At 41.1% G+C, this 72089-nt stretch overlaps 3 protein-coding genes and 1 long non-coding RNA gene across 7 annotated transcripts in view; 2 read left to right on the top strand and 2 right to left on the bottom strand.

The window, feature by feature from the left end:
- The window catches only part of LOC110524219 (C-C motif chemokine 25), a 4163-nt gene extending 3454 nt beyond the window's left edge, over window positions 1-709 (bottom strand). The window contains exon 1 of one of the 3 annotated variants that reach the window (XM_021603670.3): window positions 86-709. The gene's annotated coding sequence lies outside the window, so the exon portion shown is untranslated. The other 2 variants (XM_021603672.3, XM_090235458.1) reach the window with 2 other exon arrangements.
- Window positions 710-12672: 11963 nt separating this feature from the next.
- On the top strand, window positions 12673-24449 carry ctns (cystinosin, lysosomal cystine transporter). Its single transcript, XM_021603673.3, has 11 exons — window positions 12673-12785; window positions 12964-13036; window positions 13136-13214; window positions 13311-13398; window positions 13665-13768; window positions 13883-14020; window positions 14127-14226; window positions 14421-14540; window positions 14784-14954; window positions 15093-15210; window positions 18572-24449. Exons 2-11 carry the CDS (start codon window positions 12976-12978, stop codon window positions 18712-18714), a joined length of 1122 nt encoding a protein of 373 aa, XP_021459348.3. The 5' UTR covers window positions 12673-12785; window positions 12964-12975; the 3' UTR covers window positions 18715-24449.
- Window positions 24450-24514: 65 nt separating this feature from the next.
- LOC110524221 (ran-binding protein 3) lies at window positions 24515-45406 on the top strand. Of its 2 annotated transcripts, XM_021603674.3 has the most exons (17): window positions 24515-24601; window positions 30271-30326; window positions 30484-30520; window positions 30637-30723; window positions 30815-30889; window positions 31076-31141; window positions 31337-31432; window positions 31635-31744; window positions 31944-32045; window positions 32530-32615; window positions 32743-32818; window positions 32959-33055; window positions 33219-33343; window positions 33555-33675; window positions 33804-33946; window positions 35556-35742; window positions 43382-45406. In XM_021603674.3, exons 1-17 carry the CDS (start codon window positions 24580-24582, stop codon window positions 43420-43422), a joined length of 1527 nt encoding a protein of 508 aa, XP_021459349.2. In that variant the 5' UTR covers window positions 24515-24579; the 3' UTR covers window positions 43423-45406. The 2 variants fall into 2 exon arrangements, with proteins under 2 accessions (XP_021459349.2, XP_090091585.1); XM_090235459.1 differs by lacking the exon at window positions 31944-32045 and having other exon boundaries at window positions 24517-24601.
- Window positions 41474-42093, bottom strand: LOC149983538 (uncharacterized). The gene is made up of 2 exons (XR_016496201.1): window positions 41975-42093; window positions 41474-41526 (listed from the first exon to the last, which is right to left on the bottom strand). It is a non-coding gene; the product is annotated as an uncharacterized LOC149983538 (long non-coding RNA).
- Window positions 45407-72089: the final 26683 nt, after the last annotated feature.

A 72089-nucleotide genomic window follows, 5' to 3' on the forward strand; every position in this document is an offset into this window, starting at 1 on the left:
AAACAGTCCTGACAACCTCTCAACACAAAAGCCTACACCCACCAACAATGCAGAACATGCTGCAAATAAGCTCCTAAAAACTTACATAGTCTCTCAGAAGAAATGTCCTCGTTGAGTTCCCTTGGCTGTTTTATAGCTGCTATATAATACCTTCACCTCTCTACCAACCCTGTTACCTCAATCAGCCACACCTCCTCTGGCATGACAACCACGGTATGTTTTACAATTGCTGGGAAGAGGTACAATTTGAACAAGATTCACAATTGAATGCCACTGAACAGTTTTTCTTCGCTCAGTCCAGTGAAAAGATGAGTGACAAACTGTGGAACTGTTCCCTTCTCAGGAGGGCTTACATAGGGCCCCTCCTTCCTATTAGAGAATGATCTGAGGTTCAGGGAGCCAGGCCAGCACTCAGTATACATGTTCAGAACTTGTTTTAGTCATTTAACCAACTGTTAAAATCAACTACATCCTTTGAACCAAGAAAATGCGGACCACACACAGACTCCTCCTTAAATATATTTTGTACAACAGCAATGAAAGCACTGTCTGGAAATCCACTGTCTGCAATTGATTGAATACCAGCCTGTGTGTTTATGTAAGATCCGATGCCTGATCTTTATCCAAGCAATTATGTCAAAAGTAGCTTCCGCTGTTGAAGCGACATTGAATCACAAGTTCATTACAAGCTAATAGGAAGCATTGAATTGCAATCAAATATTGTCTAATATTACATAACAATACATGTGGGCTGAGGCAAGAAACTTGTATCTATGTCTCGGGTGGCAGTTTTTCTTTCTGTTGATGCACATTAATAAAACATTGCTTAGGGACTTGAATAAAGTTCTGAAATGCAATTGTCCCATCAGTATGGATTTAAATCATTGCACCTGTTTCCTTTTGAGACCGTCTTACTTGTAAAAAAAAATATATTGATAAGACAAGCCACAATGTGATGTCCCACAGTCAAATGACCACTGGCAAAATACTTGTAACTCCTTTTCGCAAAGTGTTATTGAGACACAATAGAATGTAAATATCTTCTGTTCAATTTGAAAATATGACTTCCTGCCAGTTATATGCTCTAATTCTCCCAGTTCTGTTCATCTTAGATACTTTTCTTCGAAAATGGGAATCTATGATCCATTTGCATTCATTGAGAAGTCAACACTTTACATATTTTGAAGAAGGACTGACAAAATAACCAATTAAAACTCACAGTGGGAAGGAAATATGTTGCCATCCAGTCATGTTGGTATCCTTAGCCCCAAAAAATGTGCCCTAATGACCTTTAGCATGGAGCAACGTGTTTTACCCCATCTTAACATTTGGCAGTAACTTCAGATGTATGAGTTTCTGTTTACTGTGAAACTAAATGTTATGTAAGAAACTGCCAAAGAAATTACAACAAAACTGTTGGGATAAAAAGTTACATGATCCTGTTACAGGAAAATTATGAATCTTCTTGTCAAGAGTATAGGGGTCACTTTCAAGTGAACCGTAGGCCTACAGTCATGATTAATTGAATGCACTGCAGTTCAGGATGTACTTTATTATAAGGACAAGCATGCTTTGGTGTTAAACCCAAAGGAAAACGTATCTACGATTTCTGCTGTTTCTGCTTTCATTGCAGGATGAGATGTATTTGGAAAATTAAGACTGTACAGGCTACTTTTTAGTGAAGGTGTTTCAAGTTTTATTGGCAAATGCACAGGATCTCTCCGGAACTTTCACTGCGCACACCTGGCACCTATTCCCACTGATTCTATTTGTATATATGTGCTCTTTGTTCACTATGGTCTTGTTGATTATTGTTACAATGTCTGTTGGTGAGTGTGAGTACCTGTGTTGTGTGTTTTGGGCTTTCGTGCCCTTGTGGATTGTGCAGATGATTACGGGTCTCATCCTGTGTGTTATTTATTCAAGGTACTCCTCGCTCATTTGTTTGGGTTTCAACCTTGTGTTTTGTTTAGTGTTTGTTTGGTCTCCCTCCCCATGCCTTTACACGGCACGCCGTAATTTGGAGTATATATGAAGAAAAAAAATAATTATGCATTTCTGCACCTGTCTCCCGATCCTTCATGCCAACGTGACAAACATGCGTAAAACAGCACAGGGAAATGCTTAACTTGCGAGCTCTTTCAGAACAATGCACTATACATGTGATAATAGAGATCAGAAGATAAAACATGTGAAATGCGAGAGAAGGAAAAAAAGAGAAGAAAATGTAATCTTGTACAGGTCAGTGCAGTGCCAGTATCGTTATTACAATGTGCAGGGGTACTGGTAACTGGAGTGATTGAGGAAGGAATGTACATGTCATCAAAAGGGGACCACCGCGCTCCCCCAGATGCTTGGCTGGTATGTAAAACCCGCGGTCTCAGACAGAGAGAAGGTGTATTAGGTCTGCACTCAAACATGTTGCATAAAGCTTCATTTTCCATGTATTTTTTAAATTTTCATTCAGAATTGCAGCCTTCTACAGTGTGTAGGTATGATTATCTTCTTCTCTGCGCTTTATTGGCAGACTACACTCACAAAGTGTATTGCTGCTACATGCTGTATGGGGTAATACAAAAACATTTTTTGGGAGGGCATGAACAAATCATACTAATAACCAAAAACAATCAAAATAAACACAAACCAAATTCAGCCATTACCCTGAATTTCAAACAAAAAACAATAATATTCAAATCCCTACACAGGCTCAGTAACCTGGGAGAGGAGGATCAGTAAGCTGGGAGGGGAGGATCAGTAAGCTGGGAGGGGAGGATGAGTAAGCTGGGAGGGGAGGATCAGTAAGCTGGGAGGGGAGGATCAGTAAGCTGGGAGAGGAGGATCAGTAAGCTGTAAGGGGTATCGTCAGACGGCCACAGTGTCTCCCGACCGCTGCTGTCTCAGCCTCCAGTATTTATGCTGCAATAGTTTGTGTCGGGGGTGCTAGGGTTAGTCTGTTATATCTGGAGTATTTCTCCTGTCTCATCCGGTGTCCTGTGTGAATTTAAGTATGCTCCCTTTAATTCTCTCTCTTTTCTCTCTTTCTCTCTCTTTCCCTCTCTTTCTTTCTCTCTCTCTCTTCTCACAGAGGACCTGAGCCCTAGGTCCATGCCTCAGGACTACCTGGCCTGATGACTCCTTGCTGTCCCCAGTCCACCTGGTCATCCTGCTGCTCCAGTTTCAACTGTTCTGCCTGCGGTATTGGAACCCTGACCTGTTCACTGGACGTGCTACCTGGTCCCGGACCTGCTGTTTTGAACTCTCTCTCTACCGCACAACTCTGAATAATCGTCTGACATTTACTCCTGAGGTGCTGTCTTGTTGCACCCTCTACAACCACTGTGATTATTATTATTATTATTATCAACGTTTGAACATCTTGGTCATGTTCTGTTATAATCTTCACCCGGCACAGCCAGAAGAGGACTGGCCACCCCCCCAGAGCCTGGTTCCTCTCTAGGTTTCTTCCTAGGTTTTGGCCTTTCTAGGGAGTTTTTCCTAGCCACCGTGCTTTTACATCGGCATTGCTTGCTGTTTGGGGTTTTAGGCTGGTTTTCTGTACAGCATTTTGTGACATCAGCTGATGTAAAAAGGGTGTTTATAAATACATTTGATTGATTGATTGATACAGTACTCCCTGTAACATTTTGGCTGTAAAGTCCTGGAGATCCAGAAATCTATTTGCCGCCTTCACAACGATGCCTAGCTTCTAAGTTTTGTTATTAGTTTGACTCGTGCAATTTATCACTTGCTCTATAAACACAACAAAGTCCACCTTCTTCACTATTAGTATGTCGGGATCCTTCTCCTGCATGGCATTCACTGCAGACTGTGGGACATCAAAAACCATCTCATCTCTGTTCACTCCTTCAGCTATTTTCACTGCCTCCATATAGGAGACCTGCTGGATGGCCCTTAACCTAGCTACTACCACCTCCCTCACCCATACAGGGCACTCCAGGACCTCGGGAACGTGATTCCCATCACAATTACTACAACACGCTTCATCTGACTGTCCAACTATAGTACTACATATTTATTCCTTTCACAAACACTTGCCACGTGTCCAAACTTTTTACAAGTGTAACACTGCAACGGCTTCTGTTCATACGGTCTCACCTCATATCTCACATACCCAAATTTTACATACAGTTGAAGTCGGAAGTTTACATACACTTAGGTTGGAGTCATTAAAACTCGTTTTTCAACCACTCCACAAATTTCTTGTGAACAACTATAGTTTTGGCAAGTCGGTTAAGACATCTACTTTGTGCATGACACAAGTACATTTTCCAACAATATTTTACAGACAAATTATTTAACTTATAATTCACTGTATCACACATCCAGTGGCTCAGAAGTTCACATACACTAAGTTGACTGTGCCTTTAAACAGCTTGGAAAATTCCAGAAAATTATGTCATGGCTTTAGAAGTTTCTGATAGGCTAATTGATATCATTTCAGCCAATTGGAGGTGTACCTGTGGATGTATTTCAAGGCCTACCTTCAAACTCAGTGCCTCTTCGCCCGACATCATGGGAAAATCAAAAGATATCAGCCAAGATCTCAGAAAAACAAGTGTAGACCTCCACAAGTCTGGTTCATCCTTGGGAGCAACTTCCAAACACCTGAAGGTACCACGTTCATCTGTACAAACAATAGTAGGCAAGTATAAACACCATGGGACCGCGCAGCCATCATATCGCTCAGGAAGGAGACACGTTCTGTCTCCTAGAGATGAACGTACTTTGATGCGAAAAGCGCAAATCAATCCCAGAACAACAGCAAAGGACCTTGTGAAGATGCTGAAGGATACAGGTACAAAAGTATCTATATCCGCAGTAACAACGAGTCCTATATCGACATAACCTGAAAGGCTGCTCAGCAAGGAAGAAGCCACTGCTCCAAAACCTCCATAAAAAAGCCAGACTACAGCTTGCAACTACACATGGTGACAAAGATCGTACTTTTTGGAGAAATGTCCTCTGGTCTGATGAAACAAAAATATAACTTTTGGGCCATAAGTTTGGAGAAAAAAGGGGGATGCTTGCAAGCTGAAGAACACCATCCCAACCGTGAAGCAAGGGGGTGGCAGCATCATGTTGTGGGGGTGCTTTGCTGCAGGAGGGACTGGTGCACTTCACAAAATAGATGGCATCATGAGGCAGGACAATTTATGTGGATATATTGAAGCAACATCTCAAGACATCAGAGTTAAGTCTTGAGATGTTAATTTGCGACCAAGTTAAAGCTTGGTCGCAAATGGGTCTTCCAAGTTGTGGCAAAATGGCTTAAGGACAACAAAGTCAAGGTATTGGAGTGGCTATCACAAAGCCCTGACCTCAATCCTACAGAAGATTTGTGGCCAGAACTGAAAAAGCGTGTGAGAGCAAGGAGGCCTACAAACCTGACTCAGTTATACCAGCTCTGTCAGGAGGAATGGGCCAAAATTCACCCAACTTATTGTGGGAAGCTTGTGGAAGGCTACCTGAAAAGTTTGACCCAAGTTAAACAATTTAAAGGCAATGCTACCAAATACTAATTGAGTGTACGTGAACTTCTGACCCACTGGGAATGTGATGAAAGAAATCAAATCTGAAATAAATCATTCTCTCTACTATTATGTTGACATTTCACATTCTTAAAATAAAGTGGTGATCCTAACTGACCTAAGACAAGGAATTTCTACTAGGATTAAATGTCAGGAATTGTGAAAAACTGAGTTTAAATGTATTTAGCTAAAGTGTATGTAAACTTCAGACTTCAACTGTAAGTTGGGAAACCACTTCATCAAAAAACAGAAACTGATAGGCTTTGCTCCTTCCTTCCGTCTATCATTCGATTCAATCGGCGTGCGTCTACCACTCCTGGAACGTTACCTCTAAACCACACAGCCTCTATGTCCAACGAGACCACAGAGATGACACCTTTAACTGGTGCCCTACTCTGAAAGTCATAACTTTCCACATCATACGTCGCCATCTTGTTGAGCCACAGAGCTTTCTCCTTTTGCACTGTTGACACACACGAAACCAGTATCATACCGCACCTGGTCACTCGCATTGATTCCACTATACCCAATTCGTCCTTCACCATCTTTGAGACCGCAAACGGGTCACCAAATAAAACATTCTTGCTCGTGAATCGCACTCCAACCATGAACTGCAGTTCATTTCCAATTTCAGCCCTTTTCACTCCACTTTGCTTCACCATCGTCCACTCATTCTCACCAACTGTACTTGTGCCAAGAGAATCACATAATACTATTGCTCCTCCAGTCATCCCCAGACTCCCTATCTCTTTGCTGTGAAAGATGAGAGAGTTTGTGTTCTCAAAGTAGCACCAATATTGTTCACATTCCAGCACAGCTGTTCCTTCACCAACGTTTTCTCTATTTGTACAATTCTCTCTTAATTCAAAACAGCATTTGTAGGGGACAACCGATGAGCTGCAGGTACAGTACCTTGCGAAAGTATTCGGCCCCCTTGAACTTTGCGACCTTTTGCCACATTTCAGGCTTCAAACATAAAGATATAAAACTGTATTCTTTTGTGAAGAATCAACAACAAGTGGGACACAATCATGAAGTGGAACGACATTTATTGGATATTTCAAACTTTTTTAACAAATCAAAAACTGAAAAATTGGGCGTGCAAAATTATTCAGCCCCCTTAAGTTAATACTTTGTAGCGCCACCTTTTGCTGCGATTACAGCTGTAAGTCGCTTGGGGTATGTCTCTATCAGTTTTGCACATCGAGAGACTGAAATTTTTTCCCATTCCTCCTTGCAAAACAGCTCGAGCTCAGTGAGGTTGGATGGAGAGCATTTGTGAACAGCAGTTTTCAGTTCTTTCCACAGATTCTCGATTGGATTCAGGTCTGGACTTTGACTTGGCCATTCTAACACCTGGATATGTTTATTTTTGAACCATTCCATTGTAGATTTTGCTTTATGTTTTGGATCATTGTCTTGTTGGAAGACAAATCTCCGTCCCAGTCTCAGGTCTTTTGCAGACTCCATCAGGTTTTCTTCCAGAATAGTCCTGTATTTGGCTCCATCCATCTTTCCATCAATTTTAACCATCTTCCCTGTCCCTGCTGAAGAAAAGCAGGCCCAAACCATGATGCTGCCACCACCATGTTTGACAGTGGGGATTGCTTTTACGCCAAACATAACATTTTGCATTGTTGCCAAAAAGTTCAATTTTGGTTTCATCTGACCAGAGCACCTTCTTCCACATGTTTGGTGTGTCTCCCAGGTGGCTTGTGGCAAACTTTAAACAACACTTTTTATGGATATCTTTAAGAAATGGCTTTCTTCTTGCCACTCTTCCATAAAGGCCAGATTTGTGCAATATACGACTGATTGTTGTCCTATGGACAGAGTCTCCCACCTCAGCTGTAGATCTCTGCAGTTCATCCAGAGTGATCATGGGCCTCTTGGCTGCATCTCTGATCAGTCTTCTCCTTGTATGAGCTGATTACACACAGGTGGATTGTATTTATCATCATTAGTCATTTAGGTCAACATTGGATCATTCAGAGATCCTCACTGAACTTCTGGAGAGAGTTTGCTGCACTGAAAGTAAAGGGGCTGAATAATTTTGCACGCCCAATTTTTCAGTTTTTGATTTGTTAAAAAAGTTTGAAATATCCAATAAATGTCGTTCCACTTCATGATTGTGTCCCACTTGTTGTTGATTCTTCACAAAACAATACAGTTTTATATCTTTATGTTTGAAGCCTGAAATGTGGCAAAAGGTCGCAAAGTTCAAGGGGGCCGAATACTTTCGGAAGGCACTGTACTTCTAATCAGGGTTGCCACTCATCTGCCAATCAGGGATGTGGCTTTTCTGGTCTACCTGTATACAAGTTAGTTACAAAGAAATACAGAATTATAGGGTAAGGAAGCGGGCACGATAGGAAATTCATGAATAACTTGACTTAGGTGTCTGCTCACTTGGATACACTATATCAATTTATGAGATACAGTGTATTCAAAAAGTATTGAGGTCCATTGACCTTTTCTGCATTTTGTTACATTACAGCCTTATTCTAAAATTGATTCAATTGTTTTTACACACAATACCCCATAATGACAAAGCATAAACAGGTTTTTAGACATTTTTGCACACTTCTATAAAACAAATCGGAAATTTACAGTACCAGTCAAAAGTTTGGACACACTTACTCATTCAAGGGTTTTTCGTTATTTTGACAATTGTCTACATTGTAGAATAATAGTGAAGACGTCAAAACTATGAAATAACACATATGGAATCATGCAGTGACCAAAAAATTGTTAAACAAATAAAAATATATTTTATATTTGAGATTCTTCAAAGTAGCCACCCTTTGCCTTGATGACAGCTTTGCACACTCTTGGCATTCTCTCAACCAGCTTCATGAGTTAGTCACCTAGAATGCAATTCAATTAACAGGTGTGCCTTAATTTATGGATTTTTTCCCCCTTTTTAATGGATTTCAGCCAATCAGTTTGTGACAAGGTAGGGGTTGTGTACAGAAGATAGCCTTATTTGGTAAAAGACCAAGTCCATATTATGGCAAGAACAGCTCAAATAAGGAAAGAGAAACGACAGTCCATCATTACTTAAGACATGAAGGTCAGTCAATATGGAACATTTCAAGAACTTGCAGACGCAAAAAACATCAAGCGCTATGATGAAACTGGCTCTCAGAGGGACCGCCACAGGAAAGGAAGACCCAGAGTTTCCTCTGCTGCAGAGGATAAGTTCATTAGAGTTACCAGCCTCAGAAATTGCAGCCCAAATAAATGCTTCACAGAGTTCAAGTAACAGACACATCTCAACATCAACTGTTCAGATGAGACTGCGTGAATCAGGCTTTCATGGTCGAATTGCTGCAAAGAAACCACTACTAAAGGACACCAATAATAATAAGAGATTTAGTTGGGCCAAAAAACACGAGCAATGGACATTAGATTGAGTCCAAATTTGAGATTTTTGGTTCCAACCGCTGTGTCTTTGTGAGACGCAGAGAGGGTGAACGGATTAACTCTGCATATGTGGTTCCCACAGTGAAGTATGGAGGTGGAGCATTTCACTACACTCACAAAAACATCTGCCAACCATGTGTATGTGACCAACACAATTTGATTTGATATGATGGTGCTTTGCTGGTGACACTGTCAGTGATTTATTTAGAATGCAAGGCACACTTAACAAGCATGGCTACGACCGCATTCTGCAGAGATATGCCATCCCATCTGGTTTGCGCTTAGTGGGGCTAACATTTGTTTTTCAACAGGACAATGACCCAAAACACACCTCCAGGCTGTGTAAGAGCTATTTGACCAAGAAGGAGATTAATGAGGTGCAGCTTCAGATGACCTGGCCGCAACAATCAACGACCTCAACCCAATTGAAATGGTTTGGGATGAGTTGGACCACAGAGTGAAGGAAAAGTAGCCAGTAAGTGCTCAGCATATGTAGGAGCTCCTTCAAGACTGTTGGAAAAACATTCCTCATGAAGCTGGTTGAGAGAATGCTAAGAGTTTGCAACGCTGTCATCATGGCAAAGGGTGGCTACTGTGAAGAATCTAAAATCTAAAATATATTTTGATTTGTTTAACACTTTTTAAATTACTACATGATTCCATATGTGTTATTTCATAATTGTGATGTGTTCACTATTATTCTACAATGTAGAAAACAGTACAAATAAAGAAAAACCATTGAATGAGTAGGTGTGTCCATACTTTTGACTGGTATTTTACATTTACATAAGTCATCAGACCCTTTACTCAGTACTTTGTTGAAGCACCTTCGGCAGCGATTACAGCCTCGAGTCTTCTTGGTTATGACGCTACATTCTTGGCACATCTGTATTTGGGGAGTTTCTCCCATTCTTATTTGCAGATCCTCTCAAGCTCTGTCAGGTTGGATGGGGAGAATCGCTGCACAGCTATTTTCAGGTCTCTCCAGAGATGTTCGATTGGGTTCAAGTCCGGGCTCTGGCTGGGCCCTTCATGTACATTCAGAGACTTGTCCCGAAGCCACTCCTGCATTGTCTTGGCTGTATGCTTAAGGTCGTTGTCCTATTGGAAGGTGAACCTTTGTCCCAGTCTGAGGTCCTGAGTGCTCTGGAGCAGGTTTTCATCAAGGATCTCTCAGTACTTTTCTACGTTCATCTTTCCCTCGATCCTGACTTGTCTCCCAGTCCCTGCCGCTGAAAAACATTCCAAAAGCATGATGCTGCAGCCACCATGCTTCACCGTAAGGATTGTGCCTGGTTTCCTCCAGACTTTTGGCATTCAGGCCAAAGAGTTCCATCTTGGTTTCATCAGAGCAGAAAATCTTGTTTCTCATGGTCTGAGAGTCTTTTAGGTGCCTTTTGGCAAACTCCAAGCGGGCTATCATGTACCTTTTACTGAGGATTGGCTTTTGTCTGGCCACTATACCATAAAGGCCTGATTGGTGGAGTGCTGCAGAGATGGTTGTCCTTCTGGAAGGTTCTCCCATCTCCACAGAGGAACTCTGGAGCTCTTTCAGAGTGACCATCGGGCTTTTGGTCACCTCCCTGACCAATGCCCTTCTCCCCGAAATGCTCAGTTTGGCTGGGTGGCCAGCACTAGGATGAGTCTAGGTGGTTCCAAACTTTTTCCATTTGTTATATTTGTTATCAATAATATGCACATCCTTGCTTCAGAGCCTGAGCTACAGGCAGTTAGATTTGGGTATGTCATTTTAGGCCAAAATGTTTAAAAAAGGGGCGGATCCTTAAGAGGTTTTTTAAACCAGATGGAGATACAGATTTATGTATATTTAATGTGTGCCCTATTATTTATATTTTTAAAAAATTACGTATTTTTTTTATTTATTTAAGCTCTTTCTCTAGACAAACATTCCTTTATCTGATTTTGTTTTGCTCCACTTTTTGGTTTGTTTCTGTCTTTAAGTTTGGTGTTGGTTTTTATTTTGTTTGCCTGTCCTTGGGCAGATTCCGTAGGTGCTAATGGTGGGTTTCTTTTAGGTTCCTGTTTTTGTAGTCAACTTTCAGTGGACTCCCCGTGAGTGTATTTCAGAACCCCTCCTTAAACTCCACCTGTTTTGGTTGTCATTGACTTTGTTATCTTCCCCCTTCTGTTTGAGGGATATTTTCGGTGTTCTTGCTAGGGAACATAACAAAATAAATTCATTAGGTTCTACTATATGGGTTTCACATGACTAGGCAGGGGCTCAGCCATGGGTGGGCCTGGGAGGGAATGTGCCCACCCATGTGAGAGCCAGGCCCACCCACTCAGAATGAGGTTTTTCCCCACTAAAGGGATTTATTACAGACCAGAAATACTCCTCAGTTTCATCAGCTGTCTGGGTGGCTGGTCTCAGATGATCCCGCAGGTGAAGAAGCCAGATGTGAAGGTCCTGGGCTGGTGTGGTTACACGTGGTCTGCGGTTGTTAGGCCGGGTAGATGTACTGCCATATTCTCTAAAACGACAGAGGCGGCTTATGGTAGATAAAATATTAAAATCTCTGGCAACAACTCTGGTGGACATTCCTGCAGTCAGAATGCTAATTGCACGCTCCCTCAACATAAGACATCAAATCTGTGGCGTTGTGTAACAGGGACATAAACACTTTTGTGCACAACATTTGAGGAATTAAGTTTTGGAATATTTCTGGGATTATTTTTCAGCTCACGAACCATGGAACCAACACTTTCTATGTTTTGTTTATATTTTTGTTTCACCGACACGAAGCAATCTATGAAGTTGGCTGACTGGTAAACCTCTTTTTAGGGAGAGAGGGTGAAAACTATCAGCTGTGTGCATATTTTATCTATTGTAGTACTTAGATTGTCCATTTGTAAGAAGTACATTAATGAATTGTACAGAGTTAGTTATTTTCCATAGTGAAGGAAATTGATTGTAATCTAGAGTTAATGTAGTTTAAAAAAATAATGCAAATGGACTGAAGTAGCAGGATAAATAGTACTAATAATTGTAATTAACAACATAGCACCATCAAATGATATGAAACACTATATTCAATTAATGAATTATGGCAGCTGCGTGTGTGTGTGTTTGTCAGTAGTATGTGAGCATGTGTGAATGTGCAGAGTCATTGTAAGTCTCCCCACACAGACAGTGTGGTGAAGAAGGAGCATGACAAACCCAACTCTGCAAACAATATCTCCACTTCAAGAATGACAATGGTAAATGCCTAATTCATGCATTAACATAAATTAATGTAAATAAATGACGGGGATTGACGGTACATTTACTAGACCTACTGGTTACATAGGTAATGAGGAATTTATTAAATAAACAAAGGGCAAACAATTCACACAATGGCTACAAGTAACAAAAATCTAAGGAAATATATATGGAAGTAGTTTATTGCACCACCAAAAAAATTTTAATATCTCTCAGATATAGAACAGACACTTTAAAACAAACTTCTCTTTGATTTATTGTTTGGCTGTCTGTTTTTCCATGTATGAATCAATGTGTTTCTATGGACTCAAACCAGTAAGGCAAAATTCAATGTTTCATCAAATTATTTGGAGTTCCTAAAATTCCAAATCGAATAGCTAAATGATCCTTGGTATGGCAATCTTAAAACAATTCCATATGTCAGCTTAGTAGAACACCCTCTTTAGGATTGCTTTAACTTCGCGTGTTAAACATCCCACAACATTGAAAATCTTGAACGCACCCTAGACAACGCGTCATAGCAGTGCCAAGTCATATGACCTAGTGCAAGCTCACGGAAACAGAGGAAAACAAAGGACTGCTCAGCTGCGGTAGTGTATAATTTGTTGATTTCAGGATTTGTTAGATACTGTGTTGAAATAGCTAACTATTGTTGTTAAGACGAAGCTTTTTTCCGTGCTATATATGGTACATTTCTGTTGTACTTATGGATTTGTATGGAGGCATATGTTGCCTAATGCAGATTGTTTGTCCCTCATACAAATCTAGCTATCCCTCGAGATGGCAGATAAGAACTTTCGGTTATTCTTGTTCATAACACTCTGTACGGTCATTACATGTGGTGAGTTTGCCCTTGTCCAGCTAACATAACCTCTGATTTAATATCTTTCCATTTAAACATCCCCTATTTGAATACTGAAATGTCATATTCCTTCAACAGATGGGAGTGTATCCCTATCTGCTCCAGCCACTGTAAATCTGGAGGAGAAAAGTTCAGCCAATATCACCATAACGCCTAGGTAACTATGCTTATAGCTGGTTCTCTACTACCAGTTTTTATCAGTATTATATACATTTGTTGTGATGCAGTGTTTGGTATTTCTTTATTTTTGCAGCTCTCCTCAGAATGTCTCAACACTCATTATTTTTAACTTCACCGACTCCTCTGCAAATGTTACCTCAATACTTCAACTGCCTCAACAGGTATGCATTTTGTTTAATTCAAACTGACTGAAGAGCAAGAACCAATAACCATGTAATTGATTATTAATGCACTTTGATATCTGCATCTATCATATTTAAATGAACTACAGTGGCCACTGTGTGTAAAATAAATACTAGCACTTACTTTGTAGGCATAAATGCATATTATGTCTAAATGTAACAATTGTTTACAGTGACTTTTTATATATTTGATTATTTAAGTGCAGTGTTTCCGACATTATATGTTCTGTATTTCTGATCTCCAGGTAGAGTTGCCTGCAAACGCCACATCAAGCACTTTTGAGGTTCATGCAGAACATGTGGGTCAGGTGACAGCCTATTTATACAGCAACAACACTGGCATTGCAAGGTGAGCTGTACAGAGTTTCTGTCAGTGAATTTCAACTCCATGAACATTTCTCACTTTCAGACTGATTTTTGAACCAACATAATGTACTAATAGTCTCTCATTTATGTTTTCCAGCCATAAGACCCGAATCCGTTTCTTGGTTATTAGAAGCAACACTGTTGATATCATTAACCAAGTAATTGGTTGGATTTACTTCCTAGCATGGTCTATATCATTCTACCCTCAAGTATATGAGAACTGGAGAAGAAAAAGGTAGTGCCTCTGATACTTGGACTTTTTTCAAAATCCTCTGCATCACAGGATTTAGATCTAAAGGACTTTTGGATATGGTTTCTGACTAAATTTGTCTGTTTGACAGTGTGGTGGGGCTGAACTTTGATTTTCTGGCACTCAACTTGACAGGATTCATTGCCTACAGTGTCTTCAATGTAGGCCTCTTCTGGGTTCCGTACATGAAGGTAATCGCTTGCATGCCATCACAAACGGTGTAACAAATTGGGACGAATACTGACTTGAGATCTGCACACACAGCTCTGCAAATGTTGTCAGTCATGTATTGATACCAATGGGGATTTGCGCTGGATAGTCTATGGTCCTATTGACTCAGTTTTTACTCCACATGGTTATATAGCAGTGTGTTTTTTATTTACAGGAAGAGTTTTTGAAGATAAATCCAAATGGTGTAAACCCAGTGGATGCCAACGATGTGTTCTTCAGTCTCCATGCAGTTGTGCTGACTCTTGTATATGTCTCTCAGTGTGCCATCTATGAAGTGAGTAACAATAGACCAGTCTTTAGTGACTTCCTAAATGTCCCCCTTGGTTATAAACAGGAGACAGATGTTGGCTGGCTAAATAATGATTAGCTTATGTTTTGATTGTTGGCAAAGACATATTCATCTGATCCTTTGAGGATTTTTTTTGTTGTTGGAAGGAAATCATTTTTGTCAAGGCCTCAATGAAACATTGTCAGTTAAAAGCATTGTGAAAGTGATTAATGTGTTCCTGTGTTGCAGAGAGGAGGGCAGATGGTGTCCAAGATTGCTATTGGCCTTCTGGTGATTGGTTGGACGTTTGCCCTGGTCACCCTCTTTGTTGCTGTGGCCAGTAAGATCACCTGGCTGGAATATCTCTACTATTTCTCTTACATCAAGCTAGGTGTCACCCTCGTCAAATACATCCCACAGGTATGGATTTCACAATATTTTACTGCATATAAGATGGTTTTCGCTTATGCAATTAGCATTTGTTACAGTAGATGTTGCGCCTCACTTGGAAATGTATGATGTTATGGATTTTCATGATCACACACTCTGTCCCCTCAGGTCTACATGAACTATCAAAGACAAAGCACAGAGGGTTGGAGCATTGGCAATGTGTTGCTGGACTTCACAGGAGGCAGCTTCAGTCTCATTCAGATGTTCCTTCAGTCATATAACAATGGTAAGGCTGCCCACGCTTCCCGTAGTACACTAATGTGCACATGCCTCAGTAGAACAGGCAATAATTAGTCAGCGAAAATATTTACAGGACAGTCCCAAAAATTCAAAACGTGTCTTCAGTTGCAGGCATTTAACATTTTAATTGTTTGTCATTTATAATCATTCATTGTGTGTATAAAGTACATTTGGAAAGTACTAAGACCCCTTCACTTTCCACATTTTGTTATGTTACAGCCTTACTCTAAAATAGATTAAATGTGTTTTTTTCCCCCACATGAATCTACACACAATACCCCATAATGAAAAATCAAAAACAGGTTACGAAATGTTTGCAAATGTATTAATTATTCAAACTGAAATATCACATTTACATAAATATTCAGACCCTTTACTCAGTACTTTGTTAAAGCACCTTTGGCGTTGATTACAAACTTGAGTCTTCTTGGGTATGACGCTACAAACTTGGCACACCTGTATTTTGGGAGAAATTCCCCTTCTCTGCAGATGCTCTCATGCTCTGTCAGGTTGGATGTTGAGCATCGCTGCACAGCTATTTTCAGGTCTCTCCGGAGATGTTTGATCAAGTTCAAGTCCGTTCTCTGGCTGGGCCACTCAAGGACATTCAGACACTTGTCCCGAAGCCACTCCTGCGTGGTCTAGGCTGTGTGCTTAGGGTTGTTGTCCTGTTGGAAGGTGAACCTTCGTCCCAGTCTGATGTCCTGAGCGCTCTGGAGCTCTGCTCCGTTCATCTTTCCCTCGATCCGGACTTGTCTCCCAGCCCCTTCCGCTGAAAAACATCCCCACAGCATGATGCTGCCACCACCATGCTTCACTGTAGGGATGGTATTGGGCAGGTGGTGAGCGCTGCCTGGTTTCCTCCAGACGTGATGCTTGGCATTCAGGCCAAAGAGTTCAGTCTTGGTTTCATCAGACCAGAGAATCTTGTTTCTCTTGGTCTGAGAGTCCATTAGATGCCTTTTGGCATCTCGGAGCTCTACAGACAATTCCTTCGACCTAATGACTTGGTTTTTGCTCTGACATGCACTGTCAACTGTGGGACCTTTTATATAGAGAGGTGTGTGTGCCTTTCCAAATCATGTCCAATCAATGAAAATAGGATGCACCTGTGGTAAATTCAAATCAAGTAGAAACATTAAGGATGATGAATGGAAATAGGATGCACCTGAGCTCAATTGAGTCTCGGCAAAGTCTGAATAACTATGTAAATAGGTATTTCTGTTTTTATTTTTAATAAGTAATTCTAAATACATTTTAGATTTTTCAAAGTAGCCACCCTTTGCCTTGACAGCTTAGCACACTCTTGGTATTCTCTCAACCAGCTTCACGAGGAATGCTTTTCCAACAGTCTTGAAGGAGTTCCCATATGCTGAGCACTTGTTGGCTGCTTTTCCTTCACTCTGCGGTCCAACTCATCCCAAACCATCTCAATTGGGTTGAGGCCAGGTCATCTGATGCAGCACCATCACTCTCCTTCTTGGCCAAAAAGCCCTGACACAGTCCGGAGGTGTGTTTTGGGTCATTGTCCTGTTGAAAAACAAATTATAGTCCCACTAAGCGCAAACCAGATGGGATGGTGTATTGCTGCAGAATGCTGTCATAGTCGTGCTGGTTAAGTGTGCCTTGAATTCTAAAGAAATCAGACTGTGTCACCAGCAAAGCACCCCCACACCACCTCCATGCTTCATGATGGGAACAACACATGCGGAGATCAGCCTTTCACCTACTCTGTGTCTCACAGACAAGGTGGTTGGAACCAAAAATTTTGGACGCATCAGACCAAAGGACAGATTTCCACAGATCTAATGTACATTGCTCGTGTTTCTTGGCCCAAGCAAGTCTCTTCTTCTTATTGGTGTCCTTTAGTAGTGGTTTCTTTTCAGCAATTTGACCATGAAGGCCTGATTCACGCAGTCTCCTCTGAACAGTTTGAGATGTCTGTTACTTTTTTTGGGTTGCATTTTCTGAGGCTGGTAACTCTTATGAACTTCTGTAGCAGAGAACTCTGGGTCTTCCTTTTGTGTGGCGGTCCTCATGAGAGCCAGTTTCATCATAGCGCTTGATGGTTTTTGCGACTGCACTTGAAGAAACTTTCAAAGTTCTTGAAATTTTCCATATTTACTGACCTTCGTGTCTTAAGTAATGATGGACTGTCATTTCTCTTTGCTTATTTGAGCTGTTCTTGCCATAATATGGTCTTTTACCAAATAGGGCTATATTCCGTATACCACCCGACCTTGTCACAACACAACTGATTGGCTCAAACGCATTAAGAAGGAAAGAAATTCCACAAATTAACCTTTAACAAGGCACACCTGTTAATGCATTCCAGGTGACTACCTCATTCAATTCCAGGCTGTATCACAACCGGCTCTGATTGGGAGTCCCATACGGTGGTGCACAATTGGAGCAGCATCGTTCGTGTTTGGTTAGGCCGTCATTGTAAATAAGAATTTGTTCTTAACTGACTTGCCTAGTTAAATAAAGGTTACGTTTTTATTAAATAAATAAAAATAAAATAAAAGGCTGGTTAAGATGATGCCAAGTGTGCAAAGTTGTCAAAGGCAAAGAAAGGGTGGCTACTTTGAAGAATCTCAAACACCTTTTTTGGTTACATGATTTCATATGCATTATTTCATAGTTTTGATGTCTTCACTATTATTCTACAATGTAGAAAATAGTAAAAATAAAGGAAAATCCTTCAATGAGTAGGTGTCCAAACTTTAGACTGGTATGGTATAGATATCTTTTCATATATATATATATATATATATATATATATATATATATGTATGTATGTATGTATGTGTGTATATGTATGTATATATATATATATATATATATATATATATATATATGTATGTGTATATATATATATATATATGTATATGTATATGTATGTATGTGTGTGTGTATATATATATATATATGTGTTGTGTTAATGTTGCAGGAATAATTGTAAAATAAGTCATATAATATTACTTTTTTTACAATTATTCCTGCACATTAACACGACAGTATCACAATATTCATAATACAGGATTTCCTTTTCATGTCCACCCACCCACGAGCCCTGCCAACCCACCCACCCAGCTCTTTCCCTGTGTCTGTGAGAAGAACAGACAAATCATAACATAAATAATAACTACAAAAACATACAGAAAAGGGTTATTTAAACAATGTATTAAAAAGGTTATAAAAGTACATTGAAATAGTGATGCATTTTGTTGTTTTTTTCAGATTAATTCCATCAATCTTAAACAGAATTGTGACTTATTACATCACTAGCTGAATTAATTGATGGTCTACGTCAGGGTTTCATGAGTTTTTCTATTGTTTCCTAGATGAATGGAAGCTCATCTTTGGGGACCCCACAAAGGCAGGACTTGGCTTGTTCTCCATATTCTTTGATGTGGTGTTCATCATTCAGCATTACTGTCTGTACAGACATAAAACACATTATGAGCTTGTGGTTGACCAGGAATAGGCTAATTGTAATTGACTGTTTACCTCTGCCAGTGAGTCCAAACGATTTACTGAATGACTAATATAAGGGCTTTCTTCTATGTAGTGTTCCCAGTCATTGAATGGGAAGCTATTTAGACACAGGGGGGCCATACTTCCTCGTCTCAAAATGCGTCAGCCAATTAAAATATTTGGTGTAGTTGCATGTGATCAAACACTATTGGTACTTTCAGGACAACTGGGAACTCTGGGGGTTGGGGGGAAATGAGGTTGAATCATGACATCAGTGATCAATCTACAGGTCGAAAAGTCAAAGCTCTAGAAAGAGGCTAGAGTTCCCGACTTGGAATTCCGAGTTGGAAGACTGCTCAAAATATATTTTCCCAGTCGTAGATAGCGCCCCCCCCCCCCCCCCCCCCCCTCCCCCTAGTTGGCAGTTTTATTGAATGCTCGGAAGTGTCTGATTTTCCAGGTTCCGGTTGTTTTGAACGCGGCATTAATGTTCCCTTCAGATAACCTGTCAGATTTAGGCTGCTTTCCAAACACTTAAAAGACACACCCTCAGCCCTCAAATTAAGTGGACACTTCTGATGACGTATTATTACGTCTGATGAGTTGACACTTGCAGGGCAAGGGAAGGACGAATGAATTTGAAATGGACTGCTCTTGCCAGGAAATGTGTCACTCGTTCATCCCACGGTTGTGTTTTCAGTCATCATGGAACTGTTGCGTGTGCCTTTTATATGCTCTACAGTCAATTATGATTGCATTTCATATCTTGGCTAGAAGACAACGCCTCCGCAGACATTGAAAGTTAGCCTTCCAACTATATCCGGAAATTACAATGTATAAGTGTGATGTCAGGGAAAGTTATATGCGCAAGCATACGTTTCCAAAAGCCAACCAAACAAAAACATCATGACTTTTATGATGTGTTTGAGCCGTCATGTGCATTAGTAGCAGAATGTATAACTTATTTACATTTGTTTCTACTTACACTTGAATGTTGACTTCTCCATATAATGTTGGTTTTAAGTTTTGGCTGACGTTTCTTAGTGGATGTACAATCATCGCAAATTGAATATGGGGCTTTTCAAGCCCTGGAGTGAACATAATTGTAAACTCGATCAAAAGCGAGGGCAGAAGGGCTTACGTTGCCAACTTCCCTTGCTTAGCTAATCATTTGGACCGACGACAAAGGAGGCTGCCGTGATTCCCCCAATTTAGATAAAGGTTACATTTAAAAAATATATATAATTTAACGTGCATAAGTGGTGGAGGGTGTTTATTTTATGGGTTTGAAATGCAACCTTAGCAAAAGGCTAACTTGCATAGCTGGCCCGTGATCATATCTGGTTCAAATGCTGTATCGATCAATTCAAATCGTTGACGTAGTTGGACCTGATCGAACACGTTTTGATGAAAGTGTCCTTAACAAAAGTCCAACGACACGTTCTGATAATCAAAGCAACTAGATCACGTGTGTTTGACTGGACTGGTCAAACACACGTGCTAACTCCAGGTTGCAGATTGTGGCAAGGGTTTGAATCTCATGAGTTTATTTTCCCCTTTTTGAAATGCAGAATTACTTTTTGTGTCAGTGTGTTGAGAAGTGTAGCCAAAACCATGTGAATGAAGATTACGCATACATTTAATGAGGAGCTTCTTGTTGGAGTCCCTCTTGCAGACCGAAACAGGCTACTGGCACTGCTACATAAACAATCGTCACTTCTATAAACTATATTACATAGATGTTAGTGCTGTGCGATTTTAACCGGCATCGGTTCAATTATTTGAAATTCTATTTATTTCCGTTTTATTTCTGTGAACTAGATGTAACGTTTCTATACAGATATATTAGATCATGCATTTCCAACAGTCCAATATTCTACATAGTTTAGTGCAGAAAACATGGTGATTAATTACAATGAGAATAATCCATTGCGTGCCAGTTTAAACTTGTCTGGTCTGTCCTGAGCAAGGCAATGGGGTGCGTTCGTAAATTCATTTTTGCTATCTACACTGATTTCAGAGCACTCTTGTTTGAGTGTGCCAGAGTGCAGAATAACTGATATAATTTACGAATGAGCAACACCCGTTGAAATTGAAAGGTGTCAGTAAAGGTTGGGGGAAAAAAACGCAAATAAATTGTTGCTAGCAGCACAGTTAGTCACTAATGCTCTAGATAACGTGACAACAGCCTAACTAGCTCTGCTAGGGCAAGTAAAATGGTGAGTGAGGTGTTGTCTCATTTGTGTGTGGAAGTAGCTAGCCAACTTTAGCCAGTTAGCTTTGGCACTTAACTGCCGTTGTGAGGTCAGAACGCTCAGATTGACCCTACTCCTCGGCCAGAGGGTCCAGTGTGCGGCCTGAACGCTCCGAGAGTGAAACGCTCTGAATTTACTTGAGTGATAATGCCAGAGAAGCCGGTGTTTTGAAGATGTATTGGCACAGGTGTTTCGTCTTGGGCCTGCAAACCGTGCCATTATATCCTCCGAACTCCGGGTTCGAGGGCATTATCACTTTTATACAACAGGTTACCAACATATTCGAGTAATGATTGACATATTTTCATTAATGTTATTTTGATAAATGTATTCATATTATTTCATCCTTCCGCAAGATATAGTCCAGACACAAATCTAGGGTTGCTACCCAAGCCGGCTGGTCATTTCTTCTATGAGACCCAGTCGTCCATAGATTCTGGGAAAAAAATAATTGAACATGACCCAGTCGTTCGTTCTAAATGTGCCATAACCATACTGGCTCGCAAAATTCGTATCCCTTGCCTGCTCTAGCTAGCCATAGTTGGCTAACTCACAGTCACGTCAAACAGTGCTGCCAGAATAACAACAGTAGCTGCATTTGCTTTTGTTAAAGCTGTTTTCTAGTGATGACATGTATTTGGACATCCATAACAATGAGCTAATGAGGTGTGATTTTGCATAGCATAGAAAATGTGCTCTCCCATCAGGACAGTTGTTCAGAGGTTCAGAGCTTCAATGCCATACAACACTCCTTCCGTGGCCTCCAACTGCTCTTAAACGCTAGTAAAACCAAATGCATGCTTTTCAACCGTTTGCTGCCAGCACCCGCACGCCGACTAGCATCACCACCATAGATGGTTCCGACCTAGAATATGTGGACATCTACAAGTACCTAGGTGTCTGGCTAGACTGTAAACTCTCCTTCCAGACTCATATCAAACATCTCCAATCTAAAATCAAATCTAGAGTCGGCTTTCTATTCCGCAACAAAGCCTCCTTCACTCACACCGCCAAATTTACCATAGTAAAACTGACTATCCTACCGATCCTCGACTTCGGCGATGTCATCTACAAAATAGCTTCCAATACTCTACTCAGCAAACTGGATGCAGTTTATCACAGTGCCATCCGTTTTGTTACTAAAGCACCTTATACCACCCACCACTGCGACCTGTATGCTCTAGTCGGCTGGCCCTCGCTACATATTCGTTGCCAGACCCACTGGCTCCAGGTCATCTACAAGTCCATGCTAGGTAAAGCTCCACCTTATCTCAGTTCACTGGTCACGATGGCAACACCCATCCGTAGCACGCGCTCCAGCAGGTGTATCTCACTGATCATCCCTAAAGCCAACACCTCATTTGGCCGCCTTTCCTTCCAGTTCTCTGCTGTCTGTGACTGGAACGAATTGCAAAAATCACTGAAGTTGGAGACTTTTATCTCCCTCACCAACTTCAAACATCTGCTATCTGAGCAGCTAACCGATCGCTGTACATAGTCCATCGGTAAATAGCCCACCCAATTTACCTACCTCATCCCCATACTGTTTATATTTATTTACTTTTCTGCTCTTTTGCACACCAGTATCTCTACCTGCACATGACCATCTGATAATTTATCACTCCAGTGTTAATCTGCAAAATTGTAGTTATTTGCCTACCACCTCATTCCTTTTGCATACAATGTATATAGACTATTGTTTTCTTTCTACTGTGTTATTGACTTGTTTGTTGTTTACTCCATGTGTTGTCTGTTCACACTGCTATGCTTTATCTTGGCCAGGTCGCAGTTGTAAATGAGAACTTGTTCTCAACTAGCCTACCTGGTTAAATAAAGGTGAAATAAAAAAAATTGAGGAGCTAGCCAACCACACAGCTAACACAATCACTTCAAACTGAAGCTGGAAAGACTGCAAAGTGGCTGCAGTTCGTTTCATTTGACCTTTTTCAAATTGATATTTCTTTGTATATATCCATAAAAACTATGCTAGCTGATTCAGAATTTCGACTGAATGAGAAACACTACCTGCCTGTCTGTCTCGTCCCGACATATCCGCTGTTGATAACTAAATGTTAGTCTAAAAAAAAGAGATATTGCCTAGATAATTTTTATAGTGGAGATAAAGTTTATAAATTGCCTGGCTGGGCTGATGAGAGTGGATTGCGCAGCCAGATGGAACAGGGTAAATAGGCATTTTAATGTCATATATTTCGCTGGTGGCAACTTGCGGAATAGACACCGACTGGAATGCGGATTTAACCAATCAGCCTTCAGGATTAGACCTGCCCGTTGTATAATAAAAGACAACCTGACAACGCTCTGAATTTACGAACGACCCAGAGCGCACTCTGACACTGGAGGCAATTTAAGAACACATACATGGAGAGAAGTGAGAATGTGCAATCCAGAGGGATAGAAAGCAGTTGCTTCGCCAGCCTGAAATGTGATTTATAGTTGGTATTCAGCAGTCATAAAAGTACACCTTATTTACTTTGAAGAACTACACCTTATTTACTTTGAAGAACTACTGAGATAGTGATTTTGTCAGACACCATAGGCAGTAGCTATGAGGTGACTTTGAATTAAATAATAGTTATCAAATAAAACACATTTGATTAAAGTAATGTTAAGTGATGGGCAGTCACTACCACCATGGGACTTATATTAATTGTTTTATTCTGTTACAGAATTCAACCCACATAATGCATTTAATGTATACAAAAACAATATGGAAACGCAAGTCGAAAAAGTGATTATTTTTCCAGAATCAAACCCGAAACCGAACCGACCTAAAAACACTAATCCCTCAGCACTAATATGTGTGTAGGCTACACACAACGTTTTATATGCATTATTATAATAATCCACTTCCTCACAAATGCATTATTTGAGTCTAGCATTGAGGACCAGCAATTAACAGTGTTTTTCTTAACAAAAATGCATGATGCAAGGTGGGCTTGAACTCATGGTTTATGAGCACTGTCATTTTATCGTCGACAGTGTGTGCCACCAGGACCGAATAATGATGGTACATGACAGCTATTTGACAAGTCCATAAGGCTCTTCAACTTTTTAAACAATAATTTAATTGTGTCAGGCTATGTAATGGGAACAACTAACGTGTGGCGTTTGATCACGTGAAACTACATCAACGATTTTAATTCGCCAATGCCTTTGCTTAAACATAACTTTCAAATGATTGTAGGATAATAGGGATTTCATTGTGTTCCATAAATTGTGAGTAAATTATGGTTTAATACCACTAAGGGAGGAACTGTTTTTTTTTTTTGTTTGTTTTACTGACTAGCATAGGCCTTGAACTTGTCAATATGTCAAAGCAATGGCTCACTTTTTGTAATACAATACGACTGTTTTTATTTTTATTTAATAAAAAATAAAAATAATCTATATTTGAAAGATAATTGCTATTTTGAAATAGACAGAAAACATGATGCTTTATTGTCAAATTAATAAAATATTTTCAACTTAATTCAAATGTGATGTTTCATTATGCTTACATTGTGTGAACATGACTCCCTCTAGTGTTGGTAACATTTTGTTAGCCCAGCCATACACGCATGTCTACCGCGGAGTATTGTGGGTGTCAGTGAGGAAGTAAAATGGCGGACCTGGCAAACGAAGGTAAGGAACTGCTCGTTGGGAAAGATAAACAAATCTAATGAATCACCACAGTGAGTGCATGTAGTTCAGACAGCGACGGGACTGTCAGCAGATGTGCAGGGAATGCTCCGTTTTGCCAGCAACTCGATGTGGTGGCAGCGGTTTGACTAAACGGCATACGTTAAGAGTCCCGGCCTTTGCTATATTTTACGTGGGGGAGGAGTGGGGGCGGCTGGCCGACGGTGTGGCACAACCGGGGGAGGGGCAGTTGTCATACGTGAAAATATCACATCTGTAGCGAGCGAACTATACCTTCCGATTGAACTGCATTTTTGTAAATCTATGTGTGTAACAATTTTAAAAATCAAGCACATGGAAGCACAAACAATAGACATGTAGGGCTCTGTCTGGGTTACATGGGAAATATACCGGGTGGAATTTTGCTCTTATCGAATAGCCTTTTTAAACCTCCCACTATCCCCATGTAGCTATCTACAGTACGCCGTCTATGGTCAACGCCTAAATTACGTAGTCATCGTTAAAAGACAGTTAATATGTCCCACCCAGCTTGGCTAGCTTTTTTTTTTGCATGGCCGTGCTGTTTTCAGACAACTGGTTCTTGTCATTGCTCCATGTTACAGGTGTCTATCCCATTGAGGTACAGCCTAGAATGTTGCGAGTTCAATGCATAGCTATACTGTACCAGAAACCTAGATAGCCTAACAGGGTTTGCAAAGTACTTAGCTAGTAGATGCATTTGAATTAATTACTTTTATACAGTTTCAAATCAACCCAATTTTATATACGTAGAATGATGCCAATACAGAAAGATATCTTATTGAATACTGAACAGTAGCTATCACGGAAATGTGCCATCTACTGAGCTGTACATAGAGCTAAGGCACAGCTGCTCGAAAGTTCAAGCCTTCAACTGGCTCTTTACTCTGGACTTCTTTTTCTGATTTCACCTCCAAAAATAACAATGGATTGCTGTGATATATTTTCTTCAGTGTATGCTGATTCATTCAAATTTGTGAGATTTAATGAACATTTGAAGTTGTGCAGCTATCCCAAAAGTAAGAGGCTTAGACGTTATGTGAATAGAAGACTAATGAGATTAATGCCTGTAGACACCTTTTCATTTTTTTTCCAGAATGTCACTGTAGAGGGGTCTAGAGTTAGTATATTTGGCAGCTGCTCCATTGAAAGACACTAGAACCCCAATTCAATTTCAATGTAAAAACCCCTCTAGCTTCTCTTCTGTGTCCTGGATTCCTTTCTCATTTCGTCCGCTGTTACTTACGATGCGTGAGGTCATAGGAGACGTGCCTGCCTATCACACACCATTAATTTCCACCAGTTTCCAATTTCAAATGAATGACGAGGAGTCAGTTGTTTTGGTCTTGACAATTTGTTCCACATTACTGAAACACTTCTGATTTTCCTTCTGTTAGCAGGAATAATATTAGATGTTCAGCTTGTGATAGTTAGAGCCAGAGGTAGGGATCAGAATTGACAGCATGGATGAGGACAAAGGTGAGGGGAGATGGGTGAGGGGGATCTATGCTGAGAAGGTAAGGGACCCAGAAACAACCACTCAATCTACCTTTAATGAGACAATGTTTTGGTACGAGGTGGATCCTTGGTTGCAAAATTGTGGACTTTTATTTAGTCCACCACCTGAGTTCTGGTGATGTAATAAGCAAGCTACTCTCTCATGATAAAGAACTAAGGCTATAGGCTACATGAAGTAGATTGAGTTGCATTGTAGCCTTTACTTTACCTTAACAGACATTCCTCTGTCAATATCAAGAGACTGAAAGAACTAGCCAAGTCAGAAAGGCTATAGACTGCATTTCAAACAAGTATAGACTATTGTGTAGGCTATATCGAGTGTAACTCGGCATTGTTTCAAATTTAGATTAAATCAAGGAAGTGCAGTCTTTGATCCACTTCCTTAATTTGATAGTCTAAGTGCCATAGAGCTTATTTTGTGACAAGGCAAATCCATTTATTTTCCTTTAGGTTTTATAAAAAGGGAGAAAGTTTCATTGCTGTATCACAGAGAATAGCAGAGGTGTGGTTGGAGGCATCAGTAAAACACTTTATGCAGAAGTCAAATACTTTTTAGTGTGAATCCACCATCTCTGGCATTTATGAATGTCTTTCACACCTCGAGGGCACATGAGCAATGCTAAGTCATCACAAAGCCTTGTGCCTCAGCTGGGGATGACTGACCACATAAACCTTCAAGCTACTAGGTCTATATATTGAAAAGCTATATTTTATATCTGCTTTTAGTGTTCAGTGTCAGTAGCTAGCACATTTGCCTGCCCAGCCTTCTAAAACAGGTCATGTCTTTGCCGCCCTTTCTTTCTGAAAATTTCTCCTCTCATGGCCATATCACCTTCACCATAGCTTCTTTTAGTTTTGTTGCTATATATTTATTGCCTGATTTATTGGGTCAACCCCAGTGTAGTTTCATCATGTTGACCCAGATCCCTAAAAATGCGAAGCACCCGTAGGCGGTCAAATTATATAAAGTCATACACACATCCTCGCAATCAGATCCCATCCACGTGGCTTACCCTAAAAATAGTCAAGGGCAAATTTTAGCAGCAGTGAGTCATTCTAGGGTTGATATCATCCTTCAAATCCATCTGCTGGGGCTGGCAGTCCTCCACTCATCCTTCCCTATCACAACTAGCACGTCTCCCTCAGCTGTAGCAGGCTATTCCAGCTGGACTGGGGTTAGTGGCTAGAGCCTCTTATTCAGGGAAGTCTCATGACTAGAGAGTTCAAGTTATAGCCTGGGTAGAAGATTTACTTGGTCCTGGCTGGGGTACTATCAAAGCTGAGTGGGTACTGACAGTGACAGGGGACTCTATTTACACTGACTGGGATGCCTGAGCCCTGAGGTTAGTGGTGTTCTGGGGGAGGTGAAGCAAGTGCACATTTCAACAAAACCTGTTACTCTTTCGCCTTAGCCTAACCTGCGGGTCTTTGTCAGCGTGATTCATCACTCCAGAGAACATGTTTCCACTGCTCCAGAGTCCAATGGCGACGAGCTTTACACCACTCCAGCCAATGCTCGGCATTGCGCAAGGTGATCTTAAGCTTGTGTGCGGCTGCTCGACAATGGGAACCCATTTCCCGAAGCTCCCGATAAACAGTTCTTGCGCTGATGTTGCTTTCAGGGGCAGTTTTGAACTGAGTAGGGAGAGTTGCAACTAAGGACAGACAATCTGTACATGCTATGCGCTTCAACACTCGGTGGTCACGTTCTGTGAGCTTGTGTGGCCTACCACTTTGCGGCTGAGCTGTTGTTGCTCCTAGATGTTTTCATTTCGTGATAACAGCACTTACAGTTGACTGGGGAAGTTATAGCAGGGCATAAATGGTTGGCATCCTGTGATGGTGCCATGTTGAAAGTCACTGAGCTCTACATTAAGGCGATTGTTTATGGATATTGCATGGATATGTACTCGATTTTTACACACCTGTCAGCAACGGGTGTTGCCAACTCCACTAATTTGAAGAGTGTCCACTGTCCACATACCTTTTGTGTATGTATATTGTAGATCACCTGTGAGTGACTTACAAGGCTCCGGTCTTTCGTCATTGTGTGCTTGTAAACAAACACCACATGACTGGGGACTGAAATAAAGAACGTAATGTTTATCTCCTAATGTATTACAAACATTGACTGTGAAGTATTTTAAAAAGTAGCTACAAATATTCAAATGGATTAAAAAATCCTCCAAGGAAATCATTTTGACGGTATTGAAAAACCATTCTGCGTCTTTTTCTAAATACCCCGGTATACGGTATACCGACCAAGCCTAATTGGTAATATTTGTAATTAGGAGTACCGAGAAGGCTCATGAATAGAATTAGGGGTTTTATGGACAATGTCAAGAGACGTCATCATAAAGGTTAATCCGTTACAGTTTATGCCTGGGGTAGGGGTTCTACTAAGATATATGGAATTGTTTTTTAAGAAGGTCATACCAAGGATCATTTAGCTATTTGATTTAGAATTTTAAGACCTCTTGAAGTATCAAAATAAAATATTTGATGAAAAAAGTTATTTGGTGTTACTGCTGTTAGCCCATACAAAAACATTGAATAACAGATTCACTAAATGGAACAGATGTTTGCGAGAGATGATTATATATATTTTTTTATGTATTTTTGGCACTAAACAGTCTCCATATACAATACCAGTCAAAAGTTTGGACACCTACTCATGCAAGGGTTTTTCTTTATTTTTACTATGAAATAACACATATGGAATCATGTAGTAACCAAAAAAGTGTTAAACAAATCTAAATATATTTAAGATTCTAAAAAGTAGCTGAACTTTGCCTTGATGACAGCTTTGCACACTCTTGGCCTTCTCTTAACCAGCTTCATGAGGTAGTCACCTGGAATGAATTTCAATTAACAGTTGTGCCTTGTTAAAAGTTAATTTGTGGAATGTCTTTCCTTAATGCGTTTGAGCCAATCCAGTTGTATTGTGACAAGGTAGGGTGGTATACAGAGTATAGCCCTATTTGGTAAAAGACCAAGTCCATATTATGGCAAGAACAGCTCAAATAAGTGAAGAGAAACAACAGTCCCTTACTTTAAGACATGAAGGTCAGTCAATCCGGAAAATGTCAAAAACCATCAAGTGTTATGATGAAACTGGCTCTCATGAGGACCGCAACAGGAATGGAAGACAGAGTTACCTCTGCTGCAGAGGATAAGTTCATTAGAGTTACCAGCCTCAGATTGCAGCCCAAATAAATAATTCACAGAGAGCAAGTAACAGACACAACTCAACATCAACTGTTTAGACGATACTGCATGAATCAGGCCTTCACGGTCGAATTGCTACAAAGAAACCACTACTAAAGGATGCCAATAAGAAGAAGAAACCTGCTTGTGCCAAGAAATACGAGCAATGGACATTAGACCGGTGGAAATCTGTCCAAATTTGAGATTCTTGGTTCCAACTGCCATGTCTTTGTGAGACACAGAGTAGGTGACCAGCATGGCTACCACAGCATTCTGCAACGATACGCCATCTCGTCTGGTTTGTGCTTAGTGGGACTCTCATTTGTTTTTCAACAGAAGGACCAACCACACCTCCAGGCTGTGTAAGGGCTATTTTACCAAGAAGGAGAGTGATGGAGTGCTGCATCAGATTACCTGGCCTCCACAATCACCCGACCTCAACCCAATTGAGATGGTTTGGTATGAGTTGGACCGCAGCGTGAAGGAAAAGAAGCCAACAAGTGCTCAGCATATGTGGGAACTCCTTCAAGACGGTTGGAAAAGCATTCCAGGTGAAGCTGGTTGAGAGAATGCCAAGCGTGTGCAAAGCTTTTATCAAGGCAAAGGGTGGCTACTTTGAAGAATCTCAAATATAAAATATATTTAGATTTGTTTAACACTTTTGGTTACTACATGATTCCATGTGTTATTTCATTGTTTTATGTCTTCACTATTCTACAATGTAGAAAATAGTTTAAAAAAATAACAAACCCTTGAATGAGTAGGTATGTCCAAACTTTTGACTAGTACTGTATACTTCCTTTCATTTTTTTCCTTCGACTAGATTTTGAGTGGATTTTCCCTTTAAGCTTTTGCCCAAAGATGTGTGAAATTATATCTTCAACAGTGACATCTGATTTCTCTTACAGAGAAGCCTGCCATAGCCCCACCTGTGTTTGTGTTCCAGGAAGATAAAGCACAGAAGGTGAGACACTCTTGTCACACCTCTGCTGAAAATGGAAACAGTGTGACTGCACACTGTGTGTCAGACTTGACTTCACATTGGCTGGATAATTCACTCCGTTTCCTGTGTCTGACTGTTTCTTCCTCCCCTCTCTCTATTTCTGTCATACCCATAACAGAGATCAGCAGAAGGGTCCAGTGCTGAGGATGGAGAAGGTAAGGATGAGGAAGATAATCTAGCAGGTTATGGTTCTTTGGAAAATTGACACGTCTGTCTTATATTACTGTATTGTAGTTACTTTGCTAATCTTTGCTGATTCTATCTCCTCCAGACTCTGATAAAGATGAGAGTAGTTACTGTCCCCCGGCCAAGAGAGAAAGAACATCATCACTAACACAGTTCCCACCCGCACATTCAGGTAATTGTACGTTTTGTTGAATTAAAATAGTATTTTGTTAGTGTGTCGAGAAAGGGTCTGTACTCATGTTATTTCTCATTGTCTCTTGCAGTTTCTAAGAACAATGTGTTCATGCCATCCAGTTTCTGTCAGTCCCCGTCAGGAAATAATTCAGATTCAGAACCTGGTGAGTTCATGAATAGTTCTGTCTTAAGATCTCCTTTTCAATTAACTTGCTATTTGCATGATATAAGGAGAATGACCGCTGAAGAATCATGACAAGAATGGTTTTCTTTTTCTCCTTAATCAATGTTCTGGCCTAACTTACATCTCATATTCCCTCTCTTTCTCTGTCTTTCTCTGGTGTCAACAGAGGAGAAGACTGTTGGGTTTCGCTTGAAGCCTCCCACCCTGATCCATGGACAGGCTCCTCGTACAGGTGGCTGTTCTCTCCTGTCAATTTCAGAGAGGCTTTATTGTCCATTGAGTGAAATGTGTTTCGGGGGTTTCAGCACACAGGCTCAGTCACAAAAGCAATGTACAAAACATCACAATAAGTTGGAAGATGGCCCTTGTTCGTCTGGCACTGGTCTGTCCAGAGCCTTATATTTAGGCCAAGTATAATGTGTTGCAGGTGTCCCGAGCCAGAAGCCCAAGGAGCAGCAGCGCAGCGTACTACGACCCGCAGTACTGCAGGCCCCTCCGCCTAGCAAATCACTAACCCTGACCGGTAAGTACACTGAGGAAAGCTTAACCTCAAAGTCTTCAGATACTCTCAGACAAACAGCTCTGCTACTTCGTTCTGTTCTGCGATGGCCATTCTCCTCCAGCTTTCTTTCATCTCAATGTGCTTGGACAAAACATCTGTTGAAGGGGAGAGAAATCTAGCCATTTCTGGAATTTCCCCGACTCTCCTCTTGTGGTCCTCATAGGTTTGAACAGTGGTACGAATGGAGTGAACAGATTGTCCGAGGGTCTGCCAGTCACCCAGAACAACACAGAGAACTGTGATGGCTCCACAGACAATATGGCCAAGTCACAGGTAAGCGGAGAGGTCAAAGGGTGCCACGCTAGCTACATGTTTCCTGATTGGAAGGGCTCCACAGTGGCCTATAATAACCTATATAGTTATCAAGCTTCTAACAACAACAAAGAACACAACAGGACACAAGGAAGGTTTTATTCTTGGACATTCAGCATGGAATTTCCATGAATGTGTCTCGCTGCTCTCATCTTTCAAGGAGAAGAAAAGCGAGAGCGGTGAGAGCAGGAATATAGAGAGAACAGATCCTCCTGTGGAATCCACATTTGTATTTGGTCAGAATGTCAGAGACAGAGCCAAGGTGACTTGAATAGTTAACCAAAGTGCATGTCATATGGAATACATTTGAAAGATGCTCTGGGCTTTGCCTCATACATAACACCCCTTTGAGGTGTGGGTAAATCAAATTATAAACTGAGTAGTTCTGGCCCTGAATGCTGATTTTGCTGACAGCCGTGGTATATCAGACCTTATACCATGGGTATGACAAAACATGTATACTGCTCTAATTACGTTGGTAAACAGTTTATAATAGCAATAAGGCACCTTGGGGGTTTGTGGCATATGGTCAATATAAGGGCTGTATTCAGGCACTCCACGTTGCGTCGCACATAAGAACAGCCCTTAGCCGTGGTATATTGGTCGTAAACCACACTTCCTCTGGCCTTATTGCTTAAATATAGCAGTCTCTTGTGGCCTTGCATGCTTTATTACGTGAGTTTTATGTTCTTTTTGTTATTATTTGTCTGATCTTTACCTTTTTTTCCCCCCCCCCATTCGTCTAGGTTGAGGGAAGCAGTGAAAAGAAAGTCTCTCTGTCAGCAGAATCAGGGGAAACCAATTATTTCCTACAGTACAGAAGCACTCCTGGGTTAGTCTCTCATGGATTCTGGCTCCAATGGATATGATCAGTTATCACTTTTATTAGGTTAATACTTTATCACAATGTTGTAATCTTATTAATATTACATCCTATCCGCTGTATGTTTTCCACCCAGCTTACAGAAGGCTGAGAACAACACTGACGACGGGGCTAAGTTTGTGTTTGGACAGAACATGTCGGATCGTGTCCTGGTGAGATGTGTTTTTTTTGTGAGGCTTATCTACTCATCTGTTATCTCTTGTTGTTTTTCTATCATTTGTTCCCCTGACAACTAAAGACAGGATCCACAAATTTGTGTTAAAGCATGTTGTATTACATTCTTGTTTTGCAGAGTCCGCTGAAATGTGAGCAGGCAGCAGAGAGCAGCAGAGATCCCCCTGCCACCCCGCCATGTGAGCCACCCTCACTGGTCAGCAGCCCCGACAAAGGTGGGCAGAGAAAAAAACATACTGCATATTAAAACATCTGTAATTCATGTTACTAAGCCCATATAATAATGGCAATCCAAGAAAAGAGAGGCTTATTTTCAGGTGTCCAAAGTGTCCTCGTTTTGCTGTTCATTTTCAAATGGGTTTGTTGTTCTCTTTGCAGATACCAATGTGACAGAGTCTTTGGAGGAGTCGGCAGCGGCCTACACCAAAGCCACAGCCAAGAAGTGCTTGTTAGAGAAGGTAGAGGTCAGAACTGGAGAGGAGTCGGAGAGTAATGTACTACAGGTATGCACAAGCTCCAGTTGTTTGTTGTTCAATGTTAGTGTATTTATAGTAACATTCAATTTACTTCACCAGGACATTTAGCAATTGTTGATCTAAGGTTACCCACAGTAGTTTTGTGTTTACATGTCACCTTAGACAGGGTTGGAAATAGGCTGAAATCGTCCATGATCACTCATCTGACAATGGAATGTTTTTTTTTCTTTTTTCTCAGGTCCAATGCAAGTTGTTTGTGTTTGACAAAGCTTCCCAGTCTTGGGTGGAGAGAGGCAGAGGACTACTAAGGCTTAATGATATGGCCTCCACAGAGGAGGGATCGTTACAGTCCAGGCTAGGTACAGTCATTGCAGTGGCATAACACATGAATCAAATCATGTCCAAACGCAACTCCCGTTTGAATGTATTACATTGGTTATTATATGCATTGTGTATGACCTGAGTTTGTGCTGTTCTGGCCCTGTAGTGATGAGGACCCAGGGCAGTTTGCGTCTGATCCTCAACACCAAGCTGTGGCCCCAAATGCAGACAGACAAAGCCAGCGAGAAGAGCGTCCGCATCACAGCCATGGACACTGAGGACCAGGGGGTCAAGGTCTTCCTCATATCGGTACGAGTAAGATGACATTACTTATTACATTGTAATTACTAAGGATGCGCACGGTTATTGGAATATCCCAATATGCGAACGGACGTTAGTGTGCGATTTACTTGAGTGTTCCTCTTAGGAGAAAAAAATTCTAGACCTATTTTAACAATGAAAAGGCTTTTGTCTAAATAAATGTATCAAATCAAATTTATTTATATAGCCCTTCGTACATCAGCTGATATCTCAAAGTGCTGTACAGAAACCCAGCCTAAAACCCCAAACAGCAAGCAATGCAGGTGTAGAAGCACGGTGGCTAGGAAAAACTCCCTAGAAAGGCCAAAACCTAGGAAGAAACCTAGAGAGGAACCAGGCTATGTGGGGTGGCCAGTCCTCTTCTGGCTGTGCCGGGTGGAGATTATAACAGAACATGGCCAAGATGTTCAAATGTTCATAAATGACCAGCATGGTCCAATAATAATAAGGCAGAATAGTTGAAACTGGAGCAGCAGCACAGTCAGGTGGACTGGGGACAGCAAGGAGTCATCATGTCAGGTATTCCTGGGGCATGGTCCTAGGGCTCAGGTCCTCCGAGAGAGAGAAAGAAAGAGAGAATTAGAGAGAGCATATGTGGGATGGCCAGTCCTCTTCTGGCTGTGCCGGGTGGAGATTATAACAGAACATGGCCAAGATGTTCAAATGTTCATAAATGATCAGCATGGTCAAATAATAATAAGGCAGAACAGTTGAAACTGGAGCAGCAGCACAGCCAGGTGGACTGGGGACAGCAAGGAGTCATCATGTCAGGTAGTCCTGGGGCATGGTCCTAGGGCTCAGGTCTTCCGAGAGAGAGAAAGAGAGAAGGAGAGAATTAGAGAACGCACACTTAGATTCACACAGGACACCGAATAGGACAGGAGAAGTACTCCAGATATAACAAACTGACCCTAGCCCCCCGACACATAAACTACTGCAGCATAAATACTGGAGGCTGAGACAGGAGGGGTCAGGAGACACTGTGGCCCACTCCGAGGACACCCCCGGACAGGGCCAAACAGGAAGGATATAACCCCATCCATTTGACATTTTTATCTACAACAATAGACCATGACATTTGAAATTCCTTTGAATGTTGTTTTTTGAACGGTACTTTGAGCTACTGCTGCGCATTTATTCCTCCAGGCTGCCCTGACATAGGTATGCTATTTTCCTCACTTCAAATAGCTATTACAGGCGCTTGCCTAATAGAGTTTCCACAATATCTGACATAGATCAATGCAAAACACTAACCAGAACTTTTTTGTAACAGAATCATTTCTATCATGGTGAAAATCAGACTTCTAATCTCTGTTGCTGCAAGCCAAACTTTTGGAGTAAAAGCATATATCCGCTGTTTACTTCTGCCATGTGCATTTGCGTCATTCAGAAAGGTCCAAGATATTGAAAAATATTTTTCTTTTAATTTCTGAATTCCCGGATATCGAACAAAATGTCATATTATTTGAATAGTAAAATCTTTTGTCCATCCCTAGTAATTACACTATAATTACATGGTAATAGATGAGTTGAGTATATCTAACACTGCCAGGACATTCTGTATAGTACTGATGTGTTAGTTATGTGTCTGTTCCAGGCGAGCTCTAAGGACACGGGTCAGCTGTACGCAGCGCTGCATCACCGTATCCTGGCACTGCGGAGCCGCTCAGACCAGGAGCCAGAGCCCCGGGTCCCCATTCCAGACGGCCACATCCCTCACCCCCAGTCTAACGAGGAGGATAGTGATGAGGACGAATCGCTCACACCCACTGCCAACATCGCAGGTAAACCATAGACTAAAAGGGTTCTAACTGTTACCCTAACTGATCTAATCACCCCCAAACAGATCTGAAGACCTCTGTCGTGAGAATTCTTACACAGGGACACTCAAATTCAATCTTAAATTAATCATTGTTTGTCACCGCGCTGGAGAGGTTCCAACAAACTTGAACGCCTGTCAGGAGCTCTAACGGGGAAGTCCTGTTAGTTCCCTTACAAACTTATATTTGCATGATTTAGCTTATTCATCATTCATAATTAATGTTTGCTTAAGTCATGTGATGACCAGTACTGGGTCATGCATTTGACAGTCCAATACCTCACGAGGCTTCTTCCCTCTAAGCTGAGACCTTGAAACTGAGATATCCCTTTCTCTAAACAATGTTCAAAATCAAATCAAATGTTATTTGTCACATGCGCCAAATACAACAGACCTTACAGTGAAATGCTTATTTACAAGCCCTTAACCAACAGTGCAGTTTTAAGAAAAATAAGTTAAGTATTTATTAAAATAAACTGAAGTAAAAAAAAAGACAAGAAAATAGAAAAATAACAAATGATTAAAGAGCAACAATAAAATAACTGTAACGAGGCATGTACAGGGGCTACTGGGACAGAGTCTATGTGCGGGGGCACAGGTTAGCCGAGTTAATTGAGGTAACATGTAGGTAAAGTGACTATGCATAGATAATAAACACAGCATAGCAGCAGTGGAAAATGGGGGGTGAGGGGGGAGGTCAATGCAAATAGTCTGGGTAACCATTTTGATTAGCTGTTCAGGAGTCTTATGGCTTCGGGGTAGAAGCTGTTAAGAACCCCTTTGGACCAAGACTTGGCGCTCCGGTACCACTTGCCGTGCGGTAGCACAGAGAGCAGTCTATAACTAGGGTGGATGGAGTCTTTGACAATTTTAGGGCCCTTTTCTGATACCACCTGGTACAGAGGTCCTCGATGGCAGGATGCTTGGCCCCAGTGATGTACTGGGCCACACACACTACCCTCTGTAGTGCCTTTCTGTCGGAGACCGAGCAGTTGTCATACCAGGTGGTGATGCATCCAGTCAGGATGGTGTAGTTGTTGAACTTTTTGAGGATCTGAGGACCCATGCCAAATCTTTTCAGTCTCCTGAGGGGGAATAGACGTTGTCGTGCCCTCTTCATGGCTGTCTTGGTGTGTTTGGACCATGATAGTTTGTTGGTGATGTGGACACTAAGGAACTTGAAGTTCTCAACCTGCTCCACTACAGCCCTATCAATGAGAATGGGGGAGTGCTCAGTCCTCCTTTTCCTGGAATCCACGATCATCTCCTTTGTCTTGATCACGTTGTGGGAGAGGTTGTTATCCTTGCACCACACTACCACGTTTCTGACCTCCCTATAGGCTGTCATCATTGTCGGCGATCAGGCCTACCACTGCTGTGTCGTCGGCAAACTTAATGATGGTGTTGGAGTCTTGCTTGGCTTTGCAGTCATGGGTGAGCAGGGAGTATAGGAGGGGACTGAGCACCCACCCCTGAGGGGCTCCTGTATTGAGGATCAGCTTGGCAGATGTTGTTACCTACCCTTACCAGCTGGCGGCGGCCCGTCAGGAAGTCCAGGATCGAGTTGCAGAGGGAGATATTTAGTCCCAGGGTCCTTAGCTTAGTGATGAGCTTTGAGGGTACTATGGTGTTGAAAGTTGAGCTGTAGTCAATAACTAGCATTCTCACATAGGAGTGAGTGCCTTTTGTCCAGGTGGGAAAGGGCAGCGTGGAGTGCAATAGAGATTGCATCATCTGTGGATCTCTTGAGGCGGTATGCAAATTTAAGTGGGTCTATGGTTTCTGGGATAATGGTGTTGATGTGACCCATGACCAGCCTTTCAAAGCACTTCATGGCTACAGACGTGAGTGCTACGGGTTGGTAGCCATTTAGGCAGATTACCTTAGTGTTCTTTGTCACAGGGTCTATGGTGATCTGCTTGAAACATGTTGTTATTACAGACTCGGACAGGGACAGGTTGAAGATGTCAGTGAAGACACTTGCCAGTTGGTCAACGCATGCTCGGAGTGCATGTCCTGGTAATCCGTCTGGCGCTGTAGCGTTGTGAATGGTGACCTGTTTAAAGGTCTTACTCACATCGGCTATGGAGAGCATTATCACGCAGTAATCCGGAACAGCTGGTGCTCTCACGCATGCTTCAGTGTTGCTTGCCTTGAAGCGCGCATAGAAGTAATTGAGCTCGTCTGGTAGGCTCGTGTCACTGGACAGCTCGCAGCTGTGCTTCATTTTGTCGTCTGTAATAGTTTTCAAACCCTGCTACATCCGGCGAGCGTCGGAGCCGGGGTAGTAGGATTCAATCTTAGTCCTGTATTGACGCTTTTCCTGTTTGATGGTTCGTCACAGGGTATAGCGGAATTTAGAAATTGATAAATAGAAAAGCACAAACATACACTTTCCATCCTCTTATCACTTGTGTGATAATAAGCATTAGATTTAAGCTTCTATCAAAAGGGGGTTCTATGAAATTACATCATAATAAATCATTATTATCATTATCATCATCTATTAAATACATAATTATAATAAATCCTAATAAAGCTTGTTAAAAAGAAAAATGCTATTGCAACTTCTTTGCAATAAGGAATTGAGACAAAGCTCGAGAAGTTTCAAGTGTTTAATACCAAAGATGCAGTCAGCTGAGTGCATGCATTTAGAAAGTTCACAACACATTTTATACTCTTTCCCCCTTCTTGTAGGTGTCACCTCCCCAGCAATACATTTTATGACCTCAATGAGTTTACCTCTGGCTCCCCTGTGGAATGTCCATGGTCCTCTCTCTGTTTAGCTAATGTCAGAATCACACCCCGTCCATCTTCTGTTCTGGGCCTGATCCTCGGCAATTTCCTCTTGTCTGATTAGGTCAACGTTTCTAAATTAGCATACACACAGTTTCATGGCCTAAACTCCATTAATACTCACAGTAATCATTCACTAAACAGGATACAAACTAACTACAGTTTAACATGAAACATGTTACATTTTGACAGAATTCATCAAGCTCAAATCTACTATCAAAAGGTTATAATCAACTGAAGTGAGTATCAAAAATACACACACATACACAAGGGATCTGTAGATTCAGAGGTGAATAAATCTTTCAATGTTAATCATTATTTCCATATCTCTTACCAAAATTGGGTTGGATTGACCCATGTTTTTCAAACTGTCCCTGGGACATCAACTTAATCAAAATATAAAACCCTGTTTAACCAATCTGCTAAACCCTTCAGAGGTTGGTCCTGGCTCATCAGCTCAGTGTTTACATAATGGAAACAGGTTAAGGATTTAGATGACCTTACCCTCAACTTAAACGAAATCAACCTTCAAACATTACTCATCTACAGGGGGAATGGGAGCTCTTCCAGAGTTGTCAGTTCATTAGTTTCACCATCCTCTGGAGGAGCATAAAACATGATAGCTGCTGAAATCTTACCAGGCAGAGAGGCACAGATCGCCTTACAGCATGTTAACAAAACAAAAGATAGTCAATAGCCTCTTTTTTTGCAGAGCCCAATTACACAATTATTTTAGCAATGCCAATCTCTATGTCTCTTAGATATCTCCCAAATCTAGGGCACATGCAAATTGACTTTCACAGGGAAGCGAGAGAACACATGTTATAATAGTGTCACATCAACCTTGATAAGAATGAGATTGGGGAAAAGTTAGCACAAGCTACAATCTAGTGGTTCCCCTCACAATTTAGGGGCATAGCTCTGTCTCTAGAAGCCTTTCCAAATCAAGGTTCACTCTGGGTTTCCAAATCAAGGTTCACTCTGTTCTTGGTCAAATTATCCCTTCCATGTATCTAGACACCATCTGTGGTCACCTTCGCCATAACCCCGAGAGGACAGACCAGAACAACAGTTTAGTTTAGGGCATTTCTGATTCAGGAAATCCAGACAAATTATTAACTGTATGACAAATTATTACTACTACTTGATTCTTAATACAGATTTCTAAATCAAATGTCAGAGAATAACAACGCACAGCTGAAACCATTTAAAAAAAAATCCAAATTGGTTTATTCACCCATATCATCTTGGCAATCTCAATGCAGAGTTACAGGTCAGGGGGTTGAGGGCTAATCCCTAGGGAGAAATCCCGACCATCCAGCAGACCCAATCTGGAGAGATTTTTTTATTGAAGCAAGACAAAAAAAAAGAAAGAAAATAAAACAACAGCAATACACATCACTTGATTTGGGGGAAAATTTATCAATTTGGAGTAACTGTCAACCATTACCAAAATCTCATTTTTTTCATATTACAGTCACGAATGTGAAGGCATCAATACATCAATTTCTATATTTACTTAAGGGCCCTATTGGACTGGTAATTCCCTCTTTTGGATACATGAGTCACATCGTGATTCATGCGTCCAAAAAAACAACACTGCCTGTTAAATCAAAAATAAACAAATTAGAATAACAAATCCTATTAGAATTGAAACTCTTGATAACTCCATAAGGAAATAATTGTATCCCATAAGGTAATGGAAAAATAGATTAGAGACAGGTGTCCCTCATTCAGGGGCAGCGCTATCTCTCTGTCCTTCTCATGGTCTGAATCACACATGAGACTATTGATAAATTATAAACTTCTTCTAATTATTAGTGTTTACATAGCCCATTTAAATCTCAACCAATGTCTCCAGTCTTTCTAGTGAGGGTGATCAGGCCTCACCAGGAAGTCAGAACAGAGGTCATTCCACCCCATTAAGTGAGTGTTTGTTTTCCTGTACCTCAGACATTATTTAAAGATGTTTCCAATATTTCAAACATTTTGTGTATCAGATTTACATTTCTTCTAATCAAGAGAATTTACGTGTGTACCCAAACTCTGACAATATAAACTTTTGTGTACAGCATCCTAAAATCAAACCAAAATACCCCATACAATAAATCAAACAGATTATTAACTACTAACAAATGTTCATTAACAGGTGTGTGTGGTAAAATCGTAGGTTAAAAACAAAATGGCCAGGCCTTACTTAATTTGGGAGCTCTCTTAGTAACCTCTCAGAGCTACCCCCCTACTTTTTTCAATTTCCGCCTGAAGACATACCCAAATCTAACACAGAACCAAGGATATGCATATTCTTGGTACCATTTGAAAGAAAACACTCTGAAGTTTGTGTAAATGTTAATTGAATGTAGGAGAATATTAAACACTAGATCACGTTTAGATAATACAATGAAAAAACATATGTTTTTTATTTTTCTTGTTGTATCATCTTTAAAATGAACAAGATAAAACAAATATTCCGATCGGATGATGGGGACAATTTCAGTGAAAAACATGAGGGCAACAGTACTTGTGCAAAGTTTCAGAATGATAACTTCCAAAATTAGTGTGCTACATGACATTTATCATGAAGTCACCCAGGTGTCCCACACAAGTAGCCCAAATGTACCCAAGTGGCCAAATTGGTGAAGTTATACATTTTGAATGGAATAACTATATACAAAATACCAAAATGGTATTCTAACACACACCCCCAAAAAATTGAGAAAAAACCTGAAAAAAATATATATATACACATTTACAAAATAACACTTTCAATATTTGGAAGACCCTCAGTCCTCTACACAATATTATGCTGCTGATGCCAGGTGCCATAGCACATCCATGCCTGCAGAAATAAATTTGGGCAGATGAACACCACTTGTGGCAGGAGCTGGATGAACCAGCTTCAGTGGGGGATGGACACCTTGGCACTGGGGGCTCCCATTCGGAGTCAGTGTCACTGTGAAAGAAAATGTTCAGTTAGAATAGTTTCACACATGAGCCCTGTATCAACAGGTATAATAAATGGATATATATATATATCCAAATGGATGTATATATATATATATATATATATATATATATATATATATATATATATATATATATATATATATATATATATATATATATATATATATATATATATGAGTACAGGGAACATAAGGTTGAATATATTATTATAGACCTGCTAGATCTACTGTCTCATTTATATTATGACATTTCAGCTAGATCTACGGTCTCATTTATATTATGACAGACCAGCTTTATCTACTGTCTCCATTTCACTTTGGCCATTGTTGTGGGCCTGCCCTCCCCTCAACAGCCTCAAATAGGCTATTTCATTTCACAAATAATATTTTATGTTATTAATTTCAAACAACGGCATTAACATGAGAAGAACTTACCAGTCCAAAACGATGTCCTCTCCGTTCAAAAAATATTCCTCCATTTGGGAATCGCTACATGAATCGTCCTCGATCAATTTCTTCTAAAATTGTGTGTACATCTGTATATCTAGACTTAGATTTAACTTTCCCTGACTTAGTCGGCATACTGATTGATATATAAACAACTGAATATGCGCTTTACCAAAACAATGCTGTGCGTAACATGCGTTGCTCCTTCCGGTATGAATCGCCAATAGCGAATTAACCTCTTTACGCCGGAGTTTACTACATGGGTTGGTCTTCCAACACATAAACATTACATATTGCCATTTACCTCAGCTCATTGGCTATCTACCCAGCTAGACTTCAAGGCGATAAGTGGTCATTGGGTTAAAATACAGTCAATCAACGAAACAGCGGGCAAATCATTGGTGCACCATGATGTCATTACTTGTTGTCTTCAAATCGGTTTCTTTCAGTCAATACGTCCCGCGAAATGACCCATCAGGTATGGTTGTGTTACAAACAAACCAGTTGATTGCAATGAAACCAAACATGACTGGAAAAGTCACGTTTTGTGTGTGTATTTACCTCAAATGTGACGTCAAATGGAATGAGATGGAATTCATGACACAAGCGGTTTACAAAATGTTTCGTGTTAGGCTATAAAAATGGATTTTATCAAACAAAAAAACATTCATTGTGTAACAATGAGCATTGGGATTACAAACAGAGGAAGATCGCCCTAGGTAAACAATTTATTTTATTGCAGTTTGTGATTTTGTTACGCCTGTGCTGGTTGAAATGGTTGTTTTTTATAAATAATTTTTTTAATCTGGCAACGCAGTTGGATTAGCAAGATTCTAGGCTTTCGAAACATGTGAGACACTTATATTTTCATGAATGTTTAATATGACTTTATGTAGCGATCACCGTATATTGTCGAATTTCATCCTGCTACCGGGTTCGGTGCGCAGAGAGGTTAACAGCTGGATCCGGGAATCTTTAACTGCTCTCCTAAGGCACTTGCCTTAGCAAGCCTTTCAAAGGGAGAGATACAGAATCATTGATAAACATTTTTTTTTAAACTTGGTACCGGAAGTTCCATCAGTTGTATACAGAATTTTACTTCAGACACATCGAATTGGCACTTTCTAAAGTAAACAATCCCAAAGCCCCTCTCTTGTAATCAGCCATTTTGACTTGTTGCTTTGACATAGTTCTCTGGGGGTCCAAGGAAGTTATCTGGGCATCTTTGAATGGGACTTTTTACTTTTGTACTTTTTCATTGGATGTTGTCAATTGTCTTGTATTTTGTCTTATTTTATTCAAGCTACATCTGGCCCATTCAAAAAGTCCAAGAATGTAATTTAAAACAACAGTCCAATGGCAATCACTCACCAGGCCTGTCTCTCCTCTCCCCAGAGGGTCCAGAGGTCCAGGCCAGCGGGAGTGGGTCCTCATAGCGCCTGCCCCCCTCCACACGCTGCAGTCAGGACCCCTACAGGCACCTCAGTCCAGCATTTCCCCAATGGTCAGAGGTCACAGTGGAGTACCAGGAAGGATCCTATGCAGGTGCTACTAACTTAACTCTGTGCAGTTCAGTCTCTCTGCATTTGCAGTATATCCGGGATGGATGGTCTTTTTGTTTGTTTTTTTATTTTAGTTTTTTTAACCTATAGAACTGAAAAATATATATTTTTTGGAGTTTGTGAATTGTCGCTCATCATATTGATGAGTGAGACGTTGCAAGACGGAATGAGAAAGCGGTTTTCTTCTCTCGCCGATGTAAGTACATTCTAAAGAGCTTGCCGTTAAAAGTGGGACCTCTTTATCCACCTTGCAAGAAAACAGACCTCAGGCACTTCAAATCCAGTGGGGCTTGTATTTTGTTCAGAGAGGTAAAGATCTAGTTGCCTAGCAAATAATAGTTTATAAAGTCTTCTTTCAGAGTTGTGTCTGAACTCTCCAAGTTTTATTTTGTATTTTAAGTCCGTCGATACCGCCTTTGGCCACTTAGTTTTTTAGTCTGTAGTCAACATTATAAATTATTTTTGACCACAAATCATTTGAAATCGAAGCCCTTGTGCAAACACCTGCTTTGACGTAAATTATTTAATAAAGAATTCCATTTAATAATGGAGTTGACCTGTGTTCATTATTATGATGATTATTATTATTGATAGTTGATATATCAACTTTGATTTTGAAGTTCATTTGAAAATGAACTCATTTTGCAAATAAGCTAGTTGGATTTGATAGTTTTACAGCAGGTTTTTTTCCATGACCCCAAAATTGTCCCTAAATATAGATGGTAGATGTGTTTGTTTCAAAAAGATAAAGCATTTTTAGATGGATCTGAAAAGATATCATCTTCCCAAATATATATTGAATAAACCAATTTTATTAGTTGTTTACAATTGTTTATTTAGTTTGCTTTAAATAAGTTACACAGACATTGTTTATAACAACCTCGATCATTGTGAACATATTTTTCCTATGTTTTTTCACACCATGAGAAAGGTCAATAATAATAATAACTTCTAGGTTTGGGTGTTGGCAGTTGGATTTTCCGAACATGTCGTTATTTGCATCTATCCTAAATGGGTTTGACCTCAAAACCCTACAAAATGCACATATACTCTCAGAACAACTAATGCTGCCATTTTAATTCAAAGAGCTATAGGCATTGGAACAGGTGGTTCTACACGCACATGATTGGAAGACTACAAGTACATTGTTTCTCACCAATCGTCTGGGTGCTGAGCCCTCTTTATTCCACTGTTAATCGGTGGCTTTGGTTTGGTGTATTTAAAACGGATCCCCTATGAGAATAGATGACTGCAGTTATATTTCGTTCAGTGAAGTGTGGCTCCTCTTGTTTTAAGCCTTTCTTCTTCATATCAGTGGAATTAGTCATATCTCTAAACTGTTGTATTATAGTGTCATCCTTTTTCATGTACTACAAGCCTTTCATGTGAAAATATGTATTTTTAACACAAAAAAAGCACACTTTGAAAACTGAAAAAAAAAAAAAAAAAAAAAACAGGCAAGTAGAAATGTTTGTGGTTAAAATGTATATATCCCGTAATGTATATTATTGAGCAGCCTTTAAGTGTAAAAAAAAATAAAAAAGGATGCCCCTCCTTATTTTGCACTCTTCTTCACCGTTGTCTGTAGAAACCTCACCATGTAGTGTGCTCTGTACGTTTGTGTTCTCTCCATTCTTCACATTCTGCTTATGTAGCAACAAACATAGGACTATTCCTCCGGACATGGGGCTCAGACATGAATGTATGGCACCTTGGGTCTGAATAAAGAGCCAGGGGCCGACGTTCTTCAGCACTTTTCCTTCTCTGTTATATTTCTCCCATCAATATGAATTTTTAAATGTTCGTAAATGCAAATGAACTTGGACTGTCCATTAATAAAATGGCAAAAGGTGGTCAATGATGAAGTGTTGAATGTTGTTTACATTGGGGTGGTTGATGGTTATTTGCTGGGGAGTGACTGTAAGACAGAAACACTTTTGTTCATGTTATTTTTGTTGCTGTATTGTTTGTCATGTTTGCTATTGTCCCTCAAAATGTCTACCTGTTTTCTGTTTTAAGTTAGAACCAGGTTATGGAACTACACCTATTTTGTTACCGTTCCTATCACTATACAAGTCAATGTTGATATTCCGTTAGAATTATATCAAAACAGAACATCTTTGAATGGAAGGCAAGTGGTGAAGATGTTCTGAAACTTTAGTTGACATGACGAGCCCTTGACGCTATCGTACAAGAGCACCTGTCCCATACTCTATCTGTGACTGGAATCTGTTTTCATAATAATGTCATCTGCATTGGCTTCTAAACATGTCATTCATTTCAATACATTTGCTGACAGTTCACAGTAGTGGCATTGCTGCTTATTTTGATTAGTCCAATACAACGGAGATGTGGTCAGAGTAGGTGTGCCAGAGATGCGTAAGCGATCAGGAGTGGTCCATAATAGGCTAATGAAATGAACAGAAAAGGCTGTATTTTTTTCCCACTTATGGGATAGGCTTTCTAACCAGCTATCTCCCCTCTTTCCAATGATCTGCAACTGCAATAGAGACATGTAAAGATATACCATACCTATCGGGAGAAAGATGCTTGTCATTGAGGAACATAAGAATAGCTACATGTCTCTTTTCAACAATGCCCACGTCGTTACCAGTCATTTTGATATCGATCGCCCAGTATGTGTGGAACAAGGGCGAAGATGCAGTCATATCATAGCAATAGATAGGCTAAAAAGGTCATAGCATCGTCATAGCAATTCTCCATTCAGGCAACACAGCAGTACTGTACCATTCAGCTCTGTTGATATGTGTATCACAGAATCCCTCCACATAAAGACCACTTTCAATCTCCTCTCTGATATCTTGTACGGCTGTCAGAGCATCCACTATCTGCAGTATATTTTTAATGAATCTCGAATGCAGTAACTCGATGGAAGGCATCATTCTAATAACCTTAGTATAGTGCCGTCAAATGTCATTGACACATTTTAGCCTTTTGGACTTTTCTTTGATTTCTCCTCGAAGGTTTTGAGGATAACAAAGACAGTAATTGTCAACATGTTCCCCTCCCTTCCACCGCCCTATAGACATGTAAGAGATGAGGGACCAGGACATGACTGCTAAGATTGCTGAGGGACATTGGGCTGGAGAACCACAGCATTGCAGTGAGTCATTTTAGTGGTCTGGATTTACTCAAGGAAGGCAAGGAAACATGTGGCATAGACGTGTTTACAACATGCTGTCCGTCACCAAACCATAGAGGTCTGTCCACCAGTCCAAACAAACCACAGGGATGCTGAAAGGTCTGGGTGGGGAACCCTCAGTCCAGGGATGGGCAACTCCGGACCTGGAGAGCTGCAGTGAGTGCAGGCATTAGAGACTTTTGGTTATTTGCACATAATGATTTACAATAAAAATTGCAGGAATAGAATAATAGAATAAGCCCTGAACACTGGTGAAACAAAAGCCTGTACAGGTCTCCATGAATGGGGTTGCCCACCACTGCCCCAGTCCCTTTCCCTGAAATGTATTGTTGAGCCTACTGTCTTGCCAGGTTCAACAATCATAATGTTATTTTTTTGCTTTGAGCTTTAATATAAAATGGCTACAAAAAGAGGCAAAAAAAATAAATAACTTGTTATGAAAAAAAAAGTATGTAAAATTGTCATATCAAATGTATTTCAGAATTACATTAAAACTTTTAACAGAAAGCAAAACTTGTCTTCATTGTTTTACTGAGTTTTCTAAAGATTTTGTATTTGGACTGGTAAGATAGCTTTGGTGGGATTCCTTACGAAACTAGAACAAAACAAGACCCTGATTTATTGGATTTTAAAATGTAAACCATAGAAGGATCCCATTTGTATCTTATACCATAATTGACAAATCATTAATTGAAGTTGGAACATTTTACATTTTGGGCTTAACCAGGTCTTATTTCTAGTTGCAGTCATATCAGAAGCTGGCAGATTTATTACTTGCCAACAGCTGAAAATTCCAATAAAACTACATAACGTTTTGTAGTTCACTTTCCTTGCTTTTCTAGCAACACTATCATGAATCTAGCAAATATGTTTTGTGGGTCAGTGCAGTATTTCTCATTTTATAGCACAAATGTTTATTAGCACCCTTTTTCACACTGGCTTTAGCCACAGAGGGACCAGGCCTGCCCAGAAAGGTGCATGAGGTTGCCTAGCAACTCATGCTTTGGAGGGAGACTGTGCAACAAATTCCCATAATTTGTGAATCTGTTGTGGACCGAACAGCTAGTGTGACAGCTAAAATGGCTTTGAAAGAATAATATTTCAGCTAATATGGAGAAGTATCTAACAAAATGGCTACATTATGGCATTAATTAATCAAACTATTTACATATAATACAAATGTGGGTACTTTTGTGGACAAAATTTACTCAACCTTTAAGACCCCATAATGTTTCATCTGTAGGTACTACAAAGACAAAATTGATTTGTTAAATGCTTGCTCTGTAATATAAGTAGTATTTGGATTGAAATAAAACACTAAATATCGACAAATATATATTGGCACATTTTTCACTAAATTATTGAACATAATATACTCCACGGGCATATCAAAGTTCCAGAGTGGGATATCTGCTAGTTGTATAGTTAAGACCCATTTTATACAAAGAAATTGGCATAATAGGCAATGTAACCAATCACAGCACTCTTTTTACTTTCATCATTGCACATCCAACAAATCACCAACAGAGATGACCAATTTGAATCCATTTTCACATTCACCCTATTGGTAATGCTTAAAAATTGGATCATAACTCCAAAAGTATCAGAGATCCCAGTCTGGAACTTTGATATGCCCGTATAGTATGTTACGTTCAACTATATATATATATATATATAGATATATATATATATATATATATATATATATTAGCCAAATCAATTTTTTTAAATATGTTTATATCTTTGAACATTCATACATTTATGTGAAAGTACTGTCATTGAAATCGAAATACTACTCGTATTACAGAGCAAGCGGTAAGGCTTTAAATACAGTTGAAGTCGGAAGTTTACATACACTTATTTTGGAGTCATTAAAACTCGTTTTTCAGCCACTCCACAAATTTCTTGTTTAACAAACTATAGTTTTGGCAAGTCGGTTAGGACATCTACTTTGTGCTTGACACAAGTCATTTTTCCAACAATTGTTTGCAGACAGATTATTTCACTTATAACTCACTGTATCACAATTCCAGTGAGTCAGAAGTTTACATACACTAAGTTGACTGTGCCTTTAAACAGCTTGGAAAATTCCAGAAATAATTTGAGTCAATTGGAGGTGGACCTGTTGATGCATTTCAAGGCCTACTTTCAAACTCAGTGCCTCATCATGGGAAAATCAAAAGAAATCAGCCAAGTCCTCAGAAAAAATATTGTAGACCTCCACAAGTCTGGTTCATCCTTGGGAGCAATATCCAAACGCCACGTTCATCTGTTCAAACAATAGTACGCAAGTATAAACACCATTGGATCATGCAGCCGTCATACCGCTCAGGAAGGAGACAGGTTCTGTCTCCTAGAGATGAACGTACTTTGCTGTGAAAAGTGCAAATCAATCCCAGAAGAGCAGCAAAGGACCTTGTGAAGATGCTGAAGGAAACAGGTACAAAAGTATCTATATCCACAGTAAACGAGTCCTGTATCGACAAAACCTGAAAGGCCGCTCAGCAAGGAAGAAGCCACTGCTCCAAAACCGCCATAAAAAAGCCAGATCACGGTTTGCAACTGCACATGGGGACCAAGATCGTACTTTTGGAGAAATGTCCTCCGGTCTGATGGAACAAAAATAGAACTGTTTGCCCATAATGACCATCGTTATGTTTGGAGGGAAAAGGGGACGCTTGCAAGCCGAAGAACACCATACCAACCATGACGCACAGGGGTGGCAGCATCATTTTGTGGGGGTGCTTTGCTGGGGGGGGGGGGGGGGGGGGGGGACTGATGCACTTCACAAAATAGATGGTATCATGACAAAGGAAAATTATGTGGATACATTGAAGCAACATCTCAAGACATCAGTCAGGAAGTTAAAGCTTGGATGCAAATTTGTCTTTAAAAATGGACAATGACCCCAAGCATACTTCCAAAGTTGTGGCAAAATGGCTTAAGGACAACAAAGTTAAGGTATTGGAGTGGCCATCACAAAGCCCTGACCTCAATCCTACAGAAAATGTGTGGGCAGAACTGAAAAAGCGTGGGCGAACAAGGAAGCCCGCAAACCTGACTCCGTTACATCAGCTCTGTCAGGAGGAATGGGCCAAAATTCACCCAACTTATTGTGGGAAGCTTTTGGAGGCAACCCAAAACATTTGACCCAACAATTTTAAGGCAATGCTACCAAATACTAATTGAGTGTATGTAAACTTCTGACCCACTGGAAATGTGATGAAAGAAACAAAAGCTGAAATAATTCTCTCTACTGTTATTCTGACATTTCACATTCTTAAAATAAAGTGGTGATTCTGACTGACCTTAGACAGGGAATTTTTACTAGGATTAAATGTCAGGAATTGTAAAAAACGGAGTTTAAATGTATTTGGCTAAGGTGTATGTAAACTTCCGACTTCAACTGTGGCTAGGTTTCCGTCCAATTGGCGACAGATTTTCATGCAAATATTCTAAAATGTGCATATAACAATATGCACATTTTTCTACAAGAGATGTTTCCATCAAACTGACTTATTGCGAATAAAAGGCTATGCGTGCTGACTAGTGCCCATAAAAACTTTTTGAGTTAAATTCCCATGTAATGTAGCGAATAAAAATTACAAGTTGAATGGGTTTCTATCGCATTTTCAACTCTAAGGATGGTTTTGTCACAAAAACTGTTGAATTCTTTCACAAATGTGCCCACTCTGGTCTTGGCACCTGCACTCTATCCAACATTTTGCAGATACAGGACACCTACATTATGGATAATAATTTTTATTTGTCAAACTGCAGCTATGCATCGATCATCATGTTACCAGAATAAGACCCTCAAGATTTATTGGAAAGGAGCATCAAGCTCATCATCGAGTATTTTCACCACCCTGTGAAATTCATCGTAAATTATTTAATCTGTAATCTGTAGAACTGTATGCTTTCCTGAGTTGTAGTGGGAGAGAGGACCACAAAACATATCATTGAGTGACTCCAAGTTCACTTCAATATGGTAGTTATTATATCAATACTTGCGCTGTCACGGTTTTCTTTATGTGAAAGAGAGTCAGACCAAAATGCGGCGTGGCTATTGCGATCCATGTTTAATAGGACAAAGTAAACACGATCAAATACAAAAACAAATAAACGAAAACCGAAACAACCTAATACTGGTGCAAAGTAACACAGCAACATAACAAGGACAGGAACAATCACCCACAAAACCCAACACCAAACAGGCTACTGAAATATGGTTCCCAATCAGAGACAATGACGAACACCTGCCTCTGATTGAGAACCATATCAGGCCAAACATAGAACTAGACAAACTAGACATGTAACATAGAATGCCCACTCAGCTCACACCCTGACCAACCAAAACATAGAAACATACAAAGCAAAACATGGTCAGGGTGTGACATGTGCATAAAGTGTTTCCCCTCATAATTAGTTTTACCAACACAAAAAGATCATACCCTGTCTAACGAACAAATTGTCTGTCAACATTTATACAATTGTACCGGCATTTCCATCAGCCCAGTCTCAACTTTTTTCATGCATCAGGTAATTCATCTGCATGAAATGGTTACATGGAAACCTGGTATATTAGGCCTGGGGAATGCCAAAATATCACAAAACTTCAATCAATTATTTCTCTATGCTTTAAAGGTCCAATGCAGTCATTTCTTTTTCTCGATCAAATAATTTATGGGTAACATGCTGACCACACCGCGAGCGTTGTACACATGTTATTCAATCATTGCACCCACACTGCTCGTGCGCCTTAGCGAGCATCTGCATGGCCAGGCGCTAAAATAGAAATAGGTTCTATTTGTGATGCTCAACGCGCTGCAAGTTCGGCCTCTTCCATCTCCTCATTGGTGTTTAGGAGCATATACCCACATGGGTGATTGAAAGATGAACTGACGTCCACACTCCAGTTGGTTGTAGTAATGCACGTTAAAGTTGTTTGCCAACCGCCATATAAAGTCCAAAGAAGTAAAAAAGAAGCCTGAGGAAGGAGGAGAGATGACGAGAAAGGGATTCGGTTTACCGTTTTATCTGTGGATTAATTCTCGGATTAGAGGACCTTGTGCATTTCAAGTAAAATAACAACCTAATGTTTATATCCCAGGAAAAATGAGCTAGCAACAGCAAGCTAGCTAGCTAGCTAATTGGTTCAGAGTTTGTTTTGATATTTCAACCTGCATTACCTGATCGTGTCTGGTGTGGGGGTACAACATCAACATGCGGACGTCTGGTTTGGTCAGCAGGTAACAGTTAAGTACCTAACTGTGATTGTTTCAATTAAAATGGTTAAAAATAGCTTCATAGAAAAGAGCAGTTTCTCGAGCAAGAATTTTGCTAGGTCTGTCCTGGAGTGGTTTAAGTGGAGAGGGGAAAACTGGAAATGAGCCGTTATTGGCAGAGAGGTTTGGAACTCTCTTTCTTATTGGTCTATTTACTAACTTACCATGGAAGGCCAAAACTCCCTCCCACCAAAACAGGCTGATATTTCAGGCAGTCTCTTCAAACAGCACATGCACTAAAAGGGCATTATCATAATTTTCACAATTTCACAGTATTATTCCAACCTCATAGCATGGAAATATACAGTATATACAAAAGTATGTGGATGCCCCTTCAAATTAGTGGATTCGGCTATTTTAGCCACACTCATTGCTGACAGGTGTATAAAATCGAGCACACAGCCATGCAATCTCCATAGACAAACATTGTCAGTAAAATGGCCTTACTGGAGAGCTCACTGACTTTCAATGTGGCACCGTCATAGGATGCCACCTTTCCAACAAGTCAGTTCTTCAAATATCTGCCCTGCTAGAGCTGACCTGGTCAACTGTAAGTGCTGTTATTTTGAAGTGGATACGTCTAGCAACAAAGGCTCAGCCGCAAAGTGGTAGGCCACACAAGCTCACAGAACGGGCCCGCCGAGTGCTGAAGCGCATAGCACGTAAAAATCATCTGTCCTCGGTTGCAACACTCACTACCAAGTTCCAAACCTCCTCTGTAAGCAACGTCAGCAAAATAACATTGTCGGGGGCTTTATGAAATGGGTTTCCATAGCCAAGCAGCCGCACACAAGCCTAAGATCACCATGTGTCGGCTGGAGTGGTGTAAAGCTCGCCGCAATTGGACTCAGGAACAGTGGGAACACGTTCTCTGGAGTGATGAATCACGCTTGACCATCTGGCAGTCCAACAGACAAATCTGGATTTGGCAGATGCCAGGAGAATGCTACCTGCCACAATGCATAGTGCCTACTATACATTTCGGTGGAGAAAGAATAATGGTCTTGGGCTGTTTTACATGGTTCGGGCTAGGCCTCTTAGTTCCAGTGAAGGGAAATCTTATCGCTACAGCATACAATTACATTCTAGACGATTCTGTGCTTCCAACTTTGTGGCAACAGTTTGGGGAAAATGCCCTTTCCTGTTTCCGCATGACAATGCCCTCTTGCACCTTGCGAGGTCCATACAGAAAGTATTTGTCTAGATCGGTGTGGAAGAACTTGACTGGCCTGCACAGAGCCCTGACCTCGACCCTATAGAACACCTTTGGGATGAATTGGAACGCCGACTGCGAGCCAGGCCTCATCGCCCAATATCAGGGCCTGACCTCAATAATGCTCTTGTGGCTGAATTGAAGCAAGTCCTTGCAGCAATGTACCAACATCTAGTGAAAAACATTCCCAGAAGAGTGGAGGCTGTTATAGCAGCAAAGGGGGACCAACTCCATATTAATGCTCATGATTTTGGAATGAGATGTTCGATGAACAGGTGTCCACACACTTTTGGTCATGTAGTGTGTATAAAACACAGGAAAATCACATTTTTTACTGTATTGCTTATCAAACTTGTATGCATGTAACTGCATATGACATTGATCTACAAGTCAGATAACTGTGCGCACAGTGCAGGAGAAGCAGCTGCTCGTACCAACGACAGATAGGCCTACCCTATCCCTGTTCTAATATTCGTAGGCTATATCTGAGCGGTATCTTCAGCATTCAGATGTTTGTCAAATGGATTTCGCAATATTACATCATATGCTTAACAATATCATGTTCTGGGTCATTGTTACCAAATGCGCCGAAGAAAGGTGTGTTTTATCGGGGGGCTGTGTAGACTATAGGAGTGTGGACACAACCTCACGTCTTGCTGATTGCACGTCTAACTGCTGATTTGGGCTTTTTCGATTGCTAAATTCACCATAAAAAAAACAATTGTTAGTAGTTCTGCTTTAAACAGTCATAGCATTTGGTCATTTTACATGAAAGGGGTAAAGGTATAATTTCACAAGGACCGCAATCGTTTTTGCGAGTCCTAAAGGTCGAGGCGGGAGAAGAGAACAGCGCTCCTCGAAATTCCGAACGGTCAAAACCATTCGCTTTTCAGAGGGGTGAAATCCAAATCTGTGTTATATTAATTGGCTATGTTTCTCATAGTTGATTTCTAAAGATAAACATTTACTTGTTACTAGCTAAAAAAAATAATGTGCTATATGACAAATTAATCCAGCCAGGTCACCTGTGATACAAGTCCATATTCGACGTCCATCTATGTCTGAGGATGACGTGGAAACCGACCATTAGGGGCAACAGTGAGGGCTGTTACCTTCAAGTAGGTTTCGGTTTTGTTAGGGTATTGTCTGATTCCAAAGGTTGCAAGTTTGAATCCAGTGATTTTGTTTTAAGCCTATCCCAAACCTTAAACCTAACCTTAACCTTTCAGAGTTAATGCCAAAACTTAACATTGACTTTAAAAAATGTAGGGTTAATGGATACACTTAACCTTAAACTCTTCAAAATGTGACATTTGCAATACATTTGAAATTTGAAGTTTGAGGAACATGGATGAACATCTAATTCTGAAGTGAGACTGGAAGAGAAAGTTGAGTTAATCCGTGGATTTGACATTTTATGATAAACCCACACAAGGGTCCAGATACAATTACAGACGCCCGTGATAATCGGAAGTACCCAAAAAGGCCACGAGATGTAACGTGATAAAATTAAAATTAAAAACTTGAAAGTTACCAAAATTCTGTTAGTTTACTGGTAAACTTTAAAAGTTATCAATAACATGCCCTCCCTTACAGCCCTATTAGTAGTGATGAGCGATTAACATAAATTAATGTTTTAAAAAAAACTAAAACTAATTGACCAATTATTCGAATTCCATTTAGTTCCGTTTTTTTGTGAGCTGGATGTGCAATGTCTAGACATAAATCAGATCAAGCCTGAACTGTGCTATGTAGTGGGGATTTGTAGTTTCCAACAGGTAAATATTAAACATAGTTTAGTGCAGAAACGTGGTGATTAACTACAATGACCATAATCCATTGCGCACCCGCTGAAACTTGTCCTAATGTGTGGAACAGACGCCGAAAATAAAAGAAGAAACTGAGAGAAGAATGTGCGATCGAGAGGGATAGAAAGCAGTTGCTTCGCAAGCCTTAAAATACATGATCTAAGTGATTGATAGTTGGTATTCAGCAGTCATAAAAGTATGCCTTATTTACTTGAAGAACTACTAAAATAGTGATTGTTTTTAGACAGCATAGACAGCAGCTCAATAGAGATGAGATGATGACTTGGAATGAAAATATAGTCATCAAATAAAACAAATATTTTATTAAAGTAATGTGAGTAAATTATGCAGTAATGGGCAGTCACTACCATCATGGGACTTTTAATTGTTTTATTCAGTGTTGTTACAGCATCCAACCCACATAGTGCATTTAATGTAAAAAAAAAATATAAGTACTTTTTGCTGTTGTTTCTGTTTTTGTTCGATGATTAAAAATGACGGTTTTCGAGAAATCGAAAACCGTCCATTTTAATCATCGAACAAAAACAGAAACAACAGCAAAAAGTACTTATCGCTCAGCACTACCTATGAGTAGACAAGCCTGAAAGCTCAGTCCGTCTCTGTCCGTGTAAGTGTTGATATCTCACCACAGGAGGGTGCTCTCGGTTTGAAGATTGTACAGTGTCAAGAAAGGATCAACAGAGACTGCTCATCCTGTTAGTAATACTAAAGCCTCAAAATGTAATCAGAATTGTGTCAATGACATGAATCATATTTTTAAAACATTATTATACTTTTCAAATAATACCTCTGAAACCAATGCTAACACATGCATTTGTCTAATTATGCTATTTCTGCAGTTCCTACTGAATAAATACCCTACAGTATAGTACATCTATGTATGTTCCATATTAAATGCTTGCAAGTGGTGCATAACTATTTTGCTAAGGCCACCCTGGCATCCCTATGTACTCAGATAATTTAGACCACAAATGATTGACTAAAACAGTAGATTCATTTCAACTTCCAGACAATTGGCATGTTCTTCTCCTGACTCACAACAACACACGTGAAAGGCTTAGACAGTGTATAACACACACACAACCACAAACCGTATACACACACTAATTTATAACAATATCAGTAGGTGCTCTTATATGGCCAGTGATTAAGGGCAGTGTGTCTGTAATAAAGGCTGGTAATTGGTTACACCTGCAGAGGATTGGATGACAATGAGGATTCAGGGTTCATCAGAGACACGTTAATCCCTATAATAAATCAGAGGGATTTGGACGCTGTTCTCTCCCAGTGCCATAGTTCAGTCCTAACACTCTTCTGTAGCGCTGCCCCACAATATACAGTATCCAGCTGCAGCAAGGAGCAGCAGGCACGCTCAAATCTCACATATGCAGACTATGTCCCAGGCATGTGATGTCCTGTTGGGGTAGAGACTTAGAGTTGGGGTTGATTTAGGGTTAAGGACTGGAACCTACATTTCTAAAAACCTGTTTTTGCTTCGTCGTTATGGGGTATTGTGTGTAGATTGATAAGAAAAAACAACTATTTAATACCTTTTAGAATAAGGCTGTAACGCAACGAAATGTGGAAAAGGCGAAGCATTTACGAGTTTAGATGGTTCTCAAATTAATCAGGTCTCTGCATATAAATACTTAGGGATATGGTTGGATGATAAACTGTCTATTGACGAACTTTGTAAACGGCAAAAAATCAAGCTAGGCTTCCTCTATAGAAACAGGACATGTTTGTCCTCTACAAATAGAAGACAAATTGTGCAAGCTACTTTTCTGTCTGTTATAGATTATGGGGATATTATTTACATGCATGCTACGGCATCAACACTTAAATCGCTGGATGCTACTTATTATTGCGCATGTAGGTTTATTACGGGTGCTAGCTACAGAACTCACCACTGTGTTTTATATCAAAATGTGGGTTGGACTTCGTTGTCCGTGATACGAGAACAACATGCTCTCGTGTTTGTCTATAATGCATTACTGAATAAGCTACCTTCTTATTTATCATCACTCATCAATATTAGAATTAGAATTCTTAAAAAACAGGTCTCAAACATGGATTACACTTGAGGCCCATGCGATTTCCACAGAGTTGGGTATGGCTGCCTTTTCCTGTTACGCTCCTTGCCTATGGAATAGCCTGCAGACTAAACTTAAACTTGAGACTTGTCCCCCTTGCTCATTTAACATATTTATTGGAGCATTTTTATTTTTGTATTGATTGTAACTGTTTCGGGTAATGCAAGTTCTTGTGCTGTTAGGGGAATAACCTGTGTGTAAATGTAATCTGTTGCTGTATTTTTTTGTGTTATCTGTGATCGTTTTGTTTGTCTTGTGTAGTTTCTTAATCATTGTAGATAAACTGTATGTGTAAACATGTATATGCAGGGCCCAGCTGTAAAAGAGACCTTGGTCTCAGTCTGTGTTCCTTGTTGAAATAAAGGTATAATAATAATACTTTCCGAATTCACCGTATCTGTTCCTGCTGGATTTTTGTCAGAAGTTTAATATTTGGATTATTTCCTGTGCACAAAACGACCTCACGCATGAGTTACAGGCCTATCTCTTGAGGAACCATGTAATACAGTGCATTTGGCAAGTATTCAGACCCCTTCACTTTTTACACATTTTGTTACATTACATACTTATTCTAAAATGCATTAAATAAATGTTTTTCCTCATCAATCTACACACAATACCCGTAAGGACAAAGCAAAACCAGGTTTTTAGATTTTTTTTAATCATTGAAAGTCCCCAAGTCCTCTTTTTTAAATGGAAGAAGTTTGGAACCACCAAGATTCTTCTTAGGCCAAACTGAGCAATCGGGGAAAAGGGCTTTGGTCAGGGAGGTGACCAAGAACTCGATTGGCACTCTAACATAGCTCCAGAGTTCTTCTGTGGAGATGGGAGAACCTTCCAGAAGGACAACCATCAGTAAAAGGCACATGATAGCCCGCTTGGAATTTTCCCTAAAGCCACCTTTATTTTTGATTTATTTAACCTTTATTTAACTAGGCAAGTCAGTTAAGAACAGATTCTTATTTACAATGACGGCCTACACCGGCCAAACCCTGACAACGCTTTGCCAATTGTGCGCTGCCCTATGGGACTCCCAATCACGGTCGGTTGTGATACAGCCTGGATTCAAACCAGGGTGTCTGTAGTGACGCCTCAAGCACTGAGATGCAGTGCCTTAGACTGCTGCGCCACTCGGGAGCCCCCACCTAAAGGACTCTCAGAAGGTTCACCTTCCAACAGGACAATGACCCTAAGCACGCAGCCTAGACAATGCAGAAGTAGCTTGGGGACAAGTCTCTGAATGTCCTTGAGTGGCCCAGCCAGAGCCTGGACTTGAACCCGATCAAACACCTCTGGAGAGACCTGAAATTAGCTGTGCAGAGACGCTCCCCATCCAACCTGACATCGCTTGAGAGGATCTGCAGAGAAGAATGGGAGAAACTCTCCAAATACAGGTGTGCCAAGTCTGTAGTGTCATTCCCAAGAAGAGTCGAGGCTGTAATTGCTGCCAAAGGTGCTTCAACAAAGTACAGAGTAAAGGGTCTGAATAATTATTTAAATGTGACATTTAATTTTTATTAATTTTTTTATACATTTTCCACCCCAAAAAATTTATGAGGGAAAAAAACGATTTAATCCATTTTAGAATAGGGCTGTAACGTAACAAAATGTAGAAAAAGTCAAGGGTTCTGAATACTTTCCAAATGCACTGTACATAAATTATGTCTACATATTGGCGCTGGGCATAACGCCTACATGTGAGTTTGCTTCTTTCAATGAACCAAAAATTCCCCCCCAAAAAGTATAAAACATTTCCTTATGCACAATAGAATTGTAGGTTCTAAGATAATCACTCCAATTTTCTAAAACGTTCTCTGCTGTAACTCTTTGAGGTACGAATGCAGTCTCCCTACTGTTTGTTTAGTAAACCGCAACTAGCAACAATCAGAATCAGACTTGTAACTTGTTGTAACTTGTTGAGATACGAATGCAGTCTCCCTACTGTTTGTTTAGTAAACCGCAACTAGCAACACTCACAATCAGACTTGCCACTTACACTTAGCATTTTTATTTCAAGTGTGACTTAAACAAAACAACTATTGTGAACAAATGGAAAACTATTAATTGTATTTTATATATATTATGTAACACTTAAAATATTTACAAATCACAAATCACATTGATTGAACTTCAGTTTTATATGGTGAACATTGACAAAGAATAACAGACTGCTCTCTTCAGTTTTCCATTTGTTCCATCTTTCTTTGTTATTCTTTGTCAATGTTCACCATATAAAACTGAAGTTCAATCAATGTGATTTGTAAATATTTTAAGTGTTACCAAATACTTATATATATAATAAATAATATAATAAAAATATATATAGAAATAAAAAAATACGGAAACATGTCCAATTAGTCTATGTGAAAAGTCTGTGATGTCAGTCACAGGTTTTTGTCTGTCATTATGCCAATATGGAAAAGGATTTGACAGAATTACAGTACTAGTCAAAAGTTTGGACACACCTACTTACTCAAGGGTTTTTATTTATTTTACAATTTTTTGCACTGAGAGCCAGTTTCATCATAGCGCTTGATGTTTTTTACCCTTGAAGAAAGTTCTAGAAATGTTCTGCATTGACTGACCTTCATGTCTTAAAGTAATGATGGCCTGTCGTTTCTCTTTGCTTATTTGAGCTGTTCTTGCCATAATATGGACTTGGTCTTTTACCAAATAGGGCTATCTTCTGTATACCCCCCTACCTTGTCACAACACAAGTGATTGGCTCAATTGCATTAAGAAGGAAAGAAATTCCACAAATTCACTTTTAACAAGGCACACGTTAATTGAAATGCATTCCAGGGCACTACCTCATGTCGTGAAGCTGGTTGAGAGAATGCCAAGAGTGTGCAAAGCTGTCATCAAGGTAATGGGGTGGCTACTTTGAAGAATCTCAAATATAACATATATTTTGATTTGTTTTAAGACTTTTTTGGTTACCACATGATTCTATATGTGTTATTTCATAGTTCTGATGTCTTCACTATTATTCTACAATGTAGAAAATAATAAAAATAATAAAGGAAGGTGTGTCCAAACTTTTGACTGGTACTGTATGCAATGGTTAAATTCAAACTCCAACTGTGTCAATGCAACTCACAATTATTAAGACCATATTCTGTTGGAGAAAATGTGTTTAGATTCACAAAATATTCATCATAAAACCTCTGAAAAGTCATGTCTTGATATACATGATCACAGCTTAGCGTGTCTATCTCTGTATCTTAAAAACAAGTATAAGCCTCCATATTTTTCATCAAGACAGTTTTTTTTATTGGGCACATTTTTAAATACTTCAGTTATTATCAGTAGCGTTGTTACGCTCAACTAGGTGTGGTGGGTGGAATCAGGCGCAGAGAGCAGGGATCAGTCGTTCTTCAAATTTATTCCCCAGCGCAACAAAACAGTCACGCCAACACACAGGGCGTATATAAGTTGCCAGTCCAAACAGGACAAAATAGTCCGGAGAATAAATACACAAATAAATCACACCAAACACAGAGTAACACAAACAAGCCCGCACAAATACCCAGCGGGCCTAGTGCCCTTAAATACCCTACAAACAAACCCTAATACAAAACAGGTGTACCCAATTACCCAATAACCCAAAACAAACGGAAAGGGAATCGATGGCAGCTAATAGACCGGCGACGACGACCGCCGAGCACCGCCCGAACAGGAAGAGGCACCATCTTCGGCGAGGTTCGTGACAGTACCCCCCCCCCCCCCCCCCCCCCTGACGCGCGGCTCCCGCAGCGCGCCGACCCCGGCCTCGAGGACGACCCGGAGGACGAGGTGCAGGGCGATCCGGGTGGAGGCGATGGAAATCCCTCAAGAGGGAAGGATCTAAAATGTCCCTCCCCGGTACCCAGCACCTCTCCTCCGGACCGTACCCCTCCCAGTCCACGAGGTACTGCAGGCCCCTCACCCGGCGTCTCGAGTCCAGAATAGCTCGTACTGTGTACGCCGGGGACCCCTCGATGTCCAGAGGGGGTGGAGGGACCTCCGGTACCTCACTGTCTTGTAGGGGACCAGCTACCACCGGCCTGAGGAGAGACACATGAAACGAGGGGTTAATACGATAATAAGAGGGAAGTTGCAATCTATAACACACCTCGTTTATCCTCCTCAGAACTTTAAATGGCCCCACACACTGCGGCCCCAGCTTCCGGCAGGGCAGGCGGAGGGGCAGGTTTCGGGTCGAGAGCCAGACCCTGTCCCCTGGTGCGAACACCGGGGCCTCACTGCGGTGGCGGTCAGCGTCTCTCTTCTGCCATTCACTGGCCTGCCTGAGAGAATCCTGGACTGCCCGCCAGGTCTCTCTAGAGCACTGTACCCACTCCTCCACCGCAGGAGCCTCGGTCTGACTCTGATGCCACGGAGCCAGGACCGGCTGGTAGCCCAGTACACATTTGAATGGCGACATATTCGTGGACGAATGCCGAAGAGAGTTCTGGGCTAACTCTGCCCACGGGACGTACCTCGCCCATTCTCCTGGCCGGTCCTGGCAATACGACCTCAGAAACCTGCCCACTTCCTGGTTTACTCTCTCCACCTGCCCATTACTTTCGGGGTGATAACCAGAGGTAAGGCTGACCGAGATCCCCAGACGCTCCATAAACGCCTTCCAAACCCGAGAAGTGAACTGGGGACCCCGATCGGAGACGATATCCTCTGGAACCCCATAGTGCCGGAAGACGTGGGTAAATAGAGCCTCTGCAGTCTGTAGGGCCGTAGGGAGACCAGGCAATGGGAGGAGACGGCAGGACTTAGAGAACCGATCCACAACGACCAGAACGGTAGTGTTCCCCTGAGATGGGGGAAGATCAGTAAGGAAATCTACCGAGAGATGGGACCATGGCCGTTGTGGAACCGGGAGGGGCTGTAACTTCCCTCTAGGAAGGTGCCTAGGAGCCTTACTCTGGGCGCATACCGAACAGGAAGAGACATAGAGCCTCACATCCCTAGCTAAGGTGGGCCACCAGTATTTCCCTCTAAGACCCCGCACTGTCCTATCGATCCCCGGATGACCCGCTGACGGTAGTGTGTGGGCCCACCGAATCAACTTATCACGGACACCAAGCGGTACGTAACTTCTACCAGTCGGACACTGTGCAGGCGCAGGTTCAACCCTCAACGCCCGCCCGCTCGATGTCCGCGTCCACCTCCCATACCACTGGGGCCACCAGCCGAGAGGCTGGAAGGATGGGAGTGGGTTCGATGGACCGGTCCTCGGTGTCATAGAGACGGGACAGCGCGTCGGCCTTAGTGTTGAGGGAACATGGTCTGTAAGAGATCGTAAATCTAAAACGTGTAAAAGAACATGGCCCACCTAGCCTGACGCGGATTCAGTCTCCTCGCTGCTCGAATATACTCCAGATTACGGTGGTCAGTCCAGATGAGAAAAGGGTGTTTAGCCCCCTGTAGCCAGTGTCTCCACACCTTCAGGGCCTTTACCATAGCTAGTAACTCCCGGTCCCCCACATCATAGTTCCGCTCCGCCGGACCCAGCTTCTTAGAAAAGAAAGCGCAGGGACGGAGCTTCGGTGGTGTGCCCGAGCACTGAGACAGCACGGCTCCAACCCCAGCCTCGGACGCATCCACCTCCACTATGAATGCTAACGAAGGGTCCGGATGCGCCAACACGGGAGCCCCAGTGAACAGTGCCTTCAACTGGTTGAAGGCTCCATCAGCCTCTGCTGACCACCCCAAACGCACCGGCCCCCCCTTCAGCAGTGAGGTAATGGGCGCCGCTACTTGGCCAAAACCCCGGATAAACCTCCGGTAGTAATTGGCAAACCCTAAAAACCGCTGCACCTCCTTTACCGTGGTCGGAGTCGGCCAATTACGCACGGCGTTAACGCGGTCACACTCCATCATCATCCCCGAGCTGGAAATGCGATAACCCAAGAAGGAAACGGCTGGTTTGGAGAACACACATTTCTCAGCCTTGACGTATAGGTCATGCTCTAGCAGTCGCCCAAGAACCTTGCGCACCAGGGAAACATGCGCGGCGCGTGTAGCAGAATAAATCAAGATGTCATCAATATAGACTACCACACCCTGCCCGTGCAAGTCCCTGAGAATCTCATCTACAAAGGATTGGAAGACGGCTGGAGCATTCTTCAACCCATACGGCATGACGAGGTACTCATAGTGGCCTGATGTGGTACTAAACACTGTTTTCCGCTCCTGAGGTCCAGTTTTGTGAAGAAACGCGCTCCGTGGAATGATTCCACCGCCGTAGCGATGAGAGGTAGCGGATAACTAAAACCCACTGTGATCGAATTGAGACCTCGATAATCAATGCACGGACGCAGACCTCCCTCCTTTTTCCTCACAAAAAAGAAACTCGAGGAGACGGGTGACATGGGCCGAATGTACCCCTGTCTCAGAGCTTCCGTGACATATGTTTCCATAGCCAGCGTCTCCTCCTGTGACAGTGGGTACACATGACTCCGGGGAAGTGCAGCGTTGGAGGTTTATCACGCAATCCCACCGTCGATGGGGTGGTAATTTGGTCGCCTTCTTCTTACTAAAAGCGATAGCCAAATCGGCATATTCTGGGGGAATGCGCACGGTGGAAACCTGGTCTGGACTCTCCACCATCGTGGCACCGATGGAAACTCCTATACACCTCTCTGAACACTCGTCTGACCACCCCTTAAGAGCCCCCTGTTTCCAGGAAATAAAGGGATTGTGAATAGCCAGCCAGGGAACCCCCAACACCACCGGAAACCCAGGTGAATCAATAAGGTAGAAACTGATCCTCTCCCTATGATTCCCCTGCGTTACCATGTCCAGCGGAATCGTGGCCTCCCTGACCAGCCCTGACCCTAACGGTCGGCTATCTAAGGAGTGCACGGGGACAGGTGGGTCTATCTGCACTAACGGAATACCCAATTTACGGGCGAGTCCACGATCCATAAAACTCCCAGCTGCGCCTGAATCGAGGTGGAGTAGGTGGTGTCGGCAGTGGGGGAGCTGGGGTAGACGTCGGGAGACCACTCCTCTCCCATCGTTCCATCCTCTCCATCATCTGGTCCATCGCGGTACCAATCCGATGGAGGACAGCTGTGTGGTGATGGACACGCTTCTCCATAGTGGGGGGAGGGGTGGTCGCTGCTCCTGCTGACTCCATTTCAAATGGTGCGGGCTTCTGTTACGCTCAACTAGGTGTGGTGGGTGGAATGAGGCGCAGAGAGCAGGGTTCAGTCGTTCTTCAAATTTATTCCCCAGCGCAACAAAACAGTCACGCCAACACATAGGGTGTATATAAGTTGCCAGTCCAAACAACAGGACAAAATAGTCCGGAGAATAAATACACAAATAAATCAGAGTAACAAAGACAAGCCCGCACAAATACCCAGCGGGCCTAGTGCCCTTAAATACCCTACAAACAAACCCTAATACAAAACAGGTGTACCCAATTACCCAATAACCCAAAACAAACGGAAAGGGAATCGATGGCAGCTAATAGACCGGCGACGACGACCGCCGAGCACCGCCCGAACAGGAAGAGGCACCATCTTCGGCGAGGTTCGTGACAAGCGTTGTCTGTCTCTCAGCAAGAGAGCTAATATTAGACTATTTTTTTTTACCCAGGTTTGGTTTGCCAGTCAATGCGTTGTTGAAGAATTCTTTTCACATTGCACTGTGAATTTGCCCCTCAAATAAGGTCAAGTCACTCATCAAAAGTATTAATCATGATGTTTAAGGAAAAGAGAGCAATGAAAGTTGACTACAAATCAGAACATGTTGATGAACACTGTTTCAGCTCATCTAATGTTTCACTGTTCCCTCTTCACCTGCTTTAATTCGTTCCTTCTGTCCATTATTTTTGACCTACCCATTTTTGTGACAATATAGACATTTGACATGGTACAACCTTGTTTGTTTTAACAAGAAATTCATGTAATGTGCCTTTCAGTTGTCAGGCTTAGAGACAATTAATGGCTTGCTCAGTCTGGCGTTTTGACTGGTATTAGCACAGGAGTGTGCGTTTGTGTGTGTGGCAGGGCCAGAGGTGTTATTTTCAGGAAGTAAGCGATCAGGGAGGAATTTTAAGCGAGTGAAAGGTTCAACCTCCCCTGAACTTGGAGGCTATATAGTCTTTGAGAAGTCCCAGATTCCCAGCCGGAAAGGAGGAGGTGGTGTACCTACAGGAACTCCAAGGCAGGAACACCACAGATCTCCTCTCCCAGCCTCTGTTTACAGAAGGGGAGGGGGGGGGGGGGGGTGACAACTACCAGATGATACAGAAGATAGGCAGGCCTCACAACCAAATATACATGTCATATGCAGTTTTACTGCCTACTTTTGGATTGAAGGCTTTTCTGAAGGGGAGTGGCATTTGTGACACGTGTCATTTGAATACTTGGTTGTTTGTGTTTGTGGCACTCTTTATTTGTTGTTTTGTTTTGGCGACATTGGCACAATAATAGATTCTGCTACATTCTGGTAGGACCATTAAGCGTATGTTATTACCCCATTTGTAGGTTGCTCCCATAGTCATGTCCAAAATGTGAAATTCTTTTGTGAATTTTCTTTTCGAAAATCGACATATGAGTTTGTGGGAGAGTCATTTGGGGGTAATTCAGAGAATGTACTTTGCACTGCATAACAGAGTACAAAGGATCCTTGTCATATTGAACACTTTTCTCTTAAAAGTTTCCGACATGTCTTTGATGCTCTACGGTCCACGGAGACCAGGTGCAGAAGAGCCTGACTTGGGTTGGAACAGGATGGAGGGGCCATCAGAAAGACCCAATATGATCCATTTAACTTCAATCATACCTGACCCAATGGGTCTATGAGAGGAATAACCACGTAGCCTAGACATGGTGATTATTTCTCTGCTAGGTCAATGCCAGTCATTCTGCTAGGTAGCTATCAGAAATAGTTACAGAGCTGAAGGAGATTTTCCTTTGAAGGACAAACACTTAATGACCTCTAAGCACGGCCATGACTGTCATGTGTTACTCACCGCTGCAATTACACTGTTATTAGACAGCAATAGACACTGAACAAAAGCACAGGAAACAAGTGCTAAGTAATATAGGGATAGTGTCCAAACGATATGATATATTGTTAAAAATAATAACCCGATACGTAACTGTATACATCATTTCCCCCCATCACTAGTTGATTCACAAGAACTATATACAGACTTTTATTTTTACTACGAGTCATAATAGTGGGGGGAAATGTTCCAGGACACCAAAGCAGTGCTTTCATAAAACTGACTGGAAAAGCAACTCATTGAAAGTCCATCGTGTTGAAACCCAACTTGTCCAATCAATTGATGTAATTTCTCAGAACGGCACTCATAGCATGTCTAAAAATGAAGCCTTTGGCTGAGTGAGAGGCACGAAACCTCAAATCCTGTAAAGATGTCTTCCATATGTGTCTCCGTTCCTCTAGCTCTCTGATTGGCCTAAGCCGTAAACACAGGGGTGTTATAGGAGTGTGTGTGGAAAGCATCTGAACTCTTACGGCAGACTTCCCCGAAAATGCAGGAATCTGGAAAGTTCCATTGAGTTGGTGATCATCACCCCACAGAAGCAGAAGTCCACATTCAAGGGTTGTGTGAATGGCGAGAAGCAAAGTCCAAATGATCCTTTTCAGTAAAGGGCAACATTTTTCGATAATATGCTAAAGGTGTGACGAGGCATGATTTGATTGGAATGCTTATCATTGATATCAATGCCCTTCTATACTACGTGTGAAGTAGCTACCTAACGTCACACCTCTAAATGTGACAGGTTGCCCAGACAGTACAGTATATCTAGTGTCTGTTAATATCATTGCCAGTCTATTGTAAATAATGTGAGTCTAGGCCTCTGTTATGAGAAGTGTGCCATTATAGCCGTAGCTCAAATGGTTTAAACTTTCAAGTGGCCATGGCTTTGTTTAGAGAACACATCTGCCTCTGGGAAACTGACACAGTGCAGAGTTGAGCTCAGTATAAATACTCTCCATCTTTTTTTCCGTCACAGACGTAAATATACTGCATATTTCGGGAACGTTGTTCATCACGTAGGTCCTACTTTTCCCCTTTTAGTAAACACAGCATTGTGTAGCTTTACGAGTAACGAGTGTGAAATCCTAGTACAGGGCGTCTCACCCTCGGGCTTGGCTCTCTCATTGAACCCATGTCTGAATACCAGTGGTTCATTTCGACCTTCCACCAGGACAGTGGTAATACTAGGCCCCTAAATTAGTGGAACTGATTCTGAAAGAAAACTATTGAACCCAAACTCTAAGGGGGCGTCGATGTCAGCTAATGAGGTTGAGCATTTGAAATGAGTGTGGATTATTGGTGTGGCCCCACTTGTCATGTGGTATGGCCCCACACAATGAACATCTGAAAGTCTTTATTCAAACCACATAACTTTGGGCCAGACAGATGCGACATGGTTGGCTGCTGCCCATCTGACTGTGGAGCAGTGAAGGAAACGGTGGCAGCCAGAGTTTGATAGACATGTTATGCTGCACTCTTAGAAAAATACAGTATTCTTTGGCCATCCCCAACGGTTCTACCTGGAACCTAAAAGGGTTCTACCTGGAACCAAAAAGGGTTCTTCAATGGGTTCTCCTATGGGGACAGCCCCCCAAAAAAGTTTTAGGTACTAGATAGCACCTTTTTTTCTAAGAGTGTACAGTAGAGCAGCTCTCCAACTCGACGTGGTTTTGAAAAGGCTGTTTCTCAAAATAACAGGAGTGTGTTGTGACTCTCGAAGCCACTGAACAGTAGCCCACAGGTCCTGATAGCCAGTCATTGTGGTTTACGTTTAAGGTAGTGTTTTTAGGGATTTTTGTTTTTGTTTCCAAATGCTATATAATTTCCAATTAGGAATTGCAATTTTTTGTTTCTCAATGCACTATGTTCACTGAAAAAAGTTTGAAATTGGATCAGGCTGGACTGATCTGGACTGATTAGGGAGGTTGGAAACATTTGTATTTGTTTTCATTTTTCACTAAGGTTTATGCATTTTGATGGCTTCTCACCGAAGGGTATATACTCAAAAGTAATTATGACTAAAAAGGAAAACAAATACATTGTCTGGCTGTAGTTACCACAATACAAACATATCAGAGAAGTGTCAGGACTGGACGAGATATGAGTCACATCACCTTCTACAGGCCCCATGATCAGGTTTTTATTTATCTATCCCAGGCCAACCCACTCATTATGCCTTTGGGACTTACACAATAACCTCTCTCTTGCTCTCGCTCTCTCGCTCTCTCTCTCTCTCTCTCTCTCTCTCTCTCTCTCTCTCTCTCTCTCTCCCTCCCTTGATCTTTCATTCTATTATACACAAATAACAAATGACATAGTAGGAGGTTGTTTATAAGGACATTCTTCAGGACTTACCCTTTCCAACACACAATGAAAATAAAGTCAATTACCAATGCACTAATGCTGCTTTAATGCATTGTTTTTTATTTGACTCACAAAGTGGTTCAGCTGTGTGGCTGTCTATAAATGTCTTAATAGCACACATGATAGGGGCTCCTGAGTGGCGCAGCAGTCTAAGTCACTGGATCTCAGCGCTAGAGGCATCACTACAGACCCTGGTTCGATCCCGGACTGTATCACAACCGGCCGTGATCGGGAGTCCCATCGGGAGTCCCATATCGGCCCAGCTTTGTCCGGGTTAGGAGAGGGTAGGCCGTCATTGTAAAATAAGAATTTGTTCTTAACTGACTTGCCTAGTTAAATAAAGATTATAAAAAACATCAAAAAAGCTGAAATTAATTATAAGGGTATGTACAAATTAGGGTATGTACAAATTAGGGTATGTACAAATTAGGGTATGTACAAATTCATATTATGAGTCTTTACAGCCACAATCCAAGATGACACCTCTTCTAGACCGTAATAAGAACAGCTCATTTTCAACATTACACAAAGTGGGATTCTAGAGATTAAAACTAGTACATAGTTACTTGGTTCTCCTATTATAAAAAAAAACTGTTGAAGCAGTCATGAGTTAAATGATTTAAGGCAACTCACATTCCCAATTCCTTCCTATTTCAAGACCTTTCCCAGTTTTTGCTATAGTTACTACAATTAACTGGAGTGACTGCCCAGTCTTGCAGTTTGACAACAAGTGGAGACGCTGTCCACTTGTTTTAGGTTATGCATCTGTATTGTCTTATGTGTTTGTTGTCATGATCATTTCAATTGTCAATGCTTGCTTGAATTGTGGGAATATTCCTATAGTATTGCATTATGGACCAGAACAGATGGGTATAATCTATTGTGATATGCAATTCAGGGTTCATTTGGGGATTCGTGGGTGAAACTATCTACCATCCTACTTATCCCCAAAATATTCTAAATAATATTTGTAGAACATTCTGAAATTAAATTGAAAACCTTTCAATCATCAGTTCTCCATCAACAGGTATGCGGTGCCTTCAGAAGGTGTTCACACCCGATAATTGTACTATGTGTGGGGTACAGAGATGGAGTAGTCATTCAAAAATAATGTTAACCATTATCATTGCACACTGAGTGAGTCGATGGCACTTATTATGTGACTTGTTAAGCATTTTTTTTTCTCCTGAACTTATTTAGGCTTGCCATAACAAAAGGGTTGAATACTTATTGACTCAAGACATGACAGCTTTTCATTTTGAATTCATTTGTAAAAAATAATGAAAAGCAAAATTCCACTTTGACATTATGGGATGTTGTGTGTGGATCAGTGACCCATAATCTAAATGCAATTCAGGCTGTAACACAACAAAGTCAAGGGGTGTGAATACTTTCTGAAGGCTCTGTACGTCTCGTTCACCTTTCTATTCTATAAATGTAGTGTGTTGACACCACACTGCTATGGATAAATTCCGCAGTCTGAAGGGTTATGAGCTTCTTATATCTCTCTGTCTAAACATGTATTGTATACTGTACTTGTACACGGTGTGCTGATTGGTTGGCCTGGGCTCAGAAGCTTCAGTAAACATGGGACACAGCCAAATCTCCTCATTTACTTCCCTCAGTTTGTAATTACACGTCAAATCACCACAGTTTGAATCAAGAAATAACATAGGGAAAGTTATAGCTTATGGCTTCACTTGGTTTCTCCCCAACGACCTGTGTATTTCATATTTTAGAGAATATGAAAATCATGTTATTCCTCTTGGAATTGAAGCCCCTTGGATGCTGTGCTTAATGTTCCAGACAGTACTGTCACACCCTCATCTGTTTCACCTATCTTCAGGTGTTTCCCATTTGTCCCCATTATCTCCTGTGTATTTATACCTGCGTTTTCTGTTTGTCTGTTGCCAGTTCGTCTTGTCCCGTCAAGTCCTACCAGTGTGTTCCCGTGTTTTCTGTGCTCTAGTTTTTGTTTTTCCTAGTCTTCCCAGTTTTGACCATTCTGCCTGCCCTGACCCTGAGACTGCCTGCCGTTCTGTACCTTTCTGACACTGCCCTGGATTACTGACCATTCTGCCTGCCCTGACCCGGAGCCTGCCTGCCGTGCTGTACCTTTCTGACTCTGCCCTGGATTACTGACCTCTGCCTGCCCTTTACCTGTCATTTGCCTGCCCCCTGTTTTGTAAATAAACATCTGTGATTCCAACTGTCTGCATGTGGGTCTTATCCTGAGTCCTGATAAGTACAGTAAAATGTGTGGGATTATTACTGTGCTTGAAGCTATGTGGAAAGACACTTCCCATTTGGTGACCGTAAACTGTTTTCTGAGAAATGCTATTTTCTTCTCTGCCCTGCTCTGCACCTGATAGACTACCTGTATTTCTCTGGAATAGAGGCGGCATTTGTTACACTGAGAAGAGTAAACAACGTTATTCAACATTTGCTTATTATAATATTCCGGTTGACTTTCTGTGGAACTCTTCGCTGTAGTTTGATCAGGGTTAAGCAACTGCCATATTTTGTACAGGATTCATAAAGGGCAGCCTGTCATGAGATGAGATAAGTTTTGGATATCTATGCATAGAGGCATCACCATTTCCACAGGTGTATTTTGTCTGTGTGTGTGTCTATGATGGTTTCTGACACACACACACACACACACACACACACACACACACACACACACACACACACACACACACACACACACACACACACACAACTCTATGCCCAATGATATTCATACCTCATCCACAGGCTGAGTACAAAGGGAAAACAAACATGGTTGAGGGACCATGATTAATGATGCATCTGGCTAAAGAAAACATGATACAGACGCACGTCAAAGTGATTCGCAATCAATTCCTTTGATCCCTGCTCCATATAGAGTTGTCTGACTGTGTCGTGACAAAAGGTCTGTTTAGCCAACCAGGAGGTTCATTGTAAGGACTACAGGTCTGGGTACTAGAGAAGTCTGCTTTTTTAGGATTTCCTCCTAATTTCGGGAAATGGAGGTGTTCCTTTCTTTGTTGTGTTGGCTGTGGTACAATAACTAGATGTTGCAGATGAATAATGGTATAGTTGTTTTACGCAACCTTTACTTTTAAGACACAGGCGCAACACCAGCAATAGGGGGACCAGATCATGCAGTCCTTAATCTTTGTATAGTCATCAATAGTCTGATGCTCGGTTACTTCTCTGAAACTATTGGGAAGTTTGTTAAATGTGTTTGGAATGCCACTGCTTAGCAGTCTTGTTTTGTTTGTTCAGTGCTACATGAATTTATTTATACTAGTGTACTGAAAATATGTCAGCAGTCCAAAGCAGGTTTTCACATGCCCCTTGTTTAAAACATCTTCACTGTTGCTAGGGTTTACCAGAAGTGCCTAAGACATGCATGGTCAATAATTTAGGCATGGAACTCTGTTAGGCTATTACCCAATGTGTCCATTTAACTTGTATATTATATTGTAATATGATGCACACATATGATGCACACATTTTGGATTACAAGCATTTCGCTACATCTGCAATAACATCTGCTAAATATAGTGGGGCAAAAAAGT

The sequence above is a fragment of the Oncorhynchus mykiss genome, chromosome 5 (genome assembly GCF_057628025.1).
Source record: "Oncorhynchus mykiss isolate SJ-2025 chromosome 5, ASM5762802v1, whole genome shotgun sequence".
In the NCBI taxonomy this organism is placed as follows: domain Eukaryota; kingdom Metazoa; phylum Chordata; class Actinopteri; order Salmoniformes; family Salmonidae; genus Oncorhynchus; species Oncorhynchus mykiss.

Excerpts from the sequence above, each read along its gene's own strand:
- LOC110524221 (XM_021603674.3), top strand. The coding sequence starts at position 24,580 with ATGGCGGACCTGGCAAACGAAG. Across the intron at positions 32,819-32,958 it reads ACATGTCGGATCGTGTCCTG|AGTCCGCTGAAATGTGAGCA; the intron begins GTGAGATGTGTT and ends CTTGTTTTGCAG. Across the intron at positions 33,056-33,218 it reads GGTCAGCAGCCCCGACAAAG|ATACCAATGTGACAGAGTCT; the intron begins GTGGGCAGAGAA and ends TTCTCTTTGCAG.
- ctns (XM_021603673.3), top strand. The coding sequence starts at position 12,976 with ATGGCAGATAAGAACTTTCGGTTATTCTTGTTCATAACACTCTGTACG. Across the intron at positions 13,037-13,135 it reads CTGTACGGTCATTACATGTG|ATGGGAGTGTATCCCTATCT; the intron begins GTGAGTTTGCCC and ends TTCCTTCAACAG. Across the intron at positions 13,769-13,882 it reads AACAACACTGGCATTGCAAG|CCATAAGACCCGAATCCGTT; the intron begins GTGAGCTGTACA and ends TATGTTTTCCAG.